The following is a 72,089-nucleotide window of genomic DNA, read 5'->3' as shown; positions in this document are numbered from 1 at the left end:
CTGTTCCTGTTCTGCTTGTGCCGGGCCAGCGTGATGAGCTCATCATCGGTTCGAACGTCCTCAAGCACCTCGCACGTACCATGAAGAACGATGAAAACTATTGGAGACTCATATCAGCTGGAGGCAAGAAAGTACCGTCAGACTGTGACCTGTTCCTTGATATGCTGTCCTGCTCCACAAGATGGAAGAGTGAGGATGTCCCAGACAAGATCGGCCCTTTGAAGCTGCCTCATGCTGTCACACTGGAACCGCAGCACGAACACCTAGTGTGGGGTAGGTTGTCCAGCAAGGTGCCGATGTCTCCAGGCAGCACAGTCATTGTGGAGCCATGTGGTTCCAGGTCAGGTCCACGGGATGTCCTTGTGGGTCATGTCATCACTGCGATGTGGGCTGACAGGTGGGTGCCCTTGAAGATGATGAATCTCTGCTCGAAGCCAATCACATTGAGACGTAATGCCATTATCGCTGATGTGTTCCCGTGTCTTGCTGTGGAGGACTTCAACGTTCAGCAAGGTCTGTGTGAGATGGAGGGCTTGGAGCCAGAGAGTGTTATAGTTTCAGCTGTCACGGATGCTGACCTCAAAGAACGCCTGTCCAACCTGGGGTTGAGCGATTTGGACATTGACTCATGTCAAGCCAGCTTTTGGGCGAAGAAACGTCTTGTCGAACTGGTTCTAGAATATGAAGACATCTTCTCCAGACACTCACTTGATTGTGGCGAGGCGAGAGAGTTTGTGCACAGCATTCGCCTGACAGACGATCGCCCATTTCGCATGCCATATAGGAGAGTCCCTCCTGCACATTACCAACAGCTACGACGCATGCTCTCAGACATGGAGGAGAGGGGGATCATCCACAAGTCCATCAGTGAGTATGCATCCCCTCTCGTCATGGTGTGGAAGAAAGATGGGGGGCTCAGAATCTGCACAGACTTCAGGTGGCTGAATGCACGGACTTTAAAAGATGCTCACCCGTTGCCTCATCAGGCCGACTGTCTAGCAGCATTGGGAGGTAATGCTGTTTTCAGTACAATGGATCTGACCTCGGGCTTCTATAATGTTCCGATGTGTGAAGACCACAAGAAGTATACAGCCTTCACGACACCTGTTGGTTTGTATGAGTACAACAGGATGCCGCAAGGGCTTTGTAACAGCCCAGCATCGTTCATGCGTATGATGCTGAGCATCTTTGGTAGCCTTAACTTCACCAGCCTGCTCTGCTACTTAGACGACCTACTTGTCTTTGCGCCCACTGAAGAGGAAGCACTAAACAGGCTCCAAGTGGTCTTCGGTAAGCTCAGAGACAACAACCTCAAACTGAGCCCCAAGAAATGCCACCTTATGATGAGGTCAGTGAGGTTCCTTGGTCACGTCATTGACCAAAGTGGGGTTGCGGTGGATCCCAACAAAGTTGATGTCATCTGCAAGATGCCAGAAGAGGCTCTGATGGAGGAGGATGGTTGTACCCCATCTGTAAAGAGGCTGAAGTCATTTCTTGGTATGGTGTTCTTCTACCAGTCTTTCATTCCTGGCTGCTCAGCCATTGCCAAGCCGCTGTTTGCTTTGACGGCAGGCCAGAAGAGGAGAGGCCGGACTGGTCGGAGTGGTGGAGGTGCGGGTATGTACAGGAAACTGACTGCAGCGGATTGGACTCCTGAATGCGAGAAGGCTTTCCGGAAGCTCAAGACAGATCTGCTCAACTGTGCTGTATTGGCCCATCCTGATTTCTCAAGACCATTCATCCTGTCCGTTGATGCATCCCTGGACGGGCTTGGGGCTGTGTTGTCACAATTGCCAGTAGGGGAGGACAAGGCTCGCCCCATTGCTTTTGCCAGTAAGACCCTCAGCAAGTCACAGCAAAGATATCCCGCTCATCGTCTTGAGTTTATGGCACTGAAGTGGAGTGTCTCTGAGAAGTTCAGTCACTGGCTGAAAGGGCATGACTTTACTGTGTGGACAGACAACAACCCGCTGACCCACATCATGACCAAGCCCAAGCTCGATGCATACTGAACAGAGGTGGGTAGCCAAACTGTCTTCATACAACTTCGACCTGAAATACATCCCAGGCCCAAAAATGTTGTAGCAGACGCACTCAGTCGGGATCCCTTTACCACTTCAGTTAGCAGGCGTTTGATCCAAGAGCCATATGGTAGCCTAGTGCAGGAGGCTGAAGGTGCGGAGGCTGCAGAGGTGCAACAGACATTCAGACTGGGCGTCCAACACCTCCAAGCGGTTCAACAGCACGAGCCACCACATTACAATGCAGGCTCCTACAGTGCAGCTGAAGTCAAAGCTGCTCTAGCCTCTCACAGCTCCTGGAGGAGTGGTGTGGAGAACAGGGCTCTTTGTCTTGGCCAATATGTCCAACAGCTGCAACCTGCAGGCCAGTGTACCCTGCCCTCACTTAGTCTGCGCGAATTGGAAGATAAGCAACTTCAGGATCCCACGATATCTTCGGTACTCCCGTTTGTGGTCCGCAGACGTCGCCCATCCAGACGAGAAAGGCACAATATGGGCCCCAGTTCGTTGGCATTACTGAAACACTGGGAGAGGCTGGTCATCCGGAATGGTGTCTTGTACCGAGAAACGAAGGACCCTGTGAGTAGGATGAGAAGATTCCAGTTGCTACTACCAGCCAGTTTGAGGGGTGAGGCCTTGAAGGGAGTTCATGACTTGGCAGGACATCAAGGACAGGCGAGGACGCTCCATCTGGCAAGACAGCGTTTCTTCTGGCCCAGTATGGAGAGAGACACGAGAGAGCATGTGCGATGCTGTGAGAGGTGTGTACTTGCAAAATCTCCGGAGCCCTCAGCACGAGCACCCTTGGAAAGTATTAAAACTTTTGCTGCCATGGAATTGGTCTGCATCGATTTTTGGTCAGCAGAGGATAAGAACAAGAACTCTGTTGATGTGCTGGTGGCGACTGACCACTTTACTGAAAATGGCTTTTGCCTTTCCTTGCAGGAACCAGACTGCCAAGCAAGTGGCCAAAAAGTTATGGGATTGTGTCTTTTGTGTCTACGGGTTCCCTGAGCGCATCCACTCTGACCAGGGCCCTAGTTTTGAGAGTGAGCTGGTGTCTGAGTTGCTGCAGCTGTCGGGGTGGCAAAGTCTCATACAACGGCATATCACCCAATGGGCAACGGGGGCACAGAGCGCTTTAACCGCACACTGGGAAACATGATACGGAGTCTTCCTCTGAGAGCCAAGCGAGAATGGCCACAGCAAATCCAGACGCTGACATTTGCATACAACGCGACTGCTCACGAAACAACCGGCTATGCACCTTCCACTTGATGTTTGGCCGCGTTCCAAGGCTCCCAGTTGATGTTGTCTTTCAGTCTGTTCTGCACGACCTCACTGTGACAGACTTCAGCAGCTACTCAAGGACTCTGCTATCTTACCTGTCTGAGGCAGCCAACATCGCCCAGCAGCATGCCACTAAAGAGCAGGAACAGCAGGCTCATCAGTACAATAAAAAGGTCAGAGGGGTTTCCTTACATGTTGGAGCCCGAGTGCTGCTTGCGAACAAGAGAGAAAAAGGAAAAAAAAAGTTAGCCGACAAGTGGGAACCTGCAGTGTATAAGGTAGTGGAGCGGAACCCCAAGACTCACATTTACAAGATCAGCGATGCTTCTGGCCAGAGCAAGGTTGTGCACAGGAATCTTTTGCTTGACGTGAGCTTCCTTCCTATCCAAGACACCCTGGAGAATCGGTCTCTGGTCAGCTCGTTGGAAGTTGAAGGCTCAAGTGTCTGTGGAGATGCGGATAACCTGAGCAATCTGGAGCGAGAGTCTTCCTTGGCACGAACGTCCTCATGGGTTCTGTCAGATCCAGATCGAGCTGCTGAGGCTTCAGCAGCCGAAGAAACTTCTAATCCAGAACTTGAGGACGAGTCTCACGCTTACGAAGACATGGCCAGTCCACCTGAAACGACTCTGTCTGACCTATACCCTGTTCAGTCAAATGAACTTGCTGACATTGATATGAGTCCGACTGACTCTACTCAAGCCTGCTCACATGCTGACTCTACGGTGACTCAAACTGCTGTAGTTAATAACAGAGTTCAAGGCAGGGTTGTAACTAGAACTGGGAGGGTGGTTAGGTCTGTCAATAGGCTTATTGAGAGTATGGTTCATAGACCTGTTATATGGGGCATCTCTTTGCCTCAGGAAGTTTGATTTAGAGTGCACATCGTTAAGTTTTTTTGTTTTTTTTCCATCCTTGAATGTGAAACCGTACTGTGGGGTTTTTCAAGCCAGGGGACCAGATGTTTAGGGGTGTAGGCTGCACCTTTATGTTCCTGAGAGGATGAGGGCCTGATCAACCTTCTTTTCTCTCTTGATCTGTTTTACTGGATAGTTTTTACTGAACTTTGGGATTAGATCTCATTGTTTTTTGGTCTGGGTACGAGTGTGTTTACATTAATGTATCTTTGGTGTTATTATGGAATTCAGGGGTGTTGTTATTTTGGTGGAATTCAGGGGGTGAATGTAGCAGGTTTATTTGCATACTTATGAATTCCACCAAAAGAAATATTTCTTTTTGTATTACTGGGAGTTTCGTTTTGGGTTCATTCTGCCTGCGCGTCGGGTTAGTGCAGTGCGTGCGTGTGACGTCATCAGACCGGGGACTTGCGTCGCGCAATTTTGACCTCAGTCGGAGCAATGCTGGATTTGACTGAGGTGAGTTCACGTCAGGTTTCTCCGATGATAAAACGGACATATAAGTTGTTATTATCACTTATTTGTTGACTTATCACCGTGTAAGAGTGTATATGATGATGAGTGAATCTTGTAGTAGTCTTAATGAACTACGAGCCGCGACATTGTATTTTATATGTTAAATGCAGTTCGGTAGCTGCTGTAGCATGTGGTGAGCTAGCTGTTCGGCAGGCCATTAACATTATATTGACGTGATGCTATTTTTTTAGATGTTAACCTGATGTCACGCAACACTCATTGTCATATTGTTTATGACCGCAGGTATGTTTTTTGTGTTTGTGCATATTTGTTTGAGATGACTCAATGACTATGTGTAGTTTATACAATGGAATTAATGTGTGACTAAGGGAATTTACCATGTGTTTTTCTATTAGGAATATCTGTGATATTTTCTTTGTATTTGTTTTGATTACAAATGTATGTAGTTTTTCTGTATGAAAAGAGGTTAAATGTGATTAATGTGAATAAGGGGAGCAATGCTGGATTTGACTGAGATGTTAACCTGATGTCACGCAACACTCATTGTCATATTGTTTATGACCGCAGATAATAAACTGCATTGTGACTGCCCGAGCCTCTGAGTCTACTTGAGAACAACCCAGAACACAACGCAGAAAGACAAGACGGGTTACATTTACATCCGCCTTTCTCACTTTTCTCAAATCGGGCCATGCTGGTTGCAGGTGTGACTCCAGTGTTGGAACTGTTGTTCTGATTCGTCTGCCCATCATGAGTTGTGCAGGACTCACACCAGTTGCTTGGAGTGGTGTGGCTCTGTAGCTCATCAAAGCTATGAACGGGTCAGACTGTTTCAGAATCTTTTTTGCTGTTTGCACTGCCCTTTCAGCTTCTCCATTTGACTGGGTATAACGGGGACTCAAAGTAATATGTTGAAAATCATAGTCTTTAGCAAAGTCTTTGAAAGCAGATCCACTGAACTGTGGTCCATTATCTGTAAAGAGAACATTGGGACAGCCCCATCGTGCAAACATGTTCTTTAGACATGCACGTGTTGTTTCACCTGAAAGATTCTGAAGATGAGCTACATCTATGTATCTAGAAAAATAGTCGACTGCCACTAAGTAATGCTGCTTGTTCACTTCACAGATATCAGCAGCAACTCTCTCCCAAGGACGTTCTGGTAATGGAGTGGTTATGAGTGGCTCTTTCTTTTGAGTAGGTTTTGACTCTTGACATTCCATGCAGCTATTAAGCCTTGGTGACCATTGTGCAACCTATGAAGTATGTCAGGCCGCATATTTTGAGGAATTACAATCCTGTCATCATACAAAACTAGGTTTTGTGAGATTGACAAGTGATGACGTGCACTGAAAAACGATTTCACAATGTTGGGGACATCAGATGCATACCTGGGCCAGCCGACATTCACGTACTGTTTCATCATCTGTAGTTCAGGGTATAACTCAGTTTGTCCTTTCACAGATTCCAGCTTTGTTGCAGAAATCAGCCATGCACCTTTGAATGCTTCCTCAAAAGCTTCTACTTCCTGCACTAAGTCAATAACATCAGATGAAATAGCTGTCTGAGGGTGCCGTGAAAGTGTGTCAGCAACTACAAGCTGCGTCCAAGGAGATTATTTACATTGGAACCAGCCACCACAAATACAGTAAACTTGTACTGCCTATCCTTGTGGGTAGTCATGGCTGTAAACTCTCCTTTGCAGTTCAACGTACCTCCTGGGCTCTCTAGTTTCACACTGACACTGTTGAGTTGTGGCTTATTCTTCAAAATTGAAAAGGTTTTGTCAGAAATAATGCTGATGTCTGCGCCAGTATCGATTTTAAAGTCGATGTCTGTGCCTTTAATCGGAAGTGTCACTATCCATGCACCACTTTTATCATTAATTTGAGTTAGCTCACCCAAGAAGTGTGTTGCAATGCTGCCCTCTGGTGGTTTTCTAACATCATGGACATCTCAAGTTCTGCAAACTGCAGCAAAGTGACCCTTCTTTCTGCATTTGCAACATTCAGCACCTTTAGCTGGACACATTTCCCCTTTTCCATGATTCCTTCCACATCTTTTACACTTCCACTCAAAGGTTTGCTCAGACTGGCTTCGTTTTGTGGCACGGTACTGTTTCCATCTTTCTTTATAATGAGTTTTCTGCCAAGCGCCAGCCACTTCACTGATCTGTGCACTGACGTTAGAAGCCTGTTCACTGACATGTCCTCGGACTTGTTCAGATTGCCTCAGAGAGTCAAATCAGGCATTAATTGGAGCTTTTCTGATAACTTTCTGTCCAAAATCCCTATCACGAGCCTGTCACGTATATTCTCATCCTTAGTGGCACCAAAGTCACATGTGTTCCCTAGCTCGTGGAGACTGCGAATATATTCCTCTGCCATTTCGCCCGGCTTTTGGACTCTCATGTGAAATCGTGCTCGCTCGTGGATGACATTAACTTTTGGTACAAAGTAGTTGTCAAGCTTACTGATTACCGTATCATAGTCCTCCCTTTCTTCATTTACGAACGTGAATGTTTGATACACTTGTTCCGCTTCCTTTCCCAATGAATAAAGCAACGTACAGACCTGCACCTCAGCCTCTTCTTTAACGAGCTTGGTAGCTATTCTGTAGCGGTGAAACCTCTGCCGCCATTCTGGCCAACGTGCAGGGTGGCTAAAATCAAAACATTCCGGAGGATGAAACTTTGCCATAGTTTTCCGACTGCTCTATTTCTGACACCATGTAATGTTCAAAGGACAGGACTATGTTTCATTAAATGTCTGAGGTTTTATTCAGAAACAGCTTGCTCTACACAGGTGACATGTAACTCTTCAGTTTAACGCCTAGTGCGTCTCTACCAATAGTTGAGCACCACAGCTCCCCCATAGGGTTACTTACTCATTACATGACAGCCCCAGGCTGTGGATGTGGTCAGTTCTCACACAACAATGAGGAAGGAGAAGAAGAAGAAGGTGGAAGAGGTTCAGTATGGAGAGCTGACGTTCACGCCGACCGTCTCAAACAATCAACGTCAGTATGAAAAGCAAGAAGATTGTGTGTACTATCAGATAAAGGCACAATAGAAAGAAAAGTTAAATTGGGACTAGATCACGTTTGTAATGGTGTCTACTGTCCTGAGAACACAGCAACCCAGAATATTCATCAAAACAAGTCTAATGATTGACATTTTACAATGACCTGGATGAGTGAAAACCTTCATAGAATTAACCTGTAGGTTTTCAGACGGGGTTGAAGAGTGTTAATGCATCTGCTGTTGCATATTATCATCTGTCTCTTGTCCTATATTTGTCATGTGTTGCACATACTGTAGATCTAGTTAATAAACTCTGTATGTCACAGTCACGTTGCATGTTTTAAAGTCAAGTGAAATGCCATTCACAACCCGTTTTACTCTCTGTTCCACACCAGAATGGAGGCAGACCTGAGACGAGTTTGCTTAAACAACCCCATAATGGCTTTTTGACTGTTGGTTAAAGGGTTAATTCACCCCAAAATGAGAATTCTCGTATTATGTCCTCACCCTCATGATATCCCAGATGTGTATGACTTTCTTTCTTTACTAGAATGCATTTGATGAAAAATAGAAAAATATCTCAGCTCAGAAGGTCCTTAAAATGGAAGTGAATGGAGATTTCTCTTTTGAGTCTCCAAAAATCACAGACGGTGTGAAAAAGATCAACATTTAAGTACTTTTAAACTATAACCCATGCGTCCGTTCTGCAGCGCTGTGCATGTGTGATGTAATGGTATCATGAGGGTGAGTAAATAATGAGAGAACTTTCATTTTTGGGTGAACTATCCCTTTAACATTATCCAAATTGCCACAAGATCAATGTGATGTCAGTGGTCAAGGAAAGTTGTTTGAGAGGCGGAGCACAATATTACATTTTCTATAGAATAACATCCACTTACAACAAGACAAGGAATGTGCATTAAGAAAGTAAAGCTCATTTTTTATTTCATGTTATCATGTCAAATAAAGATTTTGCATGCTTCACTTTAGCTGTGCTGCTGTAGTAGAAATATACTGTACAAGAATTGGATTGGAAGTTTAATTGCTTTTTTGTGACTTGTTAAATGATCACTTCTTGTGTTCTTTCAATGCTATTACAGTGTGTGTATGTGTGTGTATGTGTGTGTGATATGAGTAATAAATAAATGTATTGCATGGGTCTCTAGAATACTCGATTCTGATTGGTCAATGGTGCCATCTAGTGAGCTGATATTTCTGAGTTACAACCGCACATCCGGGAAATATCAGACCGGTCATCCAGGTATTGCAAGTCATCTTTCCTTCTTCTCGTATTAATGTGCGATCTCTATAAATATGTCCATTTATTTATTTATATGGTTATTAGTCATGTAAAAAGTGGGATAATGTACAGTCAGCTGGTTGTTATTGCAAAATAAACCCCTTAAGGGTGACACCGTGTCCTAACCAGATGCAACACGACACTGTGTCATGTGATAAAAGGTCTTGTCCATGTTAATCAGAGTTTTTGACCTAACAGATGACACATGATGAGTGACTGTGACGGGGTCCAAAACTATATTTGGAATGGTTTTTACTTCTGTGACTTTGCACCGGCCAGCACAGTCTCCAAATGTGTCTAAAATCATTCTCATCGCAGTATATTAAAGTGATTCTGTACACCCGGCCCCTAATCAGGTTAATCATTTACATTTACATTTACATTTATTCATTTGGCAGACGCTTTTATCCAAAGCGACTTACAAAAGAGGAAGAACATCAGCGAATCATCTTAGGGAGACAGTGGTACAAAAAGTGCCATATTACAAAGTTTCACTATCATCAGAATAGTACACCAAACAGATTTAAGTGCAACAAGAAATGTAAATTTGTTTTTGTTTTTTTTAGTGACCGGTTAAGTGCTTTTGGAAAAGATGTGTTTTTAGCCGTTTTTTGAAGATAGAGAGTGAGTTAGCTTCCCGGATTGAGTTGGGAAGGTCATTCCACCACCGTGGTATGATGAAACTGAAAGTCCGGGAAAGTGTTTTGGTGCCTCTTTGTTTTGGTACGACAAGGCGACGTTCCTTAGCCGACCGCAGGCTTCTGGTGGGAACGTAGCTCTGCATAAATGTTTTTAGGTATGCTGGAGCAGACCCAGTGACTGTTTTATATGCCAGCAACAGGGCCTTGAATTGAATATGTGCAGCCAGTGGAGAGAGACAAAGAGTGGTGTAACATGTGCTCTCTTAGGTTCATTAAAGACCAGACTTGCTGCTGCATTCTGGATCATTTGCAGGGGTCTAATAGCACATGCAGGAAGGTCTGCAATGAGAGCGTTACAGTAGTCCAGTCTAGTTATGACAAGGGACTGAACGAGCAGTTGTGTGGCATGTACAGAGAGGAAGGGTCTTATCTTCCTGATATTGTAGAGTGTAAATCTACATGATCTTGCAGTTTTTGAAATGTGGTCTGTGAAATTTAGCCCATCATCAATGGTTACCCCTAGATTTCTGACCGTTTTGGAAGGCGCAACTGTAGTTGGACCCAGCTGCACGGTGATGTTGTGTTCAACAGCCGGGTTGGCTGGAAAGACAAGGAGTTCGGTCTTGGCAGGGTTGAGTTGAAGGTGGTGTTCCTTCATCCAGGCTGAGATGTCTGCCAGACAGGCAGCGATTCGAGCGGTCACTGTGGTGTCGTTGGGCTGGAAAGACAAGTAGAGTTGCGTGTCATCAGCATAGCAGTGGTAAGAGAAACCATGTGACTGAATGATGGGTCCCAGTGATGTTGTGTATATGGAGAAGAGAAGTGGCCCAAGCACTGATCCCTGAGGTACCCCAGTAAGTAACTGGTGTGGCTTGGATACTTCCCCTCTCCATGCTACCTCAAAGGACCTTTCTGAGAGATAAGAGTTGAACCAGTCAAGCACAGTTCCAGTGATACCCAGTTTAGAGAGGGTGGAGAGTAGGATCTGATGGTTGACTGTGTCAAAGGCTGCAGAAAGGTCCAGCAGAATCAGAACGGATGATCTGGATTCAGCTTTCGCCTGTCTCAGCGACTCGATGACAGACAGCAGGGCAGTCTCAGTGGAGTGTCCACTTTTGAAGCCTGACTGATTGTCATCCAGCAGCTTGTTCTGTGAGAGATAGGCAGAGATCTGATTGAAAACTGCCCTTTCAAGTGTTTTTGCCATGAATGGGATGAGAGAGACTGGTCTGTAGTGTTCTATCTGTGTGGGGTTAAGTGCAGGTTTTTTCAGCAGTGGGGTTACTCGAGCCTGCTTAAATGTAGTGGGAAAAGTGCCTGCGAGAAGGGATGTGTTAATTATGTGTGTAAGTGCCGGTAGGATGGACGGAGAGATGGCCTGGAGAAGGTGTGATGAAATGGGGTCAAGGGAACAGGTTGTGGGGTGGTTGGAGAGGAGGAGTTTAGAGACCTCAGTGTCAGTTAAAGGAGAGAACATAGGGAAAGAAGGGTTGCATACAGGAGCCAGGTGTTTGACAGGGTGTGGTGCTGTGAATGTATTGCTGATGGCTGTAACCTTATCAGTAAAAAATGTGGCGAATATATCTGCTGTCAGTGATGTGTCAGGTGGTGGAGGGGAGGGCAGAGAAGTGTGTTAAATGTTCTAAACAAGCTACGAGTGTCTGTGGTGCTGTTGATCTTGGTCTGGTAATATGAAGTTTTTGCAGTTTTAACGTTAATTGAAAAAGTTGCAAGCAGAAGCTGATATTTGCCTAGATCATCTGGATCTTTAGATTTCCTCCATCTCCTCTCAGCTGCCCTGAGATCAGTCCGATGTTCACGAAGGACGTCAGACAGCCAGGGGCTGGGTGGTGTAGTCCGTGCTGGTCTAGAGGAGAGAGGACAGATGTTGTCTAGACAGGTTGTTAAAGTAGAGCTAAGTGTGTCTGTGGCAGTGTTTACATCAAGCATGGAAAATACATTTATTGTGGGAAGAGAGGCAGAGACATCAGTGGAAAGGCGAGAGGGTGAGAGGGAACGGAGGTTACGGCGAAAGGAAACCAAAGGTGGGGTCGGTTTTACAATGGATGGGAGAATCATGTTGAATTGAACAAAGTAGTGATCAGAGACATGTAAAGGTGTAACAAGAATATTAGAGGTGGTACAGTTACGTGTAAAAATGAGGTCCAGCTGGTTGCCCGACCTGTGAGTTGCTGTGGTGTGTAGTCTTTCCAAGTCAAATGAGGCCAGAAGAGTATTCAGTTCAATGGCCTGGGGTTTGTCTTGGTGTATGTTGAAATCACCAAGAACCACAAGTGGCCTGCCATCCTCTGGCAAGGAGGACAGCAGGACATCCAATTCCTCAAGAAAGCTTGTCAGCTGACCTGGGGGGCGATAGATGACAACAACATGTAATTTTGTGGGTTGCATTGTAGTAATGGCATGGAATTCAAAAGATGTATTGTTACATAGTGAAGCCTGTGGTGAAAAAGTCCAGTTATTATGAATGAGCAAACCTGTTCCCCCACCCCTACAAGTATGTCGAGGGGTGTGGGAGAAGGAGAAGTTGTCGGAGAGAGCAGCAGGCATTGCTGTATCCTCAGGACGTATCCATGTCTCTGTCAGTGCCAGGATGCTGAGGGTGGACTGCGTGGCGAAAGCTGGAATGAAGGCAGCTTTGTTCACAGCAGACTGGCAGTTCCAGAGTCCCACTGAGAACGAGAGTGGAGCAGGTGTTGGAGTGCAAAGCGGCCGTAGGTTGTGTGGGTTGCGTTTTGTCTTGCATCTGTATCTTGTGAACGGTCTGCAACAGATAACAGGGATGTGCTTGAAGGCATGTGTTATTAGTGGACTAGACATGTTAGTATGTATGTATAAGTAAACTAATAAAGAGATAGAATAGAAAAATACTTAAGTGCTTTGGTGAGTAGTGCCTTGTCGGTGTCCTAATCAAGCCTCAGAGAGGGATAAAGGTGGACTGGAAGCTGCAGTGCGAGAGAGAGAGAGATTTACAGACAGCTGTCCGACACATTTGTGTGTTTGTATTTTGTTTCAGTTTTATACTAAAATATTATTTATATTGTCAAGCCGGTTCTCGCCTCCTCCTGTCCCATTAATCCCTTTACACTGGTGCCGAAACCCAGGAAGGACGAGGGATACATCGTAGTAGAGTCCTCGACACTACCATCCACCCCAATGGAGCAGCCGCGGCCATCTGCCGGGGGACGGAGGAGCCCGGAAGCCTGAGAGCAGACAAACGACCGCTGACCGCAAAGGGAGAAGGGGCTCCTAACCGACCGCCTGGAGTGTTCAGGGCCGCTGCCAGGGGCAGAGGAGACCCCTACCAGCCGCTGAAATGCCTGCCGCGGGACAACCGCTGCCAGTGGTGGGGAGACCCCTTCTGTGTCCGAGAATGCAGCGGGGCGTTTCGTCCAGCAAGGGCCAGAAGACTGCCTCCGATCTGTCCGGGGAGGCACGGCTGTCGTCTGTTGGAGGTTGGAGGAGTGGCCGAGGACCAAGCTACGGCATATCGGAGAACCGGCGAGTAAGTGTTTTTTTCTCTCTCTCTCCTCTCTCTCTCCCACTGCCGCTCCGTGTTGGCCTTTCCCTCTCTTTTTAAATGTGTTGTTAATTTGGCACGATCGCTGTTACAGTGTGTAGGTGCAACACTTTTTTTTTGTTTCCCTCCCCTTGTCCCCTCCTTCATCCAGGTAGATGGGGATGACCTGCCGGCAGATGGTGCAGAAGGCACACCCCTCCCCAAGGAAAGAGGGGGGATGTACTTCATGCCGGGAGCTCCCCTGCCTGAGAGAACGAAGGAGGAATGTGGCAGGGTGGAGGGCGGGGCCGGGTCATGATTCCGCACACCCGGCCCCTACTCATGCTAATCAAGCCTCAGAGAGGGATAAAGGCCGACTGGAAGCTGTAGTGCGACAGAGAGAGAGAGAGAGAGATTTACAGACAGCTGTCCAATACCTTTGTGTGTTTGTCTTTTTGTTTCAGTTTTATATAAAAATATTATTTATATTGTCAAGTTGGTTCTCGGCTCCTCCTTTCCATTGATCCCTTTACAGTGTCACACAACTACCGAATGTTGTGCTTAAAGTCTTGCTCTCTTCAGCCGGCGCTGTCACACACACAAACACACACCGGTTCAGGTTCAGAATGGCAAAGGGGGACATCCCGGCTCATTCCAAGTTTCTCTCTGCTTCCCTATTATGTGGAGATCGGCAAAATAACATCAGGAGTACCGCGTACACATAAACAACCGTAACAGACCGAATAAGGATGCAATTCATAACTGTGTCCTGTGTATGTGTGTGATTGTGTATTTAACCCCTCTGGGTTTGCCAAAGAAAGTGAATAAATCCTCTGTTTTCTGCATTTTATTGTTAATTATCCTCATTTTAGTGTATTAATATCACAGTGACGTGTCGTGCCTGGTGTGGACAGGCCCATTGTGTGTCGCTGGAATCTTATCGAGTTGCATCTGGTTAGGACGAGTTGTGATAAAAGATCACCCAGTCCAGATCACGCAGTCAGGTTTATTTTGCAATAACAACCAGCTGACTGTACATTATGCCTCAGTTTACACTTGAATGTCTGTGATACTGTGATGTGTCACTCAGCACACCCTGAATTCGAGCTCGCTACTCCAAGTGTGATAGTCAGCGTCTTTACTAGCTGAGATACCCAGGCTCCCGATTTTAAAAAGTTTAGCAGATGTTGATTAGATATTGATGCTTACCAGATGTAAAGATCTAAAACAGATATCTCAGAGATGATGGGTAAGTCAAAGCAAAAGTATTTTTTAAATCTTGATATAAATATAAAATAGACATTTTGTTTTCAAGTTTGAGTTTGTGTTAGTTTGTGAAGTGTTATAGACACTTTAGCCTCCTTCACAGTTCACACCACCCCATTTGCAAACATGGTGTGTTTCCTCTTTTCTAACGGAAATAGTTGAATAGATATTCATTTTCTAAGCTCAGATGAGAGAAGTTCTCATCTCTTAGACTCGATCTGAAGCAGCATTCACACTCGACTCTTCTGGAAACTGGACATCAGAGAAATGTTGTTCATCTTTGGACTGCTGCTGCTGATACCAACTGGTACATGTGAGTCAACTTTCAGATCAATCTCATGTTATGTTGCCATAACATTTATGTTTAACAAGTATTAGTGCCATGTTAATAGTTTAAATGTTTCATGGATTTCTGATCAGAGTATACAAAGAGAAGAGCTTTATTCAGTACAGTATTGTCACTTGGTTTGGTTTATGTTGTTTTTATAAACATGCTGAACGGAGATAGAAAATCATATAAAAGCCAACAAACACTTTATGGCCTAAATGATTTGGACTCCAGAACACCAAACCCGTATGTGCCTGTTGAGCATTTCATTTCAAAACCAAAGCCATTCTGCTGAATGTTGAGCATGGCTCCCATTCAGACAAAATAATAATAATAATAATAAATATAGCTGCAAGCAACAGTTGTCAGGGTTCAAGACTTTTAAGAACTTAAGTATGCAAAAAAGGTATGTATTTGTATTTGTATATTTACTTGGTAAGTTGCTGAATTTGGTATGTGGTCATTATTTTTTTACTTTTTAACTGTTATAAAGCCACAAAGCACACAATCTCCAAAAATGTTTTAGAAATTGTAATATTTATTTGGGGAATTATGGGCTTGTGGATACACTTGGCCAAACCAACATGATAAATTAAACCCATAAATTACTAAATAAATAACTAAAGTTCAACTTTTCTTTGATAATTATTGACCTAGGGAGTCCTAGATATAGTTCAAAATAACAGGTAACATTGAATAATATACAATAATTTACACACTATTTATACAGCCATTTTGCTGAAATTTGATTGGCTGCTGGTGGCCATATTTTTAATAGAGTCATGTTGTAGAATACATTAGCATTTGGCCCCTACAAGAAGCATACACATTTTCAACTTCATTGATCATACGGCTGCGGAGTTATGAGTGTTTTTATTTTGTAGCGCCCCCTATAGGGAAAATCTTTCATGACTTTGCGTGCATCATCAGAATGTCCTGTTGTCTGTGTATCAACTTTCGTAACATTTGGCCTTTTCATATGGTAGATATTGGTCAATACGCACAAAATGGACGATGCCTGACCAATTTGTTGGCTTATATCTTCATAACACTCAGCCAAGGGTTCGAATGATATAAGGCTCTTGACAGTGTGACAAAGGGTTTAGGAGTTCTGGGCTGAAATGTAAACATGATCACCACCTTGAGGCCGATCGGGCCGAATTTTTGATGCACTGTAGTACTCTGGGGGACTACCTTCCCTCAAAATGTCAGCTCTCTACGACTTACGCTTCAGGCTTGAACCCCTAATAATAATAATAATAATAAGAAGAAGAACAAGAAGAAGAAGAAGAAGAAGAAGAAGAAAATCATAACTGAGGAAAGGCAATGAAAATGGATGATCCATTTGGCAATTTGTTTATTTAGATATATATATATATGTGTTTTGATGACTTTTACAGTTTATAAAATGGCCACAAAAAAAAAAAAATAAGAAAATGTTGAATACATTTGGGCAATGCTTTTTATATTTTAAAATTAAAACATATATTAAATGTTTTTTGGAAAATGTTCTTGCCTCGTAAATTTGGCAATACATTTTGACATTTAAACTAAATCTAATTAAAAATATTTATTTCAACAGTGTAGTTTGCAACATATTTACAATATGTTTAAATTATATTTTGACCAGAAAACTATTATTATTATTATATTTCTTTGCTGTATGGTTTTGTGGCCGCCTGGCGTTCAAATTCATTCATTTGTAAAAAAAGAAAAAAATTGGAACTAAGGGGCCTAGAAAAATGAATGAATGTAAATAGAAAGTGTTCAGAAACATTTGAATTTATCTCAAAATGTTCAGAGTGAGTTTTTAAGTGTGGAAGGGAATCTGAAAACTACATACTGGAAACATGCTGAAGATGATGGAAGATCTTGTTGTGTTTGTGTTTGTGTTGTTCAGGTGTGGAGATGTTCTGCAGGTTTAATCAGACAGATCCCTGTTACGCAGCTCTGGGACACAAACTCTATCTGCAGATAATGACGGACGCTCGAGATCAAGAGCTGGGGTTATATAAGTGGACCAATAATGTTAAAGAGAAAGTTTTTAAAGTAAAGAACAAGAAAGACAATATACATAAATCCATTATACACAGATCTGAGTTTATCATTAATAACGGGACTCTGATTATAAACAGTGTGATCAGAACAGATTCAGGGAGATACAGATTATATATCTATGATTCAACCGGCACACAGACACATGATGTAACTCTTCCAGTGATTGTTGAAGGTACAGTAATTCTTTCTTAAACTTAAAACATTGTTCCACCAAAGTTGTGTAAGAAATGATTGAACTGATTACCCATCCTGAAGAAATATACAACTCAAATCTCATGTCTAATAATTCTTGATGACAGTATAATTTCAGGATATAACATAAACAGCTCTCAATTACTTCTCAGTTTGTTCAGCCACTTTCAGGTCTCTTGGCAAATCAGATATTAGATTTTCCACATCAAACAATTCCTCAAATGCAAATCATGAGCATCAATTGAGCATCATTTCAGATTATTCAATGCTTAGTTTGTGATTGGCTGTCAATTGTTTGGTAAAACAACCAACGATTATTTTTATTCCACAGCAAGCACACTGATCCAATGTTAATCTGCAAGTATGTTTCATGTGGTAACATCTAAATGAACTGGTTTTAATGAAGGAACAATTTCAGGTTACCACTTTAATGTGTAGTGTGTTGATGACAAGCACAAGCAGTCACACATAACGTCAGTGAAGCGACGTATTTTAAAACTGAAACTTGTGAAGCAACAAGCAACTCGTAATTTAAAGTAGTGAACTACTCAAACTTTACTGTTGAAGAAGTGGCTACTTCAGTCTACACTGAAGCTATATGCATGAATCAAAAATGAATGAATCGATGAATTAATAAATAAGCTTCCTGTTTGAAACTACACAATGTCAGAATCCTGTCCTGACAGCCCTGTTATTTGTGTGTGTCTATGTTTGAATTCACACTGCAGTTATTGTGTGTTTGTTTGCCATGTGCTCTCCTTATACACCCCCTTTTTAGCCTTATTTATGAATTAGTCTTTATTACCTGTTGTAAAGCAGTCAATGGAAAGGAGGAGGCGAGAACCGGCTTTACAACATAAATAATAGTTTAATAATAAACTAAAACAGATGACACAAACACACACATGACGGACATGTCCGTAAACGATCTCTCTCTCCCGCACAATCCTCCGCAGTCGGCCTTTATCCCTCTCGGAGGCTTAATTAGCCTGATAAGGGACCAGGTGTGTATGATCACGACCCGGCCTGCCCTCCGCCCTGCCACATTCCTCCCTCGTTCTCTCAGGCAGGGGAGCCCCCGGCATGACGTACACCCCACCCCCTCTTTCCCTGGGGAGGGGTGTGCCTCTTGCCCCGTCTACCTGGATGAGGGAGGGGACAAGGGGAGGGAAACTGAAAAAATTTAATAAGGGGGGGTACTTCCTGTAACAGTGTAGTACCCCCCAAGAAAACACTGTACAATTTAAATGAGAGGGAAAAGGCCAACGTGGAGCGGCAGTGAGAGAGAGAGATAAAAAAAAAAACGGCAAACAGACACATGATGTAAATCTTACAGTGATTGTTGAAGGTACAGTAAATCTCTCATCAGAATAATTACAATCTCACTTTCTCCACAGATCTCATTATATAAATGAAAGTTTGTCTGTGATGGTTTTCATTCATGCTCAAAGCTTCTTTATATTAATTTATTAATATATTATTTCAAAGCAAGCAGTGTTTGTGTGTTTGTCATGTGACTGTACTGTGTCCCTCCCTCCAGCTCCTATTGGCTCAGTGGAAGTGTCAATCAATTGCTGGTCCAGTGGGGAGATGCGAGCGTCCTGCTCCTCTGAGGGGGATCAGCTCATCTTCAGATGGACTCTGAATGGACAAGAACTGGAGGATAGAAATAACATCATTCATCTGGATGAGGAAACTTCTGGAAACATCACCTGCACTGTGAACAACCACGTCAGTCGTGGACAGAAGATCATTAGTGTACACCGATGTCCTGGTGAGATCTATTAATGTTCACAGATTATTAAAACAGACACAATAATGATGCAGGTCGACAGTCTTTAGTTCACTTCTGTACATTACATGATGTCAGCAGTAAATTGTGTTGATGTGTTTTGTGTAAATGTGTTCAGAGAGAGAATTCTGCTGATTCTACAGTGATGTGTTATTACAGGAACAACTACTGCAACTGTGACCTCACATCTGACCTCTACAGTGACCGATAGCACGCCGACATCAGAACATGGGACGAGTTTCACAGATCACATTACAGCTGGTAACTCAATTATTATGGTTTTCAAGTAAGACAACATAATAAACTCACACATATAACTGTAATATAAACATTTGTATAATACATCCTCATGTATTTTTATATAATACATATTTTTATGTATTGAAATATATATATATATATATATATATATTCCTCCAGATTCATATCCTTTTAGTTTATGACTGTTTATTATTATTATTAATAATAATAATAATAATAATAATAAATGTTATTTGGTCATTTTATAACTTGTGTGTCTTCTTAACTGACTTAAATGTCATGATAATAGCTGTAACAGTCTAATCATCGTTCCGAAGAAGGGTGGTGGGTTGCGGCCAATCCTGGACCAGTGAGTTCTGAACCGGCCTTTCACAGACTCCCGTTCAAGATGCTGACACATTTTGTCGTGTATCCGGCGGTAGACCTGAAGGACGCGTACTTTCATGTCTCGATTTTACCCCCACACAGACCCTTTCTAATGTTCACATTCGCTGGTCAGGCTTATCAGTACAAGCTCCTCCCCTTCGGCATGTCCCTGTCCCCTTGTGTCTTCACGAATGTCACAGAAGCAGCCCTTGCCCCGTTAAGGGAAGTGGGCATTCACATGCTCAATTACCTCAATGACTGGCTGATTATAGCGCACTCTCGAGAGTTACTGAGTGCACACAGGAACCTGGTGCTCACGCACCTCAGCCGTTTAGGGCTTCAACTGGAAAAACGACAAGCTCTCCCCGGTTCAGAGGATCTCTTTTCTCGGCATGGAGTTAGACTCGGTGTCAATGATAGCGCGCCTCACAAGCGAGCGTGCGCAGTCGGTGCTGAACTGCCTGAACTTATCCAGGTGGAAAACGACGGTCCCACTGAAATACTTTCAGAGGCTTTTGGGGCATATGACCACCACTGAGGATGGACAGGACAAGACCACGTCTTTGTTGGCAAATCAACTGCCTCAAGTTGCTGGCAGTACAGCTCACCCTTTGGAGGCTATTGCCGTTGATCCAGGGGAAGCACGTGTTTGTCCGGATGGACAACACGGCGACAGTGGCTTATATAAACCGCCAAGGTGGTTTACACTCTCGTCGCATGTAGCAATTCACTCATCACCTCCTCCTCTGGAGTCAACGGTGACTCAGGTCGCTGTGGGCCACTCACATCCCTTGCAATCTCAATGCCACAGCAGATGCTCTGTAGCCACAGGTGACACTGTGGAGACTCAACCCCCAGGTGGTCCAGATGATTTGGAGTTGATTTGGCAAGGCACAGGTAGACCTGTTCGCTTCCTGGGAATCCTCCCACTTCCTGCTCTAGTATGCCCTGACAGGAGCACCCCTCGGTACAGACATGCTGGCACACAGCTGGCCTGGGGCCTGCAAAAATACACGTTCCCCTCAGCACCTTTCTGACAAATTCCCCTGAGGTAGAACCTTCTTTCTCAGGGACGGGGCACCATCTGGTACCCCTTTCCAGACCTCTGGTATCTCCATGCCTGGTCCCTCGAAGGGACGCGGAAGACCTAAGTGGTCTAACTCCCGCAGTGTTGAAAACGATCACTCAGGCCAGAGCTCCTTCTAAAAAGCAGCTATATTCCCTGAAGTGCCGTACCTTCACTAAGTGGTGTTCTTCCCGTAGCGTAGGTCAGTGCTTTAATTCCTGCAAGAGAAGTTGGACGGGCGGCTGTCCCTTTCCACTCACAAGGTCTATGTTCAAGCACACTCTACAAGGAGTGTGGCATCCTCGTGGGCAGTGGCCAATGGCCCCTCTGTAGGTATGTTTTGAAATGCGGGGCAGCTGCCGGGTGTACCGCTTGTGTAAAGTGCCTTTCCCCTCCATGAGGTGAAGCCGTGCGCTCTTCTCTCCCTTGCGTGTTCACGATCTGTGAACCCTGGATGTCCTTCCTCCTAGCCCTTTGGCCAACAAATTCAGTGGAGGAATTCATAGTCAAGGAAAAGTAAAGAACGCCTTCCCTGGCGCATTCTATGAGCATTAAAAGGCCGAATCTAATAATCTGCGGAGAGAAAACGTAGAGAAAAGGCCGTGGCTGGCATGGCCTTCTCCCATACTAGATACGCCCCCCCACACACACAATTTTTTTTGGGGCATCTGGGGAGGCTACGTGCAGTCCGAGTGCATCTATTCCTACACTCACAGTACTTAAGTGCTTACACTTGCATCGGCAGTTCACGTAACAGTTCAGCCATGTGGCGTTTTGTATAGGGACCCCTAGTGTCACTACATCGACACAACGTCGAGTGAGAGACAGAAGGGGAATGTCTCGGTTACTGCCGTAACCTCCGTTCCCTGATGGAGGGAATGAGACTTTGTGTCGCTCTTGCCACAGGCTGTTTTTTTTTTTTTTCATTGTAATCGATTACGACCAGCTTAGTCATCCAGGGGTTGAGGGAGTAAGCCAAGTCTGTGAGTGCGCAGATGGCTGATGAAGCCAATCTATGCATGGAAAGTTCTCTGGCAGTGAGGACATGGAATGGTGGCTGTCCAATAGGGGTCGCTAGCTCTAGCTTTTCTGGCCTGCCGACGTTTCTCTGCTGCAGCAGACCTGTTGGCTTCACAGGTCACAGAGCCGTTGTGGACTGCGGAGCAACACTTGGTTCTGTCCTGGGCCTGGGACTTTACCACTGTCCGGGACCTTGTCTTGGCTCCTCAGCACAAAACCTGAATGAATCCTGCATTCCAGCAATTTTTTTTCCTAAGCATCCAAGACTTCAGTTTTTAAACTCTGCATGACACTTGTGGTGAGCGGTGTGTTGAAGCCCTGAAGCCCACGACACGAGTTATGTAAAATGGCCTTCGTGTCTACAAAGTGTCGCCAATGCTTGCGTCTGGTGTAGACAAGTGGCTCTATTTTTGTGAGCATTCAAAGCGCAGAGCTACACGCAACGACTGGGCGCAACATCTTATCCAATTTTCTTGAGAGCACTAAATCTAAACGCAATTTTGTGCCACCACAATGCATAAGAGGGTGTGGGTGGTAGTATTTGCGCTCTCTGTGGGTGTATGTGCGCAAACTGTGAGTTTATTGTATTTTAATGTAGTGGTAATTCAAAACACACTTCTCTATATTCTTGAGAAAAGGTAATTGCGCTAATATGTTTCAAAACCAAGTCTTTACTCAGCGCAAAGTTAAAAATGTGTTTGTACATTTGCAGTTTGGAGATTCCACCAGCAGGTGGTAATAAAGTTCATGTCCCAAGTCTTTATTTTCAGAGTTCTGTGAGTCTTGTATGAAAAAAAAGAGATTTGTGTTAAACTATCTATAGGTCATGATTTATTATTCAATTATTATTATTATTATGTTTAAATTGTCAATTGTGTTTGTGGTCTAATTTTTAAGTCTAAATGTATTTTTCCACTTGTTGTTGTAGAGTGATTTCAAGTCACAGCAAAAGGTGTCGGTGGAAGAAGTAAAATATTTGGAGTTGGTATATGATTTTTTTGACCACTTTGTTATTTTAATTATATTTTAGTTTCATTTGAAGTGTAATTTCAATGTTTTATTGTTATCATGTTTTAATAAATTAATTTATTTGATCAAAATCAGTAGAAGTGAAGTGCTTGACCGATTCAATCACTGTTAATACTAGCCATGATTTGTGTGTCAGTAGATGAACATCCAAATGCTGAAATATTCAAATAATCTTCATTTGTGTTCTGCAGAAGAAAAATTATGAGAGAATTTTCATTTTTGGATGAACTATCCCTTTAAATCCCTTTATTTAGGTAGTTCACAATGACAGGTCTTTTCTGTCGCTTCCTGTGAAGTGATTCTCTTTGATTTAATCACACTAAATAAATGCCTCAAGTAAGTAAATGTTAGACTCAATTTTAAAGTTGGACAGAAAGTTACAAGATTGTTTCATTGATGCTGATTTATTGTAATTTACCTGTATGCAGTATCCTGTAGTAACCACTAGAGGTCACTTTGTGTACTGAGTATTGTGTTCTTACATTATTAATACAGTTGAAGAAGAGGTCCCTTGATGGAGGCGCTTGTACTGCTGGAAAATAACAAGTGTTAACTTCAACTCTATGAATGTAGTAGTTTAAGTTAGTTAGATTAATATACATCAGGGGTCACCAACACGGTGCCCGTGGGCACCAGGTCGCCCCCAAAGACCACATGAGTCGCCCGCAGGCCTGTTCTAAAAATAGCACAACTCAGCTGCGTATAAAATTTTATTTTATTCTGTTGCTGTGTTGCTATTCTTTTTTTTTAATCACACTTGCAATAATATATAGATTTAAAAAATGACAATATCTTAAAAATATGTTTCTTATTCATGCAGTTTAGATAAGTTTAGGTGAACTCTGACGTACTCCAGTTCGGTCAGTATTGTGCGTGTGACAATACAGAGCTCGTGGAGAGTAGGCTAAGCTAGAGGGCGCAGCGAAGATTGGCGCTGAACGCAGTTTCTTACCCCCAAAAACATGGCAGAAAAAAGAAAGAAAACGTATCACTTTCACAACGAATGGGAGTCGGAGTTCTTTTTTACGACTGTGAAAGAAACCTGCGTGTGTCTTATATGCGGAGCGACTGTGGCAACGGCAAAGCGGCACAATGTGGAGAGACACTTTACTACGAATCACAAAAACTACAATGCTAACTACCCACCGGGAAGCGCACTACGGGCAGAAAAAGCCCTTGAGCTAAAGACAGCTTTGGGTAAGCAACAAGCTTTTTTCACAAGGCCGGCAAAAAGCAACCGAAGCCTCTTTTAGAGCTACGCATTTCCTGATCAAGAAGAAGAAGGCATTTTCAGACGGAGAAGTTGTCAAAGAAGCAATGATGATAATTGCTAACACTGTACTTAAAGACGAGAAATATGGAAGCGATGTAATCGCCACTCTCTCCGACGTCCAACTGGGGGCATCTACGATGGCTAGACGAGTGTCAGCTTTGTCCAGTAACTTGGTCGATCAGCTGGACCGGGATCTGGTGAGGTGCAGGTGGTTTAGCATCCAGTGCGACGAGTCCGTGGACAGCACAGCGCAGCTGATGGTTTTTATCCGGATGGTGTTTGAAGATTTCTCCACAAGAGAAGAACTCCTGACACTACTGCCCATAAAGACAACTACGAGGGGAGTTGACATTTATAACACAGTGAAGGAGTTTTTTCGTGCAGAAAAAGGTACCATTGGAAAAGCTGGTAGCGGTGACCACAGATGGGGCTCCTGCTATGATTGGCCGACATGCAGGTTTCATCGCTCACTGTAAAGGTGACCCAGACTTCCCAAAATTTCTGCATTACCACTGCATCATTCACCAGCAGGCATTGTGTGCCAAAGTGATCGGCTCTGGGCACGTGATGACTCCCGTTGTGCAAATCATAAACAATATCCGCTCCAAAGCAAAACAGCACAGGATTTTCAAAGTGCTATTGGAGGAGATGGCAGCTGAATATGGTGACCTGCTACTACACACAGAAATCAGATGGCTCAGCAGAGGACGAGATTTACTTCGTTTTTTGTCACTTTTGGGTGAAATCAAAGAGTTCATGCAGTCCAAAGGCAAAGACGTCTCACTGCTAGAGGACACAGAGTGGACACTTGACCTTGCATTTTTGACGGACATTACTGGGAAACTAAACCAATTGAACTGCGAGCTGCAAGGTAAAGGCAAGACTGTTGTTAATATGATAAGTGCTTTAAATGCATTTAAAGCCAAAATGAACATTTTCTCTGTGGATCTACAGAGAAAAAGGTGCTGCACTTTCCCTCTGTGCAGTCAGTGCTGAAAGACAATGCTTCTGCATCTGATACATTTGACAAAGTTGCAGACAAGTACTATGAAGTCATAAACAGACTTGGGCAAGAGTTTGAGAATAGGTTTTGTGACCTAGATCAGCTTGAGCCATGTGTATCAATCATTTCCAATCCTTTCATGAATGTGGACACAACAAGCTTTGCTGAGCAACTAAGTACAACGTTCAACTTTGATGCTGGACAGGTGGAGATTGAAATCATAACATTGCAAAATGACCTCCACCTCAAAGCCTACCAGGCTGCACCAAACTTTTGGTGCCTTGTTGACACAGAGAAGTACAGTGGTGTGTGTGTGTGTGTACAGCAGCTATGAAGGTTGCCAGCCTGTTTGGTTCTACCTATCTATGTGAATCAGCATTTTCTGACATGAACTTCATCAAGAACAAACACAGAACACGCCTCACTGATGCACATCTGAAAGAGTTACTCACAGTTGCAGTGTCAAGTTACACTCCAGATTACAATACAATGGTAAACAGCATGCAATGCCAGTCTTCCCACTAACAAAGAAAATTATACCAGGTGTCAGTGGCAACATGTCAGTGCCATGGCAAAGTTTAATTAAAATATTGAAGAATTGTTCAATTTAAAATGTGTGTTCATGACATGTAACAGTTATTATTTTATTAAAAATACAGCAGATTTGGTCATTAGTTCAAAATGTGACAAACTTTATTTAAAAATATGTAAGTTTTCTCACTACATTACAGACGTTACAATGTACATAATTGATAACTTTTTGAAACATGGTGCAACATAGTTCATGATTTGTTTAAAAGGTTTGTCAGTGGCTAGTGAAAATGGGACATTTTTCCTAAGAAATGTAATGTAAGTGATCATCTGAACATTTTACAATTACTGAGATAAATAGAAATAAAGTGCTGAATATTGATATCTGTTTCCCACCTTGTCATTGTTGGTAATTATTGTGAGAAATCATTAACGTGATCAGAGTCTTCACATTATTAATAATGTATAAGGTAAACTAAGCAAATTTGTTATTTCAGAAGAGTGTATCAAACTGGTTGCCCTTCGTATGACTCAGTACCCATGAAGTAGCTCTCAGTATCAAAAAGGTTGGTGACCCCTGATATACATGATACTACAACATACATGTGTAAGAGAAAACACTTTGTATCTAGAACAGAATATACTGTACAATAGATTTACATAAAACTAATATTGAATGTCATGACTTGTGCTTCAAGATAAATAAATAATGTGTTCTTTAATCAAATATATATCATATTTACTATACATGTTGTGGTGTATGGCGGCCTCGTGTGGTGAAGTTGAGTATTGACAGTAACAGATCTCTATGAAGTGTTTCAGTAAACAGAAACTGGGTTATTTATTTATTTATTTTTTTCCTCAAAGCTTGTGTTGCCAGTTGAATCATTGTTAATTCAGACACTTTTAGAGTGTAATTAGACAGTTTAATTAAAGTTAATTTCAGGGGGAACATTTTTTCAAACAAAAACAAAATAATTTGCTCCCCTTCATGTCGTTTCAAACATGTCAAGCTGTTATATTTACAGAATAACATATTTAAAGAACATTCATGCAAATCTTGACATGCAACGATCACAGACTCAAAAAAGGACAAAAAATCTCAGAATAAAAACCTCAGAAAAGTAGTCCATATCTCTCGTGTACTGTATTCCAAGTCTTCTGAAGTAATACGAAAGCTTTGTGTGAGGAACAGACAGGTCATATACCAAATGACAACTAAGACTTTCAACTGTTGCTCAGTTCACACCTCATACTGACATGCACGTGTCATTTCCTCTTGTCAGTCTCTCCATTCAATAAACATTCATTATCATCGCTCAGATGACAGTAGTGCTCGTCTCTCAGAGTGACCCAGAAAACAGATTTCAGTCCAGCAATCTGAAGCAGCATTCACACTCTTCTGCTGGGATTGGACTCTTCTGGAAACTGGACGTCAGAGAAATGCTGTTCATCTTTGGATTGTTGCTGCTGCTGATACCAACTGATACATGTGAGTCAACTTTCAGATCAAACTGATGTTAGGATGCTGGTTTCTGCTCTTCTCTGTGTATCAGTATTCATATATGAGAGAAAGTGTTTAAGTCAATAAGTTTGTGTTTATCATTGGCGGTTCTGCAACAACAATAGAAACAGATCAATATTTAAGTCCTTTTTATACTCTACGTCTCCACATTCACATCTGAAAGTCACATTTGATGCATGTTTAGTTTCACGTTCAAGACTGAAAGTGTAAGTGGAGATTTAAAGTAAAAAGGGACTTTTCATTTGTATTCTGCAAAAGAAAGTGTGTGTGTGTGTGTGTGTGTGTGTGTGTGTGTGTGTGTGTGTGTGTACTGCATATACATGTATAAAATAATATATAAATTCACAGCAGTGATGATATTGGGCCATAAGGCATGATTGCGAGAGTGATACTGCTTATATACAACAGTTCAATGAACAAGTAAATAAAATTAAAAATGAGAAAAAACTTAGTATAGTCACAAAAAAGCATTTATGCATGGAACTACTTTCTTATGCAACATATCAGAATCTAACACGTCATTGGCGTGCATGTGTATGTGCGAGAGAGAGACAGAGTGAGAGTGTGTGTGCGATCACATGTTGATGATGCTGTAGTGTGTTTAACATTTAATTTTAAAACAAACATAAACAAACATAAACAGACCACGTGCATCTCACTATCTCTCAAACTGGCATCTCTGACTGCCCTTTATCTCGCTCTCCTACTGATCAGCTGATTCAGTGCCGGCCGGCCATACTCCATCACGGCCCGGCCACACCCTCCTCCTCATCACAGTCAGCTTTCTGAAGATAATGTAATTTTGGTCATATTCATCCTATTTTCTCAGTGGAAAAATAGCCATCCAAGCGGGGGTATTCTTCCCTATTTCACGGTAGCCGGTACGCAATAGTCATTCACTACTATAGAAACCGCAATCTCCTCCGCCATTTTGTCCTCTCCAATGTGGAAGTCCGGTAAGAGGTAAGCACCTCTCCTCCCTCCCCCACTCATTCCAGTCATCCTATTCCTGTTCCCTGGGAAACAGGACATTTCTAACCAAAAACCAGTTCCCTTGTCCCATGAGCCATTCTACCCCACACACTGGTGAATCCGCTGCCACTGGTGTGGGTGTGAAGTCTGGGCTGGTCTGCTGGAGCTGCTGGGAATCTGGCCATTTCCAGGACCGATGCCCCACAATGGAGCTGCCGCCATTAGTGTATGAGTGTGACTGTGATGGGTGATTGGGACACAGTGTAAAGCACTTTGGTAACCTCTAAGGTTAAAGTATAGCGCTATATAAGTGCAGACCATACTGTGCGTATTAAGGGGGGAACATATCAAGCCTTGGTGGATTCAGGTTGTAATCAAACCTCCGTTCACCAAAGCTTGGTTCAGTCTGAGAATTTGGATACAAGCTGGTGGGTGAAGGTAAGGTGTGTGCACGGGGATATCCAAAATTACGTGACGAGACCCTTAGGCATGCCTTTGATCAAGTGAAATTGGCATGTAGGCGTCGCTTTGTGTTGGTTCTGGTGGGATAAAAGATAAAAAAGTCAATGCGGTGTCTAAATTTGATGCGTACCCAATGCCTCGTATTGATGAACTGCTTGATCAGTTAGGGGTGGCTCGCTTTTGTTCAACATTGGTGTGACAGGGTGGAGGGCGGGGCGGGTCATGATTCTACACACCGGTCCCTTATCAGGCTAATCAAGCCTCCGAGAGGGATAAAGGCTGACTGCGGACGGTGGTGTGACAGAGAGAGAACAGGCAGCTGTCCGTCAGATGTGTTTGTGTCGTTTGGTTTATTTCTTCATTAAACTTTTACTTGTATTGTAAAGCCGGTTCTCGCCTCCTCCTTCCCATTGAACTGCTTTTCACTGGTGCATAAAACCCAGGAAGGAGGATGGATATGCTGTAGCTTGGTCCTTGGCCAATCCTCCACCCTCTAGTGGACGACAGCCGCGCCTCCCCGGGCGGATCAGAGGCAGTCTTCAAGCCACTAGTGAAAAGAACGCCCCGCCGCGTTCTCGGGGAACAGAAGGGGTCTCCCCCACCCCTGTCTATCTGGACGCTATCGTTATTTACATTAATGATTGGCAGCGGCACATGCAGCATCTGAGGGCTGTCCTGATGTCGTTGAGATGGGCGGGACTCATGGAATACCATGAGAAGTGTGCAATTGGACATGTGGAAGTACAGTATCTGGGCATCCACTTGGGCCATGGACAGGTGCGGCCCCAATTTTATAAGACAGCTGCGATTACAGCCTTTCTGAGGCCTAAGACCAAAAAGGAGGTGACACAAAAACTTAGCTGTGTGTGATCGGCTGTGCTGAAAAGTATAAAGGATAAAGACTCACGTTAAATTGGTTATCCGGCTCCCGCTTCCTCCTTGATAGAAACTGTCACAATCACATACTGCAGCACACACACATCAGGTAAGACACATTCATCATCATCATGACGCATTTCACATGCTATTATTAAGAGTGTGAAGATGATGATAATGTGATGTTTTTATGAAGAAAACAGGAAGTGGAAATCTCTATATAGATCAAAACTAATAATGGCAAGATTTAGACAATGACATCAACACAGACCAGAAGATTCATGAGAGCAGCAGCAGATTTAAGATATGTACAGCCCAAACAAAACAACTTCTGAAATCATGTCTGATTTTGAGGAAACTGATGGAAAAACACTGGAAGAAACAGTACAGAATCTAAAAACATCAACCTGCTATTTTGACACACTACAGCAGATGGAGATCATAAATGTAAGTTTGGGAGGAGCCAACGCACTGACAAACATAACATCTTCCTATCATGTTTACTCGCTCTTACTTCCACATTAGACATCCAGAAATTTGCACTTGATGAAGTCGTACAAGTTTATGTGAACAACATCGTTCGAGACCAAACGAAATAGCCAACTCGTAAATTATGTACGACTTTTCTTGAGATCAGGTTGGAGGAGCTTGCTCATCTAATCGGCCAATCAACCTGCAGGCTGCATTGTATATAAGCTGATGTTTACCTCACTCTAGCGACAGTCTTTAAGGCATCCCTCCAACTCCCAATCTTCATCCCCAATCTTCCAAGAGTTCCTGCCCTATAGCTTCCTCAATAGATTAAGTAGTCCTTTTATCATTTCTTTGTGAAGCACTTTTAATTACCATTCTGTGTGAAACGTGATAAACTTGCCTTTATGATCTGAATGAACTCCGTTTCATTATGTGAAGTCACATCTGTTCACCCACAATAACATTCTTGTCAGATGGACTTCTTTGTATCAGTCCTGTGGATTTATTTACATTAGAGGTTTGGTCCTTTTGTTGTGTATGTCTGTTGGTTTATCTCTTGATCTCTCTTTTTCTTTTTTTCCTGTTTTAACTGTTTCAGTTGTTGAGGGTCTGCTGTTCTGGTGTCTTTTCTGTGGTGTTGAACTCATATTTAGCACAAGAAGTTGTTTCTATATGACTCATGATGTGTATAGTGTCACCTCTTCACCACAAGATCTGCTGCTGATGCTCTTTAGCACCTCGGTCTAACTCGATCTTTTATATCTTTTTAAAAACTTTTTGTCAAGTCCATTTTATCTGTATAGCGCCTTTGACACCACACATAGTTTCAAAGCAGCTTTACAGAAAATCAGGCATTACCAGAAGATAAAACTGTAATGTCTATAATGTTGATGAGTCATCATTGTGTAATTAGTAGAGCTGTCGATTTAACGCGTTAATTCAGTGTGATTACATTTTATTAAAAATAACACGTTAAAAAAATTTACACAATTAATTGCAATGCCCCAGACCGTAATAAGGAATTTTCCTGAGAAATGCAATCTTGTAGTACCACCTGTTTACTCCAGAGGGCAGTAAGTGAAATTTCAGCTGTATGAGCAACACACAGTTTATAAAGTGAAGAAAACACTTATATTATATAATGTATATTAAATAATATAAGCATAGATGCCATTCAATTTATTGCAGAGTTATAAATCATGATCAATATTTCTGGTTTCTGGTTCTGGCAGACCCAACTAAAGCAGCCTAATTGTGGGTTGGAGGATAAATTAGGTGTATGTCTGGCTAAATAGAGTCTTAAAACTAGACTTAAACTGAGTGTGTCTGTGTCCCGAACAGTGCTAGGGAGACTATTCCATAGTTTAGGAGCCAAACCGGAAATGTACTGTCACGAACACGGGTGAAGGCGCCTCCTCCTCGAGCCTCCGGAGATCGCATTCACCCGAATACTAATTACTCACCTCAGCTGTAGCTCATTATCTCACCCTACTTAATCACGCCAGTTTGTTCCCTCCTTGCGAAGTCTTGTTTAGCCCCGGCGACATTTCCAAGCATTATCAGATATCTCTCTAGTTTACCCGTGTACCGACCTAGCTTCTCTCCGTTCCTGTTTGTCAGCCTCCTGCCCTTATACTTTAGCCTGATTACTACGATTGTCTGCTGCCCGCCCTGATCATTAGCCTGTCCCTGATTACGCTTCAGCCTCTCTGCCTAACTCTGTTTGCCTGTCCCAGACCACTGCCTGTACGACCTGAGCTTGCCTTTCCAATAAAGCCGCATATGGATCCAAACCAACCTGAGTCTTCGTTACAGAAGACTTCGCCGCCCCTCGATCCAGCGGTGATCACCCGCCTATCGGAGGAACTCTCTGCACAGGCGAACCAACTCTCCGCGCAACAGCTCCAGCTCGGGCGCCTCGCTTCAGCCATCGAGGAGATAATGCGCACCGTGCAGGCAGCACTCCAACCCGCGCCGGCTTCCGCGACCGCACCCGCGGCTCCTCAAGCTGGCCCAGCATCAGTCGGCGATTCACTACCCCAAGCAGCTGCCAGCCCACGACTCGCCTTCCGGAAAAGTTCGACGGCACACCCTCGAAATGCAGAGGCTTCGTTATGCAGTGCACCATTTTTCTCACACAACAACCGACGGTATACCCAACTGATCAGAGCAAAATTCTCTTCGTCAGCTCTGTTCTGACGGGCCGCGCTCTCGACTGGGCGACCGCGGTTTGGCACAATCAGGGCTTCACACAATTCTCCTTTGACTCATTCATGCGGAACCTGATCGACGTCTTTGATCACCCTGAATGTGGCAAAAGCGCTGGTGAGCAACTTCTGGCTCTCCGCCAGGGAAATCGCACGTCTGCGGATTACGCGCTCACCTTCCGCACCCTCGCAACGCAAACCGGCTGGCTTGAGTGCACCCTAAAACTCCTCTTCCGTCAGGGACTGAGCGCGGATCTGCAATCCGAGTTGGCGTGTCGCGATGAGGGGACCACCTTGGAGCAGTTCATCTCGCTGGCTATCCGTGTCGACAACCTCATCCGCTCCCGACGACCAGCCAGGTGGCTCCCGCAACCCGCTCCGACACCCCAGCGCCAAGCGGCTCCAGAACCCATGCAATTAGACCGCGCCCACCTCACTCCGGAGGAGAGAGAACGCCGCCTCTCCAACCGCCTCTGTCTCTACTGTGGCCAGGCCGGGCATGTCCGCTCCAGCTGCCCGGCAGCGTCCGCCTGAGCGACAACAACCAGGGGTGAGTTTGTTACTTTCTTCCACCCTAACCAGTTCCAGCCTGAAAGTTCCCATTTCACTCTGCCACCAATCATATAGCTTAAATGTCCACGCTATGATCGATTCTGGTGCGGCTGGTAATTTTATTGATAAGGATTTTTGTAAGAAACATGGTATTCCCTTGATTGTGTGTGAACCTCCCTTGGCAGTGGCGGCCCTAGACGGACGGCCCCTGGGTACCGGTAAAGTGTGCAACACCACTACCGACATCCGCCTGCAGGTAGGAGTGCTGCACACCGAAACCATCCGTCTGCACCTCGTCACCTCCCCTCACCACCCGGTAATCCTCGGCCTCCCCTGGCTCCGTCTTCATGACCCACGAATCTCCTGGCGGCACAGTCAAATCACACAGTGGGGCACTGACTGCTCGGCGAGGTGTCTGAAAACAATCCACCCCTTAACCGTGGGAACCACCAATGTCCAGAAGGCTCCTGACGACTCCGCTCAGATACCCCCCATGTACGCTGACCTGAGCGAGGCCTTCAGCAAGGCCAAGGCCTCCCAACTTCCGCCCCACTGACCTAGCGACTGTGCCATCGATCTCAAACCGGGAGCCACACCACCCCAAGGCCGAATCTTTCCCCTGTCAGAACACGAATCCTTGGCCATGAAGTCTTACATCGAGGAGGAACTGGCCAAGGGGTTCATCCGGCCCTCCACGTCCCCGGCAGCTGCCGGATTCTTCTTCATGGGCAAGAAGGACGGCTCCCTTCACCCGTGCATCGACTACCGCGGCCTCAATGACGTCACTATAAAATTCAGATACCCCCTGCCACTCGTGCCCGCTGCTCTGGAGCAATTAAGAAACGCAAAGGTCTACACCAAGCTGGACCTACGCTCCGCCTATAACCTGGTGCGTATTCGGGAGGGAGACGAGTGGAAGACTGCCTTTTCCACCACCTCCGGCCATTATGAATATCTGGTGATGCCGTTCGGTTTGTCTAACAGTCCCTCAGTGTTCCAGTCCTTCGTCAATGATGTGTTCAGAGACCTGCTCAACCGTTATCTCATCGTTTACATCGATGACATTCTAATCTACTCTGACTCCCTTGAGGAACACGTCACACATGTCCGAACCGTCCTCAAACGCCTGATCCAGCACCAATTGTACGCCAAGGCCGAGAAGTGTGAATTCCACCTGAAGTCGGTAGACTTCCTGGGGTATATCATCAGCCCAGATGGAGTGGCCATGGATGACCGCAAGGTACGAGCTATCCTGGAATGGCCTCAGCCCGCCACGGTCAAGGAGCTCCAACGCTTCCTGGGGTTCGCGAACTTCTACCGCCGGTTTATCCGAAACTTCAGTACAGTCGCTTCCCCTCTTACCGCCATGCTGAAGAAAGGCGGAAACAGACTCCACTGGCCAGCTGAAGCCCTCCAGGCCTTCACCCAACTCAAAGCACGCTTCACCACTGCGCCCATCCTGCACCACCCCAATCCTGACCTCCCCTTCGTGGTGGAGGTGGACGCCTCGAACACTGGAATTGGGGCCATCCTCTCCCAGCGCCAAGGAAACCCACCTAAGCTGTTGCCCTGCGCCTACTATTCCCGCAAACTCACTCCCGCCGAGCAAAATTATGATGTCGGTAACCGGGAGCTTCTGGCCATAAAAGCAGCCCTGGAGGAATGGCGTCACTGGCTGGAGGGGGCCAGGCAACCATTCCAGGTCTTGACGGACCACCGAAATCTTGAGTACCTCCGCTCCGCCAAGAGGCTCAACCCCAGACAGGCCCGATGGGCCCTCTTCTTCACTCACTTTGACTTCAATATCTCCTACCTCCCGGGTTCCAAGAACACCAAGGCCGACTCCCTCTCACGCCAACACAAGACCACAGCCCTAAGCCACACCGCCGAACCCATCGTACCGCCCGAGCTCTTCCTAGCCCCCGTCCAGTGGGATCTCATGTCCGACATCTCTCAGGCTCAAGTCTCAGTCCCACCTCCTCCCGAGTGTCCTGCGGGTCGGACCTTCGTACCCCGAGCCTCCGGGAGAGGGTACTCAGCTGGGTGCACGACTCCTCAAGTTCTGGCCACCCGGAATCACAGCTACCACCCGCCTCCTGAGTAACCGCTTTTGGTGGGGACCCTACCCGAGGATACCGCCGACTTCGTTAAGAGGTGCCCAGCCTGCAACCTAGCTAAGTCCCCTAAACAACCACCGGCCGGCCTGCTCCAACCTCTCCCCATTCCGCATCGTCCTTGGTCACATATCGCCGTGGACTTCGTAACCGACCTACCCAACTCCCAGGGACACACCACCATCCTCACGGTCATAGATCGGTTCTCCAAGGCTTGCTGCTTGATACCTCTACCTAAGCTCCCCACTGCCCTCGAAACCGCCGAACACCTGTTCCAGTACGTGTTCGCTTCTACGGTCTGCCGAAGAGATTGTCTCGGACCGGGGACCCAGTTCACCTCGAGGGTCTGGAAGGCTTTCTGCCGCCTCCTAAACATCAACCTCTGCCTCACCTCCGGTTACCACCCCCAGTCCAATGGACAGACGGAAAGACTCAACCAAGAAATCATCAGATTCCTGCGCACCTACTGTCACAACAACCAGTCGGACTGGAGTAGATTCCTTCCATGGGCCGAGTACGCCCAGAACTCCTTGCTCAAACCATCCACCAAACTGACCCCCTTCCAATGCATCCTGGGGTACCAGCCCCCGCTCTTCCCTTGGTCCGGAGAACCCTCAGAGGTCTCCGCCGTTAACGACTGGCTGCAGCGCAGCGAAGCAGTTTGGGACCAGGCCCACGTCCACTTACAGCGGGCCGTGGACCGCACTAAGTCACAAGCCGACCGTCACCGCCGTCCCGGACCCGACTACGCCCCAGGCCAATGGGTTTGGCTCTCCACCCGAGACCTCCGCCTCCGCCAGCCCTGCAGAAAGCTCGTCCCTAGGTATGTTGGTCCCTTTAGAATCCAAAAAAAAATTAATCCTGTTACCTTCCGTCTCAAACTCCCCACTAATTATCGAATCTCTCCCTCTTTTCATGTCTCTCTCCTAAAACCGGCCCGGCGACCCGGGGCGAAGAGGAGCCACTCTCAGACCCCCTCCCTGATCGTGGGCGGCGAGGAGGCCTACCTGGTCGCGAAGGCTACTCGACTCCAGGCGCCACCGAGGTCAGATGCAGTACCTGGTTGACTGGGAGGGGTACGGCCCGGAAGAAAGGTCCTGGGTCAGTACCAACGACATCCTCGACCCTAACCTCATTACTGAGTACCATCAGACCAACCCGGAAAGACCGGCCCCTCGACCTCGGGGAAGACCTCGGCGAGGATCGCATCTTCGCGTCAGGAGCCGCTCACAGGAGGGGGGCTCTGTCACGAACATGGGTGAAGGCGCCTCCTCCTCGAGCCTCCGGAGATCGCATTCACCCGAATACTAATTACTCACCTCAGCTGTAGCTCATTATCTCACCCTACTTAATCACGCCAGTTTGTTCCCTCCTTGCGAAGTCTTGTTTAGCCCCGGCGACATTTCCAAGCATTATCAGATATCTCTCTAGTTTACCCGTGTACCGACCTAGCTTCTCTCCGTTCCTGTTTGTCAGCCTCCTGCCCTTATACTTTAGCCTGCTTACTACGATTGTCTGCTGCCCGCCCTGATCATTAGCCTGTCCCTGATTACGCTTCAGCCTCTCTGCCTAACTCTGTTTGCCTGTCCCAGACCACTGCCTGTACAACCTGAGCTTGCCTTTCCAATAAAGCCGCATATGGATCCAAACCAACCTGAGTCTTCGTTACATGTACACAATTGGAACAATTAACGGGCCAGAATTTTGCGATCGCAATGAGCGTGATGGAATATAACATGGTAGACGGTCACTTAAGTACTGCAGAGCTAGACCATTCAAATCTTTGTATGTAGTTAACAGAATTTTTAAATTAATATGAATTTTAACAGGTAGCCAATGTAACGATGATAAAACAGGGCTAATATTTGGTCCAATAATTAGTACCTCTGTATGTCGGAATTGAGTAGAAGGAAATTTCTGGCCATCCAATCTTTTATTTCTTGATACACTCTGCTAATTTGGAGAATTGTGAAATCTCATCAGGTTTTGAAGAAATATAAAGTTGGGTATCGTTGGCATAGCACTGGAAACTTATTCCACAAATCCTGATAATATCTCCCAGGGGAAGAATATACAAGGAGAAAAGCAGAGGCCCTAAAACTGATCCCTGTGGCACTCCATACTTAACTTTTGTTAGGTTTGACAATTCCTCATTTACATAGACAAAGTGGTAGCAATCTGTTCAATAGGACCTATACCATGCTAATGCAACTCCACAGATGCCAACATAATTCTCCAGCCTATTTAAGAGAATGTTGTGATCTATCGTGTCGAATGCAGCACTAAGATGTGACTTTTTACTCAACATATAGTGCTTTAACTTTTAATTTAATTGGTTTGCAGAACATTAATAAACCAACTATAATTTTAGAATTGTAAAAACTGTCAGTATGAAGTTGTTATAACCTAATTTTAATACCTTCAAAAACAGTCAGTATTAATACCAGCATAACTGTTTAACATGCACCTCATTCTAACCAACCTGATCTTGGTTTTATCATTTAACAAGTTAACAGAAATTGGTATCGGAAATCATGCTGTGCATGCTTTTAATACCACTACACTTTTTTTGCATAATACTGTGTAATACTACTCAATGGAAAGGAGGACAGGAAGCAGGTCTTCACCACAAGGTAAGCTTTTTAATGCCGTCGTAATTTATACAACTTATAATAACACACAATATGACACAAGTGCACTGGGTTAGCTTGTCGTCTCTCTCCCCTGGAGGCCCTCTCGCTGCCTTTTATGCCGCTCTCCCCGTGCTCACTGAAATTAGAGACAGGTGTTAGACATAATTTAGCTCAGGTGTAAGCGCCCTTACTGCTTTTCTCTCCCGGACGGGCGCTTGACCACGCCCCCGCTGCCACATACCCCCACCGCCCGACTCAGGCCGGGGCGTCATCCGGCCTGCCTACCACTCCCCCCCATTTCTGGAGAGGAAGTCGGCGACAGCCATCTGCACCCCTGGTCTGTGGACCACCTTGAATTTAAAGGGCTGGAGAGCTGGATACCAACGGGTGATCTGGGCGTTAGTATCCTTCATGCGGTGAAGCCACTGCAGTGGGGCGTGATCCGAGCAGAGGGTGAAGGCCCGCCCCAGCAGGTAGTAACGGAGGGTGAGGACCGCCCACTTGATGGCCAAACAATCCTTCTCCACGGTGCTGTACTTAGTCTCCCTTAAGGAGAGCTTACGGCTAATGTACAGCACCGGGCGCTCCTCCCCCTCCACCACCTGCGAGAGTACGGCCCCCAGCCCTCTGTCTGAAGCGTCCGTCTGTAATACAAAAGGAAGAGAGAAGTCAGGTGCATGAAGAAGCGGCCCCCCACAAAGTGCGGCTTTAAACGGCATAAATGCCTGTTGGCACTGCTCCGACCACTGGACCGGATCTGGAGCCCCCTTTTTAGTGAGGTCAGTCAGCGGGCTGGTGACGTCCGAATAATTAGGCACAACCCTTCTATAATAGCCAGCCAGCCCCAGGAACTGCCTCACCCCTTTTTTGGTCTTGGGTCTAGGGCAAGTCGCAATCGCCGCGGTTTTGTCAATTTGGGGACGCACCTGGCCATGACCCAAGTGGAACCCCAGATACCGTACCTCCACACGCCCAATCGCGCACTTCTTAGGATTTGCTGTGAGCCCCGCCCGCCGCAGCGATCTCAGGACGGCCCTCAGATGTTGCATGTGCTGCTGCCAGTCATTGCTATAAATGATGATATCATCTAGATAGGCAGCGGCGTACGCGGTGTGAGGTCTGAGGATCCGATCCATAAGATGCTGAAACGTGGCTGGTGCCCCAAACAAACTGAAAGGAAGCGTCACGAATTGGTGTAATCCAAACGGCGTAGTGAAGGCAGTTTTCTCACGGGACATTGGTGTCAAGGGGATCTGCCAATAACCCTTTGTTAAATCCAAGGTCGAATAAAAACGAGCAGTACCTAACCGATCGAGCAGTTCATCAACACGGGGCATTGGGTACGCGTCAAATTTAGACACCGCGTTAACTTTTCTGTAATCCACACAGAATCGAACAGACCCATCGCTCTTCGGAACAAGAACAACCGGGCTGGACCAATCGCTTTGCCGCGCGCCCCCTCTATCGGTACGTTTAACCTCATAATCGAGATCCCCAACTCGTCGTGTGACCACAAACGGTCCTTGCCACTTGGCGAGTAATTTAGAGCTCGACGTTGGGAGCAATACAAGTACCTTATCTCCTGGTGCAAATTCCCGTAGCCGAGCACCCCTGTCATACAGCCGGCGTTGGCATTCTTGAGCCTGGAGCAAATTCTCCTGTGTTAGTCGCCCCAGTGTGTGGAGTTTTGCTCTAAGATCAAGAACGTACTGAATTTCGTTTTTGCTATTAGAAGGTCCCTCCTCCCAAGCCCGCGGATGGCGTCGAGGACCCAGCGTGGGTGTCGCCCGTACAGCAGCTCAAATGGGGAGAACCCTGTGGAGGCTTGCGGGACCTCTCGTACTGCAAACAACAGGGGGTCTAGCCACTTATCCCAATTTCTAAGCGTCATCGTGTATGAATTTACGAATCATGTTCTTGAGCGTTTTATTAAATCGTTCCACTAGGCCATCAGTCTGCGGATGGTAAACGCTAGTGCGAATCGACTTAATGCCCAAGAGCTCGTAAAGTTCGCGGAGTGTTCGTGACATAAAAGTCGTGCCTTGATCGGTGAGGATTCTTTCGGAATCCCCACCCGGGAGATTATCTTGAAGAGTGCCCCTGCAACACTACGTGTGGAGATGTTGCTCAGAGGCACTGCTTCTGGATATCGCGTCGCGTAATCCACTAGGACTAACACGAAGCGATGCCTGCGTGCTGTCCGTTCTAATGGCCCGACGAGGTCCATCCCAATTCTTTCGAAGGGGACCTCGATCAATGGTAGAGGGCGCAATTTTGGGGTGGCCGGTGGGTTTACCAGCTGACATTCACGACGCGCCGCACACCACCTGCGGACGTCACCGCCAATGCCCGGCCAATAGAAATGGGCTATTAGGCGGAGAAGTGTTTTCGTTCCCCTAGGTGACCGGCCATAGGATTATAGTGAGCCGCCTGGAAAACTATTTCCCGGCGGCTCCGTGGAATCAACAATTGGGTCACTTCCTCTTTTGTTTGAGCGTCCTGCGTCACTCTATATAGCCGATCTTTAATCATGGCAAAATACGGGTATGAAATGGCGATGCCCGGCCGAAGCTGTTGACCATCAATTACTCTCACTTGGTCAAGAGCATGTTTAAGGGTTTCGTCTCGTGAGTGCTCTAGAGGGAAGTCCCCCTCAGGGAATTCCCTGAGAGGAGGGGTGGCCACCTCGCCCCTTCCCTCGTCATTCAGAGCAGCCGAGGACGGCCCCGGCTCCGCCTCCCCTGCCAGAGCATCGCACACCGCATACCTCTTTATGCAGGACCCATCCGCGCAAATCCCCTCTAAAATATCTTCAAAACCCAGCCAATCAGTACCCAAGATTAGCGGATGAGTGAGGCGGGAACTAACTGCTGCCTCCACACTATGGTTTCTTCCCCTGAATTTAATTGCCAAAGTCACCATGGGATACTTGTGAACATCCCCATGCACACACCTCACCCTCACCAGTTTAGCTAAACCCAAAGCCCCGGGTTGAACCAAGCGTTGATGGATGGTGGTCTGATTGCAGCCGGTATCCAGCAAAGCTTGGTAAATACCCCCCCTGATCCTTACCGGAATCCGGTATGCTCCAGCCCGATTGGGGGCAGCCTGCGGGGCGTCGGAGACCCTCACCACCGTCCCCACCTCCATCAGCGGACACTGATCCCGGAAGTGGTCGGGTCTCCGCACCTCCAACAGGCCGGCCCAGGCGTTGCGGCCGCACTTGTGCTGGAGGAGAGCGGCTGAATGACGGGAAATGGGAGGGTACATTCTCCCAAGGCCAGGGAGCTGGTCTCTGGAACCCTCTACGCCTGCGCGAGGCAGTAGCGGGCCCTGGGGAGAGAACAGAAGGAGAGAACATAGGGGAGGGGCGAGGGGCAGGGAAGGGGCGAGGGAAGGGGAAAGAGAGAGAAGAAGAAGAGGGCTCGTCCGCCCTCGGGATCGCCGCCAAGTGGTCCTCCGCCAGCCGAACAGCTTCCTCCAGCGGCGCCGGGTGATGGCACTGGACCCACCCCACCGTCTTCCGAGGCAGCCGTTGAGCGAACTGTTCCAGTACCACCTGGTCGATTACTCCCTCGGCGTCGCGGCCCCCGCGAGCAGCCACCTCCGACAGGCGTCCCGGAGCCGTTGAGCGAACACGAGCGGGCGTCGGACGTTCCTAGTTTCATGCCCCGGAAGAGCTGGCGATTCTCTTCCGGGCTCCGACCGACCAGCTGCAGAATAGACCTCTTCAGGTGTAGGCCAGGAGGTTACGTCGCCGGCAACTGCTGTGCCGCAAGTTGAGCTTCCCGGACAGGAGGGAATCAGGCGGGCTGCCCACTGTTCGTGGGGCCAGCCCCAGATTTCTGATGAGCGGCTCGAACAAATCGAGGAAGGCCTCAGGATCATCTGCTGCCCCCATCTTCTGTAGCATGTGGGGGGCAGCGTAGCGTGAGTGTCCGGGGTCACGGTTGTGGCTGGCGTGTCCTCCTGTCTGAGGAGGCTCCGGATGGCGAGCCAGTCCTCTGCCTGAGCCCGCATGATTTCGAAAAACCGGCTCTTGGTCCTGCCGGAGCTCAAGCAGGGATTGCTGGTGGGCTTGATGCAGCATCGCTGAGGGACTGGAGGACTTCTGCCAGCTGGGAGGACTCTATGTGGTGACCACTTTCCATGCTTCCTTTAAATTCCCGGGTTTCGGCACCAGTGTAATACTACTCAATGGAAAGGAGGACAGGAAGCAGGTCTTCACCACAAGGTAAGCTTTTTAATGCCGTCGTAATTTATACAACTTATAATAACACACAATATGACACAAGCGCACTGGGTTAGCTTGTCATCTCTCTCCCCTGGAGGCCCTCTCGCTGCCTTTTATGCCGCTCTCCCCGTGTTCACTGAAATTAGAGACAGGTGTTAGACATAATTTAGCTCAGGTGTAAGCGCCCTTACCGCTTTTCTCTCCCGGACGGGTGCTTGACCACGCCCCCGCTGCCACATACTGATCTGTTTAATACTTGATATTGTAAATATAATTTTGATTTTTTCTGTTATTTAATATTCTGATTTATTTGAAAGTTCCAGTTAATGTGAAAATCCCTAGTATGCACCCTTAATGTTTATTTGATAAAGTCATTTTTAAACTGCCTTACCGTCCACTGTGTCATGGTGTGCCGATATAGCAGCTACATACACCTTCAAGGTGTAGGGGGACAGAAGTCCCTCCAACCTCTCCTGCAGGAAGGAAAGCACCGATCCGACTGCACATCTCTAGGGGTCTTCTCGTCAGGAAGAACACCACTTAGTGAACAGATGCCACTTCAAGGAATACAGACACCTCGTGGAGGGAACCCTAGCCTGAGTGATCACCCACCCACAGTTCCCAGTCCTGCGGGTGGCATCTGCTTCCCTGCGGTGGCTCGGCGGCAGTGTGGGCTGCTGGCGGTGCCCTTGGTGACGAGCAGACATGGTGCAGGATCTTGAGCCACATTGGGGCAAGATATGTTGGAGAGCCTCAGTCTGCTGCTTCACTGTCGAGAACTGCTGGCCAAAGTCCTCGGCGGTGTCGCCGAAAATGCCAACCTGGGAAATTAGGGCGTCATGGAACCATGCCTTGTCAGCCTCTCTCATCTCGACCAGGTTGAGCCAAAAGTGGCGCTCCTGGTCCACCAAGGTAGACATCGCCCGTCCGAGAGACCACACCATGACCTTCGTCACCTGGAGGGTGAGGTCGGCCGCCAAGCACTGTTTCTGCATCAGTCCTTGGGCATAACTACCCTCTTGCATTTCTTTTAGCGCCTTGGCTTGGTGGACTTGCAGGAGAGCCATGCCGTTCAGGGTGAAGGCGGCTTGCCCAGCGGCACCACAAGCTTTGGTCTGCAGGAACAACATAAACCTACAGGCCCTGGGCGGGAGCACCTTATCCACTGTGGTCATCACCGAATACCCTTTGGCCACCCAACAATCGAGGGTAGTGAGGGTGGGGAGCTGAAAGATTGGGACTGGGTAGTTAAAGGTGCCTCCCACAACCTTGTCAGCTCTTTGTGCACTTCGGAAAGAAAGGAACTGGGGCAAGGCGTGGCTGTGGCGGCGCCACGGGCCTAGGAACCAATCATCGAGCCACGAGGGTTCAGGGGAGAGTGGAGGGTTCCACTTTAGCCTAACGCTTTCAGCTGCCCAGGAAAGCATGTCTGTCATTTCCACGTCAGCTTGTGACTTGGCGACCGTACCGAGGGGGTAATCTTCGGCGTCCGATAGGGCGAGCCAGCTCTCGGTGCTGCGCTTGAAAGCGCATCACCTTCGGGGCAAAAAGCATGCTGGGGAATGGGAGGTCCGTGGGGATATACCTGGCGGAGGTGGTCCCATTGATGTCCCCAAATCGGCCACAGTGCTATCCGAGCTGGCCTCAAACCCGTATGTAGAAGGGCCGAGGCGGGGAGCAGCTGGGGTGGCTTGCTTTCTTCACGAATGCAAGCTGCGACCACTAACATTGCCATGGTCACGTTCTCACAGTGAGAGCATTATCCATCCATGAAGGATGTCTCTGCGTGAGCTGTGCCCACACACGAAAGACGATCGTCAGAGGGTGAGAGATATCGACCACAACCAGGAATAACACACAAGCGGAATGGCATATTTAAAAGGCGTTTCTGTGTGTGCCGCTCTTTAAAATATACTCTTTCAGTGAATCTGCCGAAGTGTCCAGGGGCGAGTGCACCAGTGCAGAGGGGGGGAGAAGCCGCTGATATGCACCGTAGATCCACAAGAGGTGAATGGAAGGCCTGGGAAATTCAGCTCAGTGAACAGACCGCTCGGCTCCAAAGAGAAAATGTGAATGGCGGTTTGAGCGCCAGCTCCTTTATACCAGTATGTTCGGGGATTGGCATGCAAATATCCGCGCCAATTTCCATTGGTCTTTTATTAAAGACTGGCGGTGTCTCAGGCTCCCAAGAGTGACCCCAGTGTCACTACATCGACACAGCGTGACTCCTAATAAAAATAATATGAGTGACAGATAGGGAATAGTACTTTTATTCACTAAAGTGGCATTCAGATGATCACAATGTATAGTCAGGATATTAATAATAAATTACTATTACAATTTGAATGTTTTTTTTCAGAACTTCTTAAACTACAAAGAGTTCTTCAGATCCTTGCCATTCTAGCTGTCAGTTTGTCCAGATTTGTCCAGATACTCCAGATACTCCTACTTCCTGTAGCACTTGCCATAGAGGTGGCTGTCTTGTCTTACAGACCTAGCTGATCCCACAAATCCTCAATGGGGGCAATATCCATAACACTCTTTTCCAATTATCTGTTGTCCAATGTCTGTGTGTCTTTGCCCACTCGAACCTTTTCTTTCTGTTTTTCTGTTTCAAAAGTTTTTTTGTTGCAATTCTTCCCATAAGTCCTGCACCCCTGAGTCTTCTCTTTATGGTTGTACATTAAACAGTTTTTGAGCACGTAGAATTCAATGAAGCTGTCAATGTTTATGACCTAACAGGTGTACATTTGACCTTTGCTTCCTCTTCCTCCCTCCCTCCGGCTGTTGTACATGATATGGTATGTGTTTGGTCAGGTGTTATGACCTTCCTCTGAACTCAAACTAAAAATTGTGATTAAATAATACAATGTTGTAATCACCAAGATGTTTTTCAAAACATGATAAAGTAATGTGTGTGGGTTCATATTATTTTTATTAGGAGTCAATCCCGACAAGGCGAAAGACCCTTATTGTTTCCGTTAGTTTTCCTATTATTATTATTAATGGTCAAGCCCTGAAGGGGCAAAAGACCCCTATTGTTTTCGTTGGTTTTCCTATTATTATTAATATTATTATTATCCTTCCGCTCTTTTGTTTGTCATAAAATCATAAAATTGATCTCATTAGATTCAGTGGGGTATAGCGAGTCCAAAGATATGAACAATTCCTATGTCAGACATATTGAAAGTTGGCCATTTTAAATTTTCTGAAAAACCTACTTTTTCAAACTCGTCCTAGTCAGAGTTCATCGGACTCTAACCAAAAACATGTCACAAAGCTTCTTTTGCTGCTCATGGTGCCGATAATTGGCTTGACCACTGTATACGCTGCTTACAGCTATATTCCTTTTTCTTCTTCTTGAGTCTATGGTAGCCCCTAGAACACACAGATAGAGGACAGTCTGATATGTTACCACAGCAAATTTGGCATCGCTACTTTAAACCCTCTAGCGCCACCAACTGCCCAGATTTGCACTCATGTTTATTTTAATAACTTTTTAACCGTGAGTCCTAGAAACTAAAATTTTCCTCTGATTTCTTGGCTCAAGGCGATTCAATTGCATGTCATTTTCCATCATGAAAATTTTTCCGGCATTTAGAATTTTCTGAAAAAAGGTTTTTTATCTCGTCCTAGGCCATTTGTCAGATTTACACAAAAATTGGCCTGCATCATCTAGAGGCACTCACAACAAAAAAATATTCACATAATTTTGATAAACCATACCGTTTTCAAATGGTGCTTTAACGAATTCAATGAAGAACGCGCAAAACTTGAGGCTGTATCTCCATAGCGCTTGGAGAGATTGGGACAAAACTTGGTTTCGTGTCATCACCATTACGCCCTGAGGTTACCTGCAGCGTTTTGTCGCACTGTCCCCTGCTGGTCACGAGATATGAAAATATAAGCTCATTTTTGCTTATAACTCTTGAACAGTTTTGCCCAAAATAATGAACATTTTCTCTTTACATCAAGTGCTACATACTGAGTTGAAGGATACCGCATTTTCCCGTTTCAGACATTGTGGGTGCCGGCCATTTTGAATTTAGTCATACGAAACTCTGTATGTGTCTTTGGCACCATGCTCTGAAGGGACTCAAAAAGTTTCAGGACAGTGCCACCTTATGGTCAAAAATGATAATGCTATTTCTAAATGTGCTATGTTCCGATAATTAGCTTGACCCCGGTATCACTGCTTGCAGCTATATTTATTATTGTAATTATTATTGTAAGACATAAAAATTAGTATTACATTTAAAATGTGTTTGAATTATGTATATTTAATGGTGTACAATTCTTAGTAACAAAACTGAGGAGACAAAATAATGCATGGTGTAAGACTTTGTTATTATCAAAGATAAGAAAGTGTCTCTCTAAAACAATACATACAAGATGTGCCACAAAGCAGCTTACATATTCACTTTAAAATGATGAATATCAAAACAAATGTTTGGCATTAGTTTTACAAATAGGTTTATTTTACTAAAACATAATAAAGTATTTCATTTTAGCTATAGCTCTAACAAAAAATTTCTTAAATTTTACTTTTAACAAAGCAGTGAAAATGTGTTTCTAAAACTGTGGATATTGCCTGTGAAGCAAACTCATCGGATGTCAAAGATCATGAATAAATGGTTTACACTTGATAAAGTTTAGCATTAGTTTAAGGTAAGGGAACAAAGATTACTTTGCACTTACTTGTAGGGGAGCAAATGGTTGGTTAGGAATACATACATTTATTACCTTTACATCTGTAAGGGATGCAAAAGGTTAGTTATGGAAAACATGTCAATTATGGGTCACGTTTATACGCAGCTGCCATATGCCCGCTTCTGAGGCGCCATGCCTGCCAGAGAGAAAGCGGTGCCCGGTGGTCATGATAACGATGGCCGGGGACACCAACTGTGAGGCCCAGGAAATGAGAAGACAGCTTTTTTCTTAGAATGTGGGTACTGCGGCCCTTGGGGCATCGCGGTGAGGTAAGAAAAGGAAAATAAAAGAACCTTCACCCAGCCCTCCACCAGGGGATGGAGTGGTGCTCTTACCGCTCCTGTGCAGTGAGTCTCCTACTTCCTGGACTGCCTGTCTCGGGGAGCAGCTTTGAAGCCTTTCTTGGGTTCTTGGTGACTGGCCATGAGACTGGTGGTGTTTGCTTTCTGTGGGTGGCTCGGCGCCGGGGCCAGCCTACTGGGGCGGGCTGTGGAGGAGCCAATGTTGCTGCCGCAGGGGACACCCTTGGCAACAAACAAGCGGGGTGCGAGACATTGCGTTGCGCCAGGGCAGGATGTGTTGAATGGTCCCCATCTGCCTTTTAACCTCTGAGGATTGCTGGGCAAAATCCTCTACGGTGCCGCCGAATAGGCCAACCTGGTTTGACCAAGTTGGGCCAAAGGTGGCGCTCCTTGAATACTAAGGTGGGGATCACCTGCCTGAGAGACCACGCCGTGACCATCATCGCTCGAAGGGCGAGACCAGACACTGAGCGCAGCTCCTGCATCAATCTCGTGTCAGAACTACCCTTGTCTAGTTCTTTGAGCGCCACGGCTTGGTGCACTTACAGGAGAGCCGTGGCGTGCAGGGCGGAGGTGGCCTGTCCAATGGCACTGTAGGCTCAGTCGTGAGTGACGGCGTAAACCCACAGGCCCTGGACAGGAGACTCAGACGTCTCTGCCATGTGGCGGCACTCTGGGGGCACAAGAGCACCACGATCGCCTTACCTACCTGGGGACTCGCCGAGCACACCCATCCCCATCATCGAAGGTAGTGAGAGAGGATGAGCCCGCGAACCGGGTCCTGGCAGTAAAAGGTGCCCGCTGCGATCGTGTGAGCTCTTCATGCACTTCTGGGAAGAAAGGTAGGGGGTGGGGCGTGGCCGTAGCGCGCTCTGTGCCCCGGGACCAATCCCGGACCGCGAGGTTTCAGGGGAGCAGAGGATTCCACTCCATCCCGGCGCTCGCAGCCACCTAGGCAAGCAACCAACCCACTCTCCGATGCTGTAATCGAAAACTCATCCACTTCGTGAGCCGCGACCGCACACTCGCCCTGAGACGAGCCGGCGGTCACATTGCGAACTTCGCTGGGAACAAACGAGCATGCTGGGGAATGGGAGATCCGTGGGGGTTTCCGGCTGAGAAGCTCCCATTGAAATCCCCAAATGCGCCCCAGTGCCAACCGACCATGCCTCATACCCGTGGGTAGAAGGATCTCTTCACGAGAGAAAGTGGCAACTGCAACGTTGCCAGAATCATTCCATAGCAGTGAGTGCATGACCCATCCACAAGCGCTGTCCCCGCGTGGGCAGTGCCCAACACAAGAGGCAGCGATAGTGGCTGTGGGAAGCAGAAAGGTAACGATCGCAACCAGGAAGCATACACAAACGAAAAGGCATCTTGAAAAATACGCTTTTGTTTGTGCCACTCTTTAGAGGAAAATCTACTCTTTCATCTGTATATATATACATGTGTGTGAGTGTGTGTGTATATATATATATATATATAAAGAAGCTCTGCCCAGCTGTCGAAGTGCCCAGGGGGTTACTCAACACAACCGTTGTTTGTGAGGGGAGAACCGTTGTAATGCGCCGTAGATCCAACAGCTTTTCAGAGAGAGAGAGAGAGAGATGAATGGAACAGCTGGAGGAATTCAGCTCTGTGGAATACGTCCACTCGGCTCAGAAGAAGTAGTCTGAGTGTGTGTATGCAAGCGGCACTCCTTTTATACCCATATGTCCGGGGAGTGGCATGCAAATTCCACACACCAATTCTCATTGGCCTTTTCTCAAAAATCAGAGATGTCTGGGCTCCCAAGAAGTGACCCCTAGTGTCAACTCATCGACACAACGTCGAGTGAGTGACAGATATGGAAACACAGTTTCACAATGAATAAGACACCCTATGCCTTTGGGCATCATACATTATGTTGCAGCTAAAAGCTCGCTGAAATTGAGTTGAGAAATTCTGCTGCGAGCCTACAAGTTGTAATTCTAACTTTAAGATGCATTTCATTGAACTTTTCCTTGTACGAAGTTGTAAAATTATGATTTAAAAATACATTTTGTGTGAATTTTTAAGCAAACATTTTCGAAATGGGGCCCCAGCTTGGTTGAATGTTTGGGGGCCTCAGAAATCCTAAACCCGCCCCTGTCTGGCGTCCATACGTATCATCACTTATTTTAGGTGGGCATACGCAATATCCTCAGGAACATACTGTAGGTGGGCATACGGCGTATTCCTGCATATGTCCTAGACCAGGGCTTTTCAACGTTTTTAATGTCAAGGACCCCCATATATGATGATCCCATTGCAAAAGACCCCTTTGAAAGAAATGTTTAACGTGATATTACAAAGACTAATTATATTCAAAATAAAAGAATTGATTTTTATATTATCATTGTGTTAAAGCAAAATTATGAAAACTTTTTATTAAAGCAATGTTCCCCAATACAAAAAATGTAAACTAGCCACAAATATTCCGCTCATTATTTTCACATGTAAATGAGCTTGTGATTTTCCAGAATGTTTGCCAGACGTTTGCACCTCTTAACCAGTAGAGGAGAACCTCCAGCAAACCTTTGGCAAGAATGGAAAATTTCATTTTTATAAGGGCAGTTCAGTTCAAGTAAACTCAATAGACAGCATATGTGACATAATATTGATTACCACAAAGATTCATTTTGACTCGCCCCTCCTTTTATTTAGAAAAAAATACAAATGATGTGTTACAGTGAGGCACATACAATGTAAGAGAATGAGGGCCAATTATTGAATGTTAAAATACTCGAGTATTCAAACAATATGCATGTAAACATGATTTTAGTATGATAATATCACTTACTAACATTTTCTGTGTGAAGTTATGGACAGTTTTACAACTTCACTGCCATGATGATGTAATGTCAACAATCACTAAAACCCTAAATCGATGATTTAAACAACTTAAAGCTCAAATAATACACAAGTTTAACAGAAGAATTAATGTAAGTACTTTTATAAAATGATAATCTTCACATTTCTGCATTTAAACCTTCAAATATTGACCCCATTGACTTCCATCGTAAGTGTCTCACTTTAAACTAAATTTATGCTTTTTTAAAGAAAAGGACGGACGAGTCTAAATTATTTTAGTGTTAATGGACATTATTCCACTAATGCTGTCGATTGAGTTTAACTTGTACTGAACCCGGAATATTCCTTTAAGTTGACCGTGTCTTTTTTATCTGAGATATTTAAAGCCAAAGATAAACAGTTTCAGTTCATTTCATATTTATTTGTGTCTTACAGACAACAGTGAATTACAACAATCATTCCTGACAAATACAATTATTATTTTTACTGTTGAGTGTCTGTTTATGATGAAGATTATTTGAGATCAGATCTTTTATTCCGATCAGATAAACTGTCTGTCTGAAATGTTTCTTCTGTACAACTTTAATTCTGTGAATATTGTTTAATATGTGATTTCTTCTATGAGTAAATGTGATATTCATTTATGATGAGAGTTATTTGTACCAGTAAGGGTCACACACATAATCCTTACAGTGCTTTAAATAATGTTCAGATGTTGATGATGTTGGTATATTTCAGTGTTTGTGTTTGTGTTGTTCAGGTGTGGAGATGTTCTGCAGGTTTAATCAGACAGATCCCTGTTACGCAGCTCTGGGACACAAACTCTATCTGCAGATGGTGACGGACACTCGAGATCAACAGCTGTGGTTATATAAGAGGACAGACAATACAACTGAGGGATTTATTAAAGTTAAGAAGAACAGGATTGTGTATGAACATGAATCCATTATAAACAGATCTGAGTTTATCATTAATAATAGGACTCTGATTATAAACAGTGTGATCAGAACAGATTCAGGGACATACACATTAGTGCTCTATAATTCATACGGCTCATGGGCACATGGTGTAAATCTTACAGTGATTGTTGAAGGTACAGTAAATCTCTCATCACAATAATTACAATCTCACTTTCTCCACAGATCTCACTCTTATTCTCATAAAATAGTGTCATAGTTGTGAGTTTTCATTCATGTAGTTCTCTGTGGAATGTTTGTACTACATTGATTAAGATGATCTTCAGAATAAATACTAGTGTACTGCTCACTATATACTGCACAGTGTACACTGTATTCTATTTAAACACAAATATAATGTCAAACAGAATGCAATATTTCACCTTTCAAACAGTAGTACTGTACGCTACACTGTTGTCACATGACCTCACTATGTCACATGTTTAATTCAGCAAGTGGCATCCAGTTATAATCTCAGAAAATAACTACATTTATTTTGATATTTAATCCAATTTTGTTGAAAATGTCATAACTCTTGTCTGATCAATGAATGATTCTAGAGATTGATCAAATCATGACTGATATTTCTCTCGCCTGATTCGTCAGAATGGAAATTGAATCTCAAGTTGAGTTAATGGTATTGTTGCGTTCTGCACATATTAACAAATGTAGTAGATCATCAGATTTTCCATCATATAGAAAATTGTTCTGAAGAGAACACATAATGCACATTATACAAATAGTTTGAGTAGTTTAGACGTTATTCTGAACCTGTTTGTCATGTGACTGTACTGTGTCCCTCCCTCCAGCTCCTATTGGCTCAGTGGAACTGTCAATCATTTGCAGTGGGGAGAAGCGAGCGTCCTGCTCCTCTGAGGGGGATCATCTCATCTTCAGCTGGACTCTGAATGGACAAGAACTGGAGGATAGAAATAACATCATTCATCTGGATGAGGAAACTTCTGGAAACATCATCTGCACTGTGAACAACCACGTCAGTCGTGGACAGAAGAACATTAGTGTAAACCGATGTCCTGGTGAGATCTATTAATGTTCACAGATTATTAAAACAGACACAATAATGATGCAGGTCGACAGTCTTTAGTTCACTTCTGTACATTACATGATGTCAGCAGTAAACAGGTCTTGTTTAAATCTGAGTGTTGTTGATTGTGTATCTTGTGTTTGTGTAGTTGAGTGTTCAGTGTCTGGGGTGTATGTGATGGTGTGGAGTTTGGAGATGATGCTTCTGTTGACTCTGTTAGGAGGTTTTCACATCTACATCAGATACTGCAGCACACACACATCAGGTGACACATTTATCATCATCATGATGCATTTCACATGCAAATATTAAGAGTGTGATGATGATGATAATCTGATGTTTTTAGGAAGGAAACAGGAAGAGGAAATCGCTCTATAGATCAAAACTGAGAATGACAAGATTTAGACACCGACATCAACACAGAACAGAAGATTCATGAGAGAAACGGCAGATTTCATCACAGATATTAGAAATTTCATATGCAGTCTTTAGTTTTGAAAATGTCTTTTGATTTTGTATCGACTTGAGACTCATTTCAGTTTATTTTTGTGTTGAATGAACTATCTGTGTTTTATTTGATTATATTCATCTGCTTCTGTTCAGTCGTGATGATTCACTTGTCAGAATGATTCCTCTGAATCAAATGTGACAGTATCATCATGTTGTTGCCCTTTGGGTTTATTTTTCACATCATTTTAACTCTATATCACATATTAGTCGTGTTGCTTTAATCTGTCTGTTGGATCATGTTTGTTAATAATTCGTCTTCATTTATAGTTTTGATATTGTATCTGTGTGATTTTGGAGAGTTTGGTGTTTTGTCTCATTTGATTATTTCATCTTCAAAGATATTTCCCGTGTTTGCAGAATATTAATAAACCATTGCTTCAGAATTAGTCAGTGTTTGAGTTGTAATGCTGAACTTGATTTTAAATAAAAATGTATTTGTCATTTTATTGCAAGTGAAATTTATTCTGAGCGAACACAAAGAGTGTGTGGAGACATCACTGATACATCTGAAAGATTATCAAACACTTTCAACATTTTAATGCCTTTAAACTTTGATGCATCCAAACTTATTTAAAACTTTTTTTATTTGTATACATATATCAAATAAAACAAGACTGAATTTGCGACACTAATATTATGGGTAACAGCAGGTTGACAATTGTTTGTGCTATTTGCTCAGAAATTACATAAAAGTTATTTTAAATCATAATTTTTAATTCATCCTAACAGCAATTGTAGCCAAGTACATTCAAATTGTTCAATAAAATATACTTAAGAATATTCAGTAGTTTGTTTGTTAATGTAATCTTGTGTTGAAGCAGTAAACGTATTTGACTTGCTGTCCAGTATAATGGAGGACTCGGAGCTTGAGACTCGACTCGAGTCCTGATTAACCCTCTGGACTTTACTTGTTTAGATAATGAATCTAGAAAATATGTGGAGATGAGGTGGAGGTGGGATGTCAGGAGAGTTGTCACAGGAAGCAGGTAAGCAGCGGTTTATATACTCCTGCTCGCGGGCTGTGATTTGTCAAATTAAATTTAACATGCTCCTCTCGAACCTCTAACTCTTTTAACATGAATTTCAGTAGTTCGTTTGTTAATGTAATCTTGTGTTGAAGCAGTAAACGTATTTGACTTGCTGTCCGTATACTGGAGGGCTCGGAGCTCGAGACTTGACTTGAGTCCTGATTACCCCCAATAAGCTGTTAAGATGAAAGATCAGAACCATGACTATGGCAGGAAGTATTTAGGACAACAAGCCAGCAACAATTCATTTGGTTAATTGGCTTGGTGGTTGCATCTGAATTGTACTTTCCCCCAAAACTTGTATAGAAGCAGCAATTTACGCATTTGTTTGAAGGTGCATTCTTGTACGATGGATGGTCGAGAGGGCTCTGCTGCGATTCGAACGAGAGACCACCACTTGTCGAAGAAGTGGATGAGCTCACAGCATGCAAACAGAGAAGGTGAAAATGAGAGTTGGCCCATGCTGCGTTCGAAACGGAGTGCTCATGCTGCAATTCAAATGGAGACTGTTCTAAAGAGATAGAGGTTTAGCTCATGGCGTTTGAATGGGTAAACCCAGCATGCATTCGAACAGGGAAGGTGAGAATGAAAATTGGCTCACACTGCGATTCGAATGGGAGACTGCTTTATGGAAAGAGAGAGCTCACAGCATTCAACTGGAAAAGCCCAGCAAGCAATCAAACGGGGAGCATGAGAACAAGAGTTGGCTCACACTGCGTTCGAAAGGGAGACTGCTGTATAGAGAGACAGAGCTCACGGCATTCAAACGGGTAAGCCTAGCATGCATTTGAACAGGGGCCACTCTGTGTCTGAAATGGAAAGCCCATCGATCACCTTGGAGGGAAAAGCCCATGATACGAAGACGTGGATGAGCTTGCATGGCATTTAATTGAGAGGGTTATGCTGCGATTCAAACGGGAGGACTTCTGATTTAAATATATATGCACTTGTACACGTGCCCAAGTAAGCACATGCACACACACCCACACTTAAATGTACGTGTACACGTATGTGCATGTGCATGTAGGATGTATCGAGATGGCGGTGGGTGGTGACGTGAGTGACGATGGCAGGTGGTACCGATATGGGATTAGCTGATTAATGATTGATGAGCTTTCCTGATGTGGAAACGATTGGATCTGATGTAGCTGTGATATGTGTCTGAGGACCAATGACCGAGAGATTGAGTTTGTTGTTCTATGTAAGGGGGTTAAGATGGACAAGGAGGAGGCGAGAACCGGCTTGTCAATATAAATAATAATTTAATGAAAACTTAAACCAAAACACACAAACATAAACACACACATGACGGACATGCCCGTAATTCTCTCTCTCTCTCTCGAACCACGCCCACATCTCTTTATCCCTCGCGCGCCCCATCAGGCCGATTGGGGACCGGGCGTGCGACATTCCAGCCCAGCCCCCCTCCACATTCTGATGCCAGAATGGAGGATGTTTGACATGAGTTTATTGCACCAATATTACTGAACCTATTCAAAATAATCATTAGTGGTGGTGGTTTTGATTAATTTTAATGACTCGATTTGTTTGAGAGGATGGTCTATAGCAGGGATTTTCAAATTGGGTTGAAGTGAGCCTCCCTCCTAGATAACTTGAAAACAGCCATGCAACCCCCCCAAACACCTCCACACAACCACTACTTTGGCTATTATTATTGGTACTACTAGTTTAATACTATTAGTAGTAGTAGTAGTAGTAGTAGTAATACTATTATCAGTATTGTTAGACTATGTTCCACTCAATTTATTGAATCAATGTACATAATTTATTTTTATTAAGATAAACTTTTTTTATTAAGCTATCAGCATTCCATTTTAAATTTGGGTTCATTTTGAAATAGGTTATAATTTTTCAAAACATTTTAAACACATAATTAATAAAACACATTTTTAACACATTCAAGCAATTGGGAAACTATTCAAATTAGCCTTCTGAACAGAATCATCCACAGTCAAAAAACTAATCAAGGTATTCTCAACAGCCCTATAACCAAAGAGCACGATGGACAGCTCTATTTACTGATCACTGAACAGATAACCCTCGACGGTCAAATAACTAAACTGGAAACATGTTCATTAACAACCACAGGCTACTAACGTTATCTCAGTTAAATACGAGATATTTTGGAGATTTTAGGCTACTTAAGCCAAATCAACTTTGAACACATCAACATCAGACATCAAACAACATCAGCAAGAGGTTTTGTTACAGTATCAAATGCATAAAAATCACTTCCATATAGGCCTACGTTAAGCAAAAAGAAAAGAAAAGAAAAAATTATGATTGCCGATTTTTCCACTTAATTTTCATCGCGTGGCTTGGCCACCAGACTAGAGCTTGGCCTCAATGTGACGCCGGAGCTTACAGTGTCTCATACTATCATTTGCTAGTACCTCTTTGCAAGTAACACACTGAGGCAGCGGCGCATTATCGGGACCGGTCCATAAAAATCCCAACTTTAAATATTCGTGATCATACTTCCTACATTTTTTGCTTGGCCCAGAATCTGCCTCATCTCCTGTAGACTTTTGTATTGTAGACACTACAAAGCGTTTCATTTTGCAACACGCATATGCATAATACGCACTTTAATACGCAAGCTAGCAGGACAGATGTGTACAGACGTGAGGTGTTATGATTTATTTTCCCCGCATTGCGCCTCCCCAGGGACTCTCTGGCGCCCCCCAGGGGAGGCGCGCCTCACCAATTGAAAACCTCTGGTCTATAGGAATCTCAGCTCTGAACAGGGAGGTAACGGGATAGGAGTCGAATCTGCCTTTCACTATCAACATTAACTCAACCATATTCTCTCATCCTGTGTGTTTAACAGTCTAATCTGCAGAAGTGAAGAGTTCCAGATGAAGAATGTCAAATAAATATCCAAATATTGTTGGTCTGTCTAAACATGAGCTTGACAGTTACGCCGATGTAAAATGCTCATCCCAAACAAATTGGTGAGGGGTGAGGAATCACTTATAATATCACTCCCCGGGTTCCGTTTGAGATAAAAGCCTTTGTCCCTTTCACAAGGCACTACACTGTAAATAACAATGTGCATTTATTATTTATGTGTTTTGCACTTATAGCCTAATGGTTATTTTAAAGATGGGAGGAAAATGTGTTAATGTGATACAACTATATTTAAAAACATAGTTTCTTAAAAGTCTCTTTCAATGTCATAAAGTATCTCCTGTTAAATCTCCTTTGCTGTTGTCCGGTTCAATGTGCGCATTAATGACTCCTGCATTAACTTTATGAATCCCTAACACCCGAGAATGTTATATTGAAATATATTATTATAATTAAATTTCAGATTCAGGGATATACGGATTAGATGTCTATGATTCAGCGTCCTGCTCCTCTGACATCGGTCTGTAAACCGATGTCCTGGTGAGATCTATTAATGTTCACAGATTATTAAAACAGACACAATAATGATGCAGGTCGACAGTCTTTAGTTCACTTCTGTACATTACATGATGTCAGCAGTAAATTGTGTTGATGTGTTTTGTGTAAATGTGTTCAGAGAGAGAATTCTGCTGATTCTACAGTGATGTGTTATTACAGGAACAACTACAGCAACTGTGACCTCACATCTGACCTCTACAGTGACCGATAGCACGCCGACATCAGAACATGGGACGAGTTTCACAGATCACATTACAGCTGGTAACTCAATTATTATGGTTTTCAAGTAAGACAACATAATAAACTCACGCATATAACTGTAATATAAACATTTGTATAATACATCCTCATGTATTTTTATATAATACATATTCTTATATATTGAAATATATATATATATTCCTCCAGATTCATATCCTTTTAGTTTATGACTGTTTATTATTATTATTAATAATAATAATAATAATAAATGTTATTTGGTCATTTTATAACTTGTGTGTCTTCTTAACTGACTTAAATGTCATGATAATAGCTGTAACCGTCTAATCATCGTTCCGAAGAAGGGTGGTGGGTTGCGGCCAATCCTGGACCAGTGAGTTCTGAACCGGCCTTTCACAGACTCCCGTTCAAGATGCTGACACATTTTGTCGTGTATCCGGAGGTAGACCTGAAGGACGCGTACTTTCATGTCTCGATTTTACCCCGACACAGACCCTTTCTAAGGTTCACATTCGCTGGTCAGGCTTATCAGTACAAGCTCCTCCCCTTCGGCCTGTCCCTGTCCCCTTGTGTCTTCACGAATGTCACAGAAGCAGCCCTTGCCCCGTTAAGGGAAGTGGGCATTCACATGCTCAATTACCTCGATGACTGGCTGATTATAGCGCACTCTCGAGAGTTACTGAGTGCACACAGGAACCTGGTGCTCATGCACCTTAGCCGTTTAGGGCTTCAGGTCAACTGGAAAAACGACAAGCTCTCCCCGGTTCAGAGGATCTCTTTTCTCGGCATGGAGTTAGACTCGGTGTTAATGATAGCGCGCCTCACAAGCGAGCATGCGCAGTCGGTGCTGAACTGCCTGAACTTATCCAGGTGGAAAATGACGGTCCCACTGAAATACTTTCAGAGGCTTTTGGGGAATATGACCACCACTGAGGATGGACAGGACAAGACCACGTCTTTGTTGGCAAATCAACTGCCTCAAGTTGCTGGCAGTACAGATGAGTCTGTCGTGTACAGCAGCGCTTCCTCCGGACAGCAAGCCTTGTCTAAGCTTCAGTCAGCATTTAATATTATTCAGTTAAGGCTTCACAGTTTAAAACTTGTTCTGAACACTGATAAAACCAAGTATATGTTATTTTCCAAATTAAAAAAACCTGTAAATATACTGAAATAATTCAGTATCTCTTCAGACCTTTCAAGGTACAGTGATTGAATTAGTAAAAGAGTACAAATATCTAGGCATCATAGTTGATGATGCCTTATCTTTTAGTTCTCATATCACTCAACTGAAGAATAAACTGAAAATCAAGCTTGGGTTTTATTACAGGAACAAGTTTTGCTTCTCTTTTAATGTAAAAAAGAAATTAGTCTCTGCTACTTTTCTCCCTGTCCTTGATTATGGTGATGTTGTATATCAGTTTGCACCTTCTTATCTTCTTTCTTCTTTAGATACCATTTATCATGGTGCTTTAAGGTTCATATCAAATTGTAAATCTTCAACCCATCATTGCACCTTGTACCATAGAGTAGGTTGGCCTTCTCTGTCTACCAGAAGAAAAATGCACTGGTACTTAATTATTTACAAAGCTATCTTGGGGTTGTTGCCTTCCTATCTCTGTTGTTTTATGCAGCAGAAAATTATCAAGAAATATTATCTTCGTTCGCAAAACTTCAAAACTCTTTCTGTTCCTTTTACTCGAACTGAGTTAGGTAAGAAGTCTTTTATGTATGCAGCGCCGTTTGATTGGAATCTTCTCCAATCTAAATTAAAATTAGAAAATCTGCTGACTCTAGACCGTTTTAAATCAGTTATCCGGCAAATAGAAGCTGATCATACATTATGCAATTGCTTTTAAGTGTTTTTAGTCTGTCTGTGTGTAATGATTACCCTGTCTTGTCTCTCTGTTACCCTCTTGTTTTCCATCTTGTCACTTTTTCACTTAGTTTTCACTTTGTTCCCTTATTTAACTCCATAGTCCACCCTGTCTTGTTTCACTGTTGCCCTCTTGTTTTCCTTATCTCTTTTAGTTGTCACTTTAGTCCCGTATTTGATTCCATAACCCTCTGTTAGCGTTCGTGCTCACTGTTCATTGTTTACACCTGCACTTGTTAATTTGCCTTTGGTTTCTGTTAATCACCTTGTTATCCTGTTTGAGTTCTGTTCTTTCATTGGCCACCTATCCTATGTTTGTGTATTTATACCCCGTGTCTTTGTTCTGTCTTTGTCGATCGTCGTTTGATGTTAGCCTGGTGTGTGCTTCTCTCCCTAGTTCCCTGTTTGTTTCTGCCGTGGTTTCCTTGACTAGTTTATGTTTCTTTTCCCCCATCGTGGGTTGTTTACTTTGTGTAGCTTTATTAAATAAAGTTCAAACTGCGTTTGGATCCGCATCTCTTCGTCAGCCTCGTTACTCAAGCATTACAGAACGATCGACCAAACAATGGATCCAGCAGTCTTGCGGGCAAACTACCGGCTGCTCTGTTTGCGTCAGGAGGACCGTCCCTTAGAAGACCACATTCGAGACTTCCTTATGTTGGCAAGCTTCACCGACTTCCCGGACTCTGCCTTGGTGGTCTTCTTCCGAGACAACTTAAACTCTTCGGTGAAGGAGCGGTTGCCTCTGACCACGAGCGGCTGGACCCTCCGCGACCTCCTGGAGGCGACCCTACTGTTGTGCGGCTCTCCGTTCACTGTGGGCGTTCCCAGGAAGGACCCTACCCCACCACCTACAGCGGAGACTCCCCAGTCGTCCCTGGCGCTCCCCGTCACGCCGACCAGGGACAGCGTTCCAGCGTCGCCAGTCGCCTTCCACGAGCCAGCGCGGCCCACTTCGTCTGCCCGGAGAAGGGAGAGAAGACGGGCTTCCGCCTCCCGGTCCACGCCTGCCCCGGTCTGCGAGCTAGAGCCCACGCATGTCACGGTGAGCGAGCTAGAGCCCACGCATGTCACGGTGAGCGAGCTAGAGCCCACGCATGTCGCCGTGAGCGAGCTAGAGCCCATGCATGTCACCGTGAGCGAGCCCGAATCCTCGCCAACCACGGTAACCCAGCCAGAGCCTGTAGCCTCAGACGTCAGTGAGCCAGTGCCGCTAGCCTCAACCGTCAGTGAGCCAGTGCCGCAAGCCTCAACCGTCAGTGAGCCAGTGCCGCAAGCCTCAACCGTCAGTGAGCCAGTGCCGCAAGCCTCAACCGTCAGTGAGCCAGTGCCGCAAGCCTCAACCGTCAGTGAGCCAGTGCCGCAAGCCTCAAACGTCAATGAGCCAGTGCCGCAAGCCTCAAACGTCAATGAGCCAGTGCCGCAAGCCTCAACCGTCCCTGAGCCAGCGCCTGTAGCCTCGACCCTCCCTGAGCCAGCGCCTGTAGCCTCGACCGTCCCTGAGCCAGCGCCTGTAGCCTCGACCGTCCCTGAGCCAGCGCCTGTAGCCTCGACCGTCCCTGAGCCAGCGCCTGTAGCCTCGACCGTCCCTGAGCCAGCGCCAGTAGCCATGACCGTCCCTGAGCCAGTGCCAGAAGCCATGACCGTCCAAGAGCCAACGCCAGTGGTCGAGCCCATCCTAGAGCCAGCACCTCTCGAGCCTTCTAGGGCTCCTCCTCCCGAGCTTTCCAGAGCTCAGCCATCCGAGTTTCCCGAGCTTTCCAGAGCTCAGCCATCCGAGTTTCCCGAGCTTTCCAGAGCTCAGCCATCCGAGTTTCCCGAGCTTTCCAGAGCTCAGCCATCCGAGTTTCCGAGCTTTCCAGAGCTCAGCCATCCGAGTTTCCCGAGCTTTCCAGAGCTCAGCCATCCGAGTTTCCCGAGCTTTCCAGAGCTCAGCCATCCGAGTTTCCCGAGCTTTCCAGAGCTCCGCCTCCCGAGTTTCCCGAGCTTTCCAGAGCTCCGCCTCCCGAGCTTTCCAGAGCTCCGCCTCCCGAGCTTTCCAGAGCTCCGCCTCCCGAGCTTTCCAGAGCTCCGCCTCCCGAGCCTTCCAGAGCTCCGCCTCTCAAGCCTCTCGAGCCTACCAGGGGTCCGCCCTTCAAGCCTCTCGAGCCCCCCAGGGCTCTGCCTCTCGAGCCTCCCAGGGCTCCGCCTCCTGAACCTCTCGAGCCTTCCAGGGCTCCGCCGCCCGAGCCTTCGACGGCTCCGCCCTCAGAGCCTCCTATGGCTCCGCCTCTCGAGCCTTCCAGGGCTCCGCCCCTCAAGCCTCTCGAGCCTTCCAGGGCTCCGCCTCTCGAGCCTCCCAGGGCTCCGCCCCTCAAGCCCCTCGAGCCTCCCAGGGCTCCGCCCCTCGAGCCTCCCAGGGCTCCGCCTCTCGAGCCTACCATGGCTCCGCCCCTCAAGCCTCTCGAGCCTCCCAGGGCTCCGCCCCTCAAGCCTCTCGAGCCTCCCAGGGCTCCGCCCCTCAAGCCTCTCGAGCCTCCCAGGGCTCCGCCCCTCAAGCCTCTCGAGCCTCCCAGGGCTCCGCCCCTCAAGCCTCTCGAGCCTCCCAGGGCTCCGCCCCTCAAGCCTCTCGAGCCTCCCAGGGCTCCGCCCCTCAAGCCTCTCGAGCCTTCCAGGGCTCCGCCTCTCGAGCCTCCCAGGGCTCCGCCCCTCAAGCCTCTCGAGCCTCCCAGGGCTCCTCCTCTCGAGCCTCCCAAGGCTCCGCCCCTCAAGCCTCTCGAGCCTCCCAGGGCTCCGCCCCTCAAGCCTCTCGAGCCTCCCAGGGCTCCGCCCCTCAAGCCTCTCGAGCCTCCCATGACTCCGCCCCTCAAGCCTTCCAGGGCTCCGCCCCTCAAGCCTCTCGAGCCTTCCAGGGCTCCGCCCCTCAAGCCTCTCGAGCCTTCCAGGGCTCCGCCCCTCAAGCCTCTCGAGCCTCCCAGGGCTCCACCCTTCAAGCCTCTCGAGCCATCCACGGCTCTGCCTCCCGAGCCTTCTGCGGCTCCGCCTCCAGAGCCTCCTGCGGCTCCGTCCCCTAGGCCTTCCTTTGCTCCGTCTTCTGAGCCTTCCTCGGCTCCACCTCCAGAGCCCTCCAAGCCTCCGCCGCTAGAACCTCCTTCGGCTCCGCCTCCTAAGCCTCCCTCAGCTCCGCCTTCTGAGCCTTCTACGCCATCGCCCCCTCCGGCTCCACCTCCCGAGCCTCCCTCGGCTCCGTCTCCCGAGCCTTCTACGGCGCCGCCGCCCAAGCCTTCTACTGCTCCGCCCCCAGGGTCTCCTGCGGCCCTGCCTATACCTCCTGCGGCGCCACCACCCAAGTCTTCGACTGCCCCGCCTCAGAGGTCCTCCTTGGCTCCGCCAGCTCCTCCAGAGGCTACACCTCCCAGGTTCCCTGAACCAGCCCTTGCCCTGCGGTCATCTCCCCGGTCCCCTGAACCGGCCATTGGCCCACAACCGCCTCCCAGGCCTCCTGACCCGGTCCCTGTCTTGTGGCCTCCACCTAGGCCTCCTGCCCCTGTTCCTGTCCTGAGTCCTCTCTCCTGGCCTCCTGACCCGGTCCCTGTCCAGTGGCCTCCACCCGGGCCCCCCGACCCGGTCCCTGTCCGTGCCAAATGGCCAGCTCCCGGGCCGTCTGGACCGGCCTCTGTTCTGCGGCCACCTCCCTGGGCTCCTAGATCTATCCCTACCCGGTGGATGCCCACCAGGCCACCTGACCTGGGTCCCCTGACACACCCCCATAGACTGCTTGCCTGCCCTCTCGGCCTCCATGGTCTATCTATCTGCCCTCTCCACCTCCCTGGACTGCCTAATGGCCCCCGCGGACTTCCTGCCTGCCCAGTGTACCCCCCCTGGTCCGCCCATGTGCCCACTTGTCTCTGTCTGTTTGCCCCTGGTGCCCTCATTTGGGTTTTTCTTTGTGGGTCTTTTTCGTCTTTTGTTGTTTTGATCGTCTGGAATCCGATCCTTAAGGGGGGGGCTATGTAATGATTACCCTGTCTTGTCTCTCTGTTACCCTCTTGTTTTCCATCTTGTCACTTTTTCACTTAGTTTTCACTTTGTTCCCTTATTTAACTCCATAGTCCACCCTGTCTTGTTTCACTGTTGCCCTCTTGTTTTCCTTATCTCTTTTAGTTGTCACTTTAGTCCCGTATTTGATTCCATAACCCTCTGTTAGCGTTCGTGCTCACTGTTCATTGTTTACACCTGCACTTGTTAATTTGCCTTTGGTTTCTGTTAATCACCTTGTTATCCTGTTTGAGTTCTGTTCTTTCATTGGCCACCTATCCTATGTTTGTGTATTTATACCCCGTGTCTTTGTTCTGTCTTTGTCGATCGTCGTTTGATGTTAGCCTGGTGTGTGCTTCTCTCCCTAGTTCCCTGTTTGTTTCTACCGTGGTTTCCATGACTAGTTTATGTTTCTTTTCCCCCATCGTGGGTTGTTTACTTTGTGTAGCTTTATTAAATAAAGTTCAAACTGCGTTTGGATCCGCATCTCTTCGTCAGCCTCGTTACTCAAGCATTACACTGTGTGATGTTTATTTGTGATGGAACTGATTGTACTGCTGCACATTTTGGCCAGGACACTCCTGTGAAAGAGATTTTTAGTCTCAGAGAGCTCTTCTGGTTAAATAAAGGTTAAATAAAAAAAAATAAAAATAAAAAAGTACAGCTCGCCCTTTGGAGGCTATTGCCGTTGATCCAGGGCAAGCATGTTTGTCCGGATGGACAACACGGCGACAGTGGCTTATATAAACCACCAAGGTGGTTTACACTCTCGTCGCATGTAGCAATTCACCCATCACCTCCTCCTCTGGAATCAACGGTGACTCAGGTCACTGTGGGCCACTCACATCCCTGGCAAACTCAATGCCACAGCAGATGCTCTGTAGCCACAGGTGACACTGTGGAGACTCAACCCCCAGGTGGTCCAGCTGATTTGGAGTTGATTTGGCAAGGCACAGGTAGACCTGTTCGCTTCCTGGGAATCCTCCCACTTCCTGCTCTGGTATGCCCTGACAGGAGCACCCCTCGGTACAGACATGCTGGCACACAGCTGGCCTGGGGCCTGCAAAAATACACGTTCCCCTCAGCACCTCTCTGACAAATTCCCCTGAGGTAGAACCTTCTTTCTCAGGCACGGGGCACCATCTGGCACCCCTTTCCAGACCTCTGGTATCTCCATGCCTGGTCCCTGGAAGGGACGCGGAAGACCTAAGTGGTCTAACTCCCGCAGTGTTGAAAACGATCACTCAGGCCAGAGCTCCTTCTAAAAAGCAGCTATATTCCCTGAAGTGCCGTATCTTCACTAAGTGGTGTTCTTCCCGTAGCGTAGGTCAGTGATTTAATTCCTGCAAGAGAAGTTTCCACTCACAAGGTCTATGTTCAAGCACACTCTACAAGGAGTGTGGCATCCTCGTGGGCAGTGGCCAATGGCCCCTCTGTAGGTATGTTTTGAAATGCGGGGCAGTGTACCGCTTGTGTAAAGCGCCTTTCCCCTCCATGAGGTGAAGCCGTGCGCTCTTCTCTCCCTTGCGTGTTCACGATCTGTGAACCCTGGATGTCCTTCCTCCTAGCCCTCTGGCCCACAAATTCAGTGGAGGAATTCATAGTCAAGGAAAAGTAAAGAACGCCTTCCCTGGCGCATTCTATGAGCATTAAAAGGCCGAATCTAATACTCTGCGGAGAGAAAACGTAGAGAAAAGGCCGTGGCTGGCATGGCCTTCTCCCATACTAGATACGCCCCCCACACACATCGACACAACGTCGAGTGAGGGACAGAAGGGGAATGTCTCGGTTACTGCCGTAACCTCTGTTCCCTGATGGAGGGAATGAGACTTTGTGTCGCTCTTGCCACAGGCTGTGTTTTTCTTTTTTCTAATCGATGATGATCAGCTTAGTCATCCAAGGGTTGAGGGAGTAAGCCAAGTCTGTGAGTGCGCAGATGGCTGATGAAGCCAATCTATGCATGGAAAGTTCTCTGGCAGTGAGGACATGGAATGGTGGCTGTCCAATAGGGGTCGCTAGCTCTAGCTTTCCTGGCCTGCCGACGTTTCTCTGCTGCGGCAGACCTGTTGGCTTCACAGGTCACAGAGCCGATGTGGACTGCGGAGCAACACTTGGTTCTGTCCTGGGCCTGGGACTTTACCACTGTCCGGGACCTTGTCTTGGCTCCTCAGCACAAAACCTGAATGAATCCTGCATTCCAGCACATTTTTATTCCTAAGCATCCAAGACTGCTATGTGCATAGTTATGTTTATGTTTTTTTTTTTTAGAAACTGTCATCTTTTTGCACTACTGAGTACTGGTCGGCGCTGCACTGTCTATTGTCCTGTTCATTGTCAGTAATTTGTTGTACTGTCCCGTACTTTTTGCACATGTTTGCACGTGCACTTTATATAGGTATATATAGGTATTTTATATAGGTATTTTATTTCGTTGTGTTGTCTCATGTGGTCCTGTGTTGGTCCTTTGTTGTTTTTATGTAGCACCATGGTCCTGGAGGAACGTTGTCTCGTTTTGCTGTGACTGTACTAACTGTATATGGTTGAAACGACAATAAAAACCACTTGAGTTCACTTGACTTCAGTTTTTAAACTCACCTCAAGCATCCCAGGACGTTCAATGAATGCTCTTTAATACTTTTAGCAATGATGAAGCAATGGTCACAGTTCTTTTTCCTTAAAACTCAAATACATATTTTCATTTTACCGTGCATGCACACCAGTGCTTTTTAATTGGAGGACACAGCTCTGCATGACACTTGTGGTGAGCGGTTTGTTGAAGCCCTGAAGCCCACGACACAAGTTATGTAAAATGGCCTTCGTGTTTACAAAGTGTCACCGATGCTTGCGTCTGGTGTAGACAAGTGGCTCTATTTAAATCTAATCGCAATTTTTGTGCCACCACAATGCTTAAGTGGGTGTGGGTGGGAGTATTTGCGCTTTCTGTGGGTGTATGTGCACAAACTGTGAGTTTATTGTATTTTAATGTAGTGGTAATTCAAAACACACTTCACTATATTCTTGAGAAAAGGTCATTGCACTAATATGTTTGAAAACCACGTCTTTACTCAGCGCAAAGTTAAAAATGTGTTTGTACATTTGCAGTTTGGAGATTCCACCAGCAGGTGGTAATAAAGTTCATGTCCCAACTCTTTATTTTCTGTGAGTCTTATATGAAAAAAAAGAGATTTGTGTTAAACTATCTATAGGTCATGATTTATTATTCAATTATTATTATTATTATGTTTAAATTGTCAATTGTGTTAATGGTCTAATTTTTAAGTCTAAATGTATTTTTCCACCTGTTGTTGTAGAGTGATTTCAAGTCACAGCAAAAGGTGTCGGTGGAAGAAGTAAAATATTTGGAGTTGGTATATGATTTTTTGACCACTTTGTTATTTTAATTATATTTTAGTTTCATTTGAAGTGTAATTTCAATGTAGAAATAAATTAGTTTTATTTTTTATCATGTTTTAATAAATTAATTTATTTGATCAAAATCAGTAGAAGTGAAGTGCTTGACCGATTCAATCACTGTTAATACTAGCCATGATTTGTGTGTCAGTAGATGAACATCAAAATGCTCAAATATACAAATAATCTTCATTTGTGTTCTGCAGAAGAAAAATTATGAGAGAATTGTAATTTTTGGATGAACTATCCCTTTAAATCCCTTTATTTAGGTAGTTCACAATGACAGGTCTTTTCTGTCGCTTCCTGTGAAGTGATGTATCTCTTTGAGTTAATCACACTAAATAAATGCCTCAAGTAAGTAAATGTTAGACTCAATTTTAAAGTTGGACAGAAAGTTACAAGATTGTTTCATTGATGCTGATTTATTGTAATTTACCTGTATGCAGTATCCTGTAGTAACCACTAGAGGTCACTATGTGTACTGAGTATTGTGTTCTTACATTATTAATACAGTTGAAGAAGAGGTCCCTTGATGGAGGCACTTGTACATGCTGGAAAATAACAAGTGTTAACTTCAACTCTATGAATGTAGTAGTTTAAGTTAGTTAGATTAATATACATGATACTACAACATACATGTGTAAGAGAAAACACTTTGTATCTAGAACAGAATATACTGTACAATAGATTTGCATAAAACTAATATTGAATGTCATGACTTGTGCTTCAAGGTAAATAAATAATGTGTTCTTTAATCAAATATATATCATATCTACTATACATGTTGTGGTGTATGGCGGCCTCGTGTGGTGAAGTTGAGTATTGACAGTAACAGATCTCTATGAAGTGTTTCAGTACCACAAACAGAAACTGGGTAATTTATTTATTTATTTTTTACCTCAAAGCTTGTGTTGCCAGTTGAGTCATTGTTAATTCAGACACTTTTAGAGTGTAATTAGACAGTTTAATTAAAGTTAATTTCAGGGGGAACATTTTATCAAACAAAAACAAAATAATTTGCTCCCCTTCATGTCGTTTCAAACATGTCATGCTGTTATATTTACAGAATAACATATTTTAAAGTACATTCATGCAAATCTTGACATGCAACGATCACAGACTCTGAAGCTTCAAAAAAGAACAAAAAATCTCAGAATAAAAATCTCAGAAAAGTAGTCCATATCTCTCCTGCTCTATATTCCAAGTCTGCTGAAGTAATACGAAAGCTTTGTGTGAGGAACAGACAGGTCATATACCAAATGACAACTAAGACTTTCAACTGTTGCCCACTTCACACCTCATACTGACATGCACGTGTCATTTCCTCTTGTCAGTCTCTCCATTCAATAAACATTCATTATCATCGCTCAGATGACAGTAGTGCTCGTCTCTCAGAGTGACCCAGAAAACAGATTTCAGTCCAGCAATCTGAAGCAGCATTCACACTCTTCTGCTGGGATTGGACTCTTCTGGAAACTGGACGTCAGAGAAATGCTGTTCATCTTTGGACTGTTGCTGCTGCTGATACCAACTGATACATGTGAGTCAACTTTCAGATCAAACTGATGTTAGGATGCTGGTTTCTGCTCTTCTCTGTGTATCAGTATTCATATATGAGAGAAAGTGTTTAAGTCAATAAGTTTGTGTTTATCATTGGCGGTTCTGCAACAACAATAGAAACAGATCAATATTTAAGTCCTTTTTATACTCTACGTCTCCACATTCACATCTGAAAGTCACATTTGATGCATGTTTAGTTTCACGTTCAAGACTGAAAGTGTAAGTGGAGATTTAGAGTAAAAAGGGACTTTTCATTTGTATTCTGCAAAAGTAAGTGTGTGTGTGTGTGTGTGTGTGTGTGTGTGTGTGTGTGTGTGTGTGTGTGTGTGTGTGTGTGTGTGTGTGTGTGTGTGTACTGCATATACATGTATAAAATAATATATAAATTCACAGCAGTGATGATATTGGGCCATAAGGCATGATTGCGAGAGTGATATTGCTTATATACAACAGTTCAATGAACAAGTAAATAAAATTAAAAATGAGAAAAAACTGAGTATATTCACAAAAAAGCATTTATGCATGGAACTACTTTCTTATGCAACATATCAGAATCTAACACGTCATTGGCGTGCATGTGTATGTGCGAGAGAGAGAGAGAGAGACAGAGTGAGAGTGTGTGTGCGATCACATGTTGATGATGCTGTAGTGTGTTTAACATTTAATTTTAAAACAAACATAAACAAACACAGACACACATGCAGTGTGACCACGTGCATCTCACTATCTCTCAAACTGGCATCTCTGACTGCCCTTTATCTCGCTCTCCCACTGATCAGCTGATTCTGTGCCGGCCGGCCATACTCCATCACGGCCCGGCCACACCCTCCTCCTCATCACAGTCAGCTTTCTGAAGATAATGTAATTTTGGTCATATTCATCCTATTTTCTCAGTGGAAAAATAGCCATCCAAGCGGGGGTATTCTTCCCTATTTCACGGTAGCCGATGCATAATAGTCATTCACTACTATAGAAACCGCAATCTCCTCCGCCATTTTGTCCTCTCCAATGTGGAAGTCCGGTAAGAGGTAAGCAACTCTCTTCCCTCCCCCACTCCTTCCACTCATCCTATTCCTGTTCCCTGGGAAACAGGACATTTCTAACCAAAAACCAGTTCCCTTGTCCCATGAGCCATTCTCCCCCACACACTGGTGAATCCGCTGCCACTGGTGTGGGTGTGAAGTCTGGGCCGGTCTGCTGGAGCTGCTGGGAAGCTGGCCATTTCCAGGACCGATGTCACCATTAGTGTATGAGTGTGAGTGTGAATGGGTGATTGGGACACAGTGTAAAGCACTTTGGTAACCTCTAAGGTTAAAGTATAGCGCTATATAAGTGCAGACCATACTGTGCGTATTAAGGGGGGAACATATCAAGCCTTGGTGGATTCAGGTTGTAATCAAACCTCCGTTCACCAAAGCTTGGTTCAGTCTGAGAATTTGGATACAAGCTGGTGGGTGAAGGTAAGGTGTGTGCACGGGGATATCCAAAATTACGTGACGAGACCCTTAGGCATGCCTTTGATCAAGTGAAATTGGCATGTAGGCGTCGCTTTGTGTTGGTTCTGGTGGGATAAAAGATAAAAAAGTCAATGCGGTGTCTAAATTTGATGCGTACCCAATGCCTCGTATTGATGAACTGCTTGATCAGTTAGGGGTGGCTCGCTTTTGTTCAACATTGGTGTGACAGGGTGGAGGGCGGGGCGGGTCATGATTCTACACACCCGGTCCCTTATCAGGCTAATCAAGCCTCCGAGAGGGATAAAGGCTGACTGCGGACGGTGGTGTGACAGAGAGAGAACAGGCAGCTGTCCGTCAGATGTGTTTGTGTCGTTTGGTTTATTTCTTCATTAAACTTTTACTTGTATTGTAAAGCCGGTTCTCGCCTCCTCCTTCCCATTGAACTGCTTTTCACTGGTGCATAAAACCCAGGAAGGAGGATGGATATGCTGTAGCTTGGTCCTTGGCCAATCCTCCACCCTCTAGTGGACGACAGCCGCGCCTCCCCGGGCGGATCAGAGGCAGTCTTCAAGCCACTAGTGAAAAGAACGCCCGCCGCGTTCTCGGGGAACAGAAGGGTCTCCCCACCCCTGTCTATCTGGACGCTATCGTTATTTACATTAATGATTGGCAGCGGCACATGCAGCATCTGAGGGCTGTCCTGATGTCGTTGAGATGGGCGGGACTCATGGAATACCATGAGAAGTGTGCAATTGGACATGTGGAAGTACAGTATCTGGGCATCCACTTGGGCCATGGACAGGTGCGGCCCCAATTTTATAAGACAGCTGCGATTACAGCCTTTCTGAGGCCTAAGACCAAAAAGGAGGTGACACAAAAACTTAGCTGTGTGTGATCGGCTGTGCTGAAAAGTATAAAGGATAAAGACTCACGTTAAATTGGTTATCCGGCTCCGCTTCCTCCTTGATAGAAACTGTCACAATCACATACTGCAGCACACACACATCAGGTAAGACACATTCATCATCATCATGACGCATTTCACATGCTATTATTAAGAGTGTGAAGATGATGATAATGTGATGTTTTTATGAAGAAAACAGGAAGTGGAAATCTCTATATAGATCAAAACTAATAATGGCAAGATTTAGACAATGACATCAACACAGACCAGAAGATTCATGAGAGCAGCAGCAGATTTAAGATATGTACAGCCCAAACAAAACAACTTCTGAAATCATGTCTGATTTTGAGGAAACTGATGGAAAAACACTGGAAGAAACAGTACAGAATCTAAAAACATCAACCTGCTATTTTGACACACTACAGCAGATGGAGATCATAAATGTAAGTTTGGGAGGAGCCAACGCACTGACAAACATAACATCTTCCTATCATGTTTACTCGCTCTTACTTCCACATTAGACATCCAGAAATTTGCACTTGATGAAGTCGTACAAGTTTATGTGAACAACATCGTTCGAGACCAAACGAAATAGCCAACTCGTAAATTATGTACGACTTTTCTTGAGATCAGGTTGGAGGAGCTTGCTCATCTAATCGGCCAATCAACCTGCAGGCTGCATTGTATATAAGCTGATGTTTACCTCACTCTAGCAACAGTCTTTAAGGCATCCCTCCAACTCCCAATCTTCATCCCCAATCTTCCAAGAGTTCCTGCCCTATAGCTTCCTCAATAGATTAAGTAGTTCTTTTATCATTTCTTTGTGAAGCACTTTTAATTACCATTCTGTCTGAAACGTGATAAACTTGCCTTTATAATCTGAATGAACTCCGTTTCATTATGTGAAGTCACATCTGTTCACCCACAATAACATTCTTGTCAGATGGACTTCTTTGTATCAGTCCTGTGGATTTATTTACATTAGAGGTTTGGTCCTTTTGTTGTGTATGTCTGTTGGTTTATCTCTTGATCTCTCTTTTTCTTTTTTCCTGTTTTAACTGTTTCAGTTGTTGAGGGTCTGCTGTTCTGGTGTCTTTTCTGTGGTGTTGAACTCATATTTAGCACAAGAAGTTGTTTCTATATGACTCATGATGTGTATAGTGTCACCTCTTCACCACAAGATCTGCTGCTGATGCTCTTTAGCACCTCGGTCTAACTCGATCTTTTATATCTTTTTAAAAACTTTTTGTCAAGTCCATTTTATCTGTATAGGCCTTTGACACCACACATAGTTTCAAAGCAGCTTTACAGAAAATCAGGCATTACCAGAAGATAAAACTGTAATGTCTATAATGTTGATGAGTCATCATTGTGTAATTAGTAGAGCTGTCGATTTAACGCGTTAATTCAGTGTGATTACATTTTATTAAAAATAACACGTTAAAAAAATTTACACAATTAATTGCAATGCCCCAGACCGTAATAAGGAATTTTCCTGAGAAATGCAATCTTGTAGTACCACCTGTTTACTCCAGAGGGCAGTAAGTGAAATTTCAGCTGTATGAGCAACACACAGTTTATAAAGTGAAGAAAACACTTATATTATATAATGTATATTAAATAATATAAGCATAGATGCCATTCAATTTATTGCAGAGTTATAAATCATGATCAATATTTCTGGTTTCTGGTTCTGGCAGACCCAACTAAAGCAGCCTAATTGTGGGTTGGAGGATAAATTAGGTGTATGTCTGGCTAAATAGAGTCTTAAAACTAGACTTAAACTGAGTGTGTCTGTGTCCCGAACAGTGCTAGGGAGACTATTCCATAGTTTAGGAGCCAAACCGGAAATGTACTGTCACGAACACGGGTGAAGGCGCCTCCTCCTCGAGCCTCCGGAGATCGCATTCACCCGAATACTAATTACTCACCTCAGCTGTAGCTCATTATCTCACCCTACTTAATCACGCCAGTTTGTTCCCTCCTTGCGAAGTCTTGTTTAGCCCCGGCGACATTTCCAAGCATTATCAGATATCTCTCTAGTTTACCCGTGTACCGACCTAGCTTCTCTCCGTTCCTGTTTGTCAGCCTCCTGCCCTTATACTTTAGCCTGATTACTACGATTGTCTGCTGCCCGCCCTGATCATTAGCCTGTCCCTGATTACGCTTCAGCCTCTCTGCCTAACTCTGTTTGCCTGTCCCAGACCACTGCCTGTACGACCTGAGCTTGCCTTTCCAATAAAGCCGCATATGGATCCAAACCAACCTGAGTCTTCGTTACAGAAGACTTCGCGCCCTCGATCCAGCGGTGATCACCCGCCTATCGGAGGAACTCTCTGCACAGGCGAACCAACTCTCCACGCAACAGCTCCAGCTCGGCGCCTCGCTTCAGCCATCGAGGAGATAATGCGCACCGT

The 72,089-nt window shown here is 45.3% G+C and overlaps 1 protein-coding gene across 1 annotated transcript; it reads left to right on the top strand.

Annotated features, from left to right (window-relative positions):
* Positions 1–26,693: 26,693 nt before the first annotated feature.
* Positions 26,694–51,735, top strand: LOC127663206 (uncharacterized). The gene is made up of 5 exons (XM_052154711.1): positions 26,694–26,862; positions 50,024–50,356; positions 51,029–51,256; positions 51,413–51,529; positions 51,611–51,735. Exons 1-5 carry the CDS (start codon positions 26,694–26,696, stop codon positions 51,640–51,642), a joined length of 879 nt encoding a protein of 292 aa, XP_052010671.1. The 3' UTR covers positions 51,643–51,735.
* Positions 51,736–72,089: the final 20,354 nt, after the last annotated feature.

Source organism: Xyrauchen texanus, chromosome 23, assembly GCF_025860055.1.
Source record: "Xyrauchen texanus isolate HMW12.3.18 chromosome 23, RBS_HiC_50CHRs, whole genome shotgun sequence".
NCBI lineage: Eukaryota > Metazoa > Chordata > Actinopteri > Cypriniformes > Catostomidae > Xyrauchen > Xyrauchen texanus.
This window is presented reverse-complemented; position numbering and strand designations above follow the sequence as displayed.

What these genes read in the sequence shown, in the direction of transcription:
- LOC127663206 (XM_052154711.1), top strand. Translation starts at nt 26,694, where the DNA reads ATGACAGTAGTGCTCGTCTCTCAGAGTGACCCAGAAAACAGATTTCAG. An exon ending in TCTTACAGTGATTGTTGAAG is followed by an intron (nt 50,357 to 51,028) that starts GTACAGTAAATC and finishes CCCTCCCTCCAG; the next exon opens with CTCCTATTGGCTCAGTGGAA. An exon ending in CTGCAGCACACACACATCAG is followed by an intron (nt 51,530 to 51,610) that starts GTGACACATTTA and finishes TGATGTTTTTAG; the next exon opens with GAAGGAAACAGGAAGAGGAA.